General features: G+C 31.1%; 5 protein-coding genes and 2 pseudogenes across 9 annotated transcripts; 5 read left to right on the top strand and 2 right to left on the bottom strand.

Moving 5' to 3' along the window:
* The first annotated feature begins 4,693 nt into the window (after positions 1-4,693).
* On the top strand, positions 4,694-11,214 carry LOC111275806 (uncharacterized). 5 transcript variants are annotated; one of them, XM_089754326.1, is made up of 8 exons: positions 4,736-6,874; positions 7,677-7,730; positions 8,397-8,487; positions 8,912-9,069; positions 9,155-9,206; positions 9,317-9,399; positions 9,568-9,661; positions 10,251-11,214. In XM_089754326.1, exons 1-8 carry the CDS (start codon positions 5,084-5,086, stop codon positions 10,865-10,867), a joined length of 2,940 nt encoding a protein of 979 aa, XP_089610452.1. In that variant the 5' UTR covers positions 4,736-5,083; the 3' UTR covers positions 10,868-11,214. The 5 variants fall into 5 exon arrangements, with proteins under 5 accessions (XP_022717049.2, XP_089610456.1, XP_089610452.1 ...); XM_089754327.1 differs by having other exon boundaries at positions 4,741-6,874; positions 10,272-11,214; XM_022861314.2 differs by lacking the exon at positions 7,677-7,730 and having other exon boundaries at positions 4,694-6,874; positions 10,272-11,214.
* Positions 11,215-20,055: 8,841 nt separating this feature from the next.
* LOC111276505 (protochlorophyllide reductase, chloroplastic-like) lies at positions 20,056-22,125 on the top strand. Its single transcript, XM_022862248.2, has 5 exons — positions 20,056-20,214; positions 20,307-20,405; positions 20,683-21,214; positions 21,308-21,666; positions 21,773-22,125. Exons 1-5 carry the CDS (start codon positions 20,161-20,163, stop codon positions 21,926-21,928), a joined length of 1,200 nt encoding a protein of 399 aa, XP_022717983.1. The 5' UTR covers positions 20,056-20,160; the 3' UTR covers positions 21,929-22,125.
* Positions 22,126-23,340: 1,215 nt separating this feature from the next.
* LOC111276179 (norbelladine synthase-like) lies at positions 23,341-24,165 on the bottom strand (annotated as a pseudogene).
* A 956-nt stretch (positions 24,166-25,121) lies between these two features.
* On the top strand, positions 25,122-27,826 carry LOC111276506 (ribosome biogenesis protein BRX1 homolog 1-like). Its single transcript, XM_022862249.2, has 8 exons — positions 25,122-25,406; positions 25,523-25,664; positions 25,872-25,950; positions 26,097-26,221; positions 26,688-26,789; positions 27,091-27,159; positions 27,250-27,348; positions 27,508-27,826. The coding sequence occupies exons 1-8, from the start codon at positions 25,198-25,200 to the stop codon at positions 27,637-27,639; spliced, it is 957 nt and encodes a 318-aa protein (XP_022717984.2). The 5' UTR covers positions 25,122-25,197; the 3' UTR covers positions 27,640-27,826.
* A 5,527-nt stretch (positions 27,827-33,353) lies between these two features.
* Positions 33,354-36,946, top strand: LOC111276180 (disease resistance protein RUN1-like). The gene is made up of 4 exons (XM_089754504.1): positions 33,354-33,991; positions 34,381-35,530; positions 35,615-35,932; positions 36,020-36,946. The coding sequence occupies exons 1-4, from the start codon at positions 33,507-33,509 to the stop codon at positions 36,917-36,919; spliced, it is 2,853 nt and encodes a 950-aa protein (XP_089610630.1). The 5' UTR covers positions 33,354-33,506; the 3' UTR covers positions 36,920-36,946.
* A 2,418-nt stretch (positions 36,947-39,364) lies between these two features.
* On the bottom strand, positions 39,365-41,265 carry LOC149511692 (uncharacterized; annotated as a pseudogene).
* Positions 41,266-52,515: 11,250 nt separating this feature from the next.
* On the top strand, positions 52,516-56,889 carry LOC149511691 (disease resistance protein RUN1-like). Its single transcript, XM_089754381.1, has 8 exons — positions 52,516-52,688; positions 52,811-52,829; positions 52,875-52,910; positions 54,576-54,800; positions 54,888-55,110; positions 55,605-56,587; positions 56,692-56,783; positions 56,838-56,889. Exons 1-8 carry the CDS (start codon positions 52,516-52,518, stop codon positions 56,887-56,889), a joined length of 1,803 nt encoding a protein of 600 aa, XP_089610507.1.
* Positions 56,890-60,948: the final 4,059 nt, after the last annotated feature.

Below are 60,948 nucleotides of genomic sequence, written 5' to 3'. Positions count from 1 at the left end.
TCCCAGAAATTATTGGTGCAGAAATACTAGGCTTGATTTGGTCTCAAATATTCGGTGGATTTAGCATAAATCCACCGACTCTTTTTCTTTCTTAGCTTCTTGGTTTCTTCCCTTCTCTCTCTTTCTGCTAATTATATATATATATATATATATATATATATATATAAAATTCATGCACGAGCTCCTCATATTTCATGTGCAAGAATGAGTTGTAATTATCCCCTTTTGGCTGTACAAGAATAGAAAGCCCTTTTTGGCTGGAGACTTTGAAAAGCTTTTCTTTTTTCTTTTCTCTAGGTTAAACAAATGGGATTTGGATAGCTAGGTTGCCTAAAAACAAATTTATTGTATTCCTAAGCATGTTTGGAAATTTTCAATGTCATATAGCACTTTATAGATAACTATCTATTTTTTTTAATACATGGGTGTGCCAATCTTTACTTGATTCTAATCTATTTTTTGAAAGATGGATGCTTAGGTAGGATTTGATATCTCTTTTAATATTGTGGTGGTGATATGATCACCATAGTAATAAAATTAATAAGTTGATTTCATCATTAGTAATGTTAGCTTATTATGTTTGATGTAATATTATAAATTAATGGTAATTTTAAATCATTGAATTTGATATTGAATAAAAAAAATTAATAAATATAACACTCAAAATAACCTTTTATTGATAATAAATTATTTAATTAAACCAACAATTTTAATTTTTATTGAATGAACCATTTATAGAATAAAAATTGATTGGTATGAATCATTTTTAATAAGTATAATTCAAAGTTATTAACTTATTCATACATAAGTTGTTTTGCATTAAATAATAAAAAAGTGGAGATTTGCTTATAAAAGAAGTAAAAATTTGAGGTAAAACGCGTTTTAGAGGGCACCTTTTGGAAAGTAAATGTGGCATAAAATGATTTTAAAACTTGCTCTCTCTCTCTCTCTCTTAATAAAACTTTCTAATTTCTTTTAGATGGGATTCAAATCAGTAATCTCTAAAATTGAAATTTATTACCAAAAATGATGATCTAATTAACTCGATTTTAAAGAGATCACCTATATTAATTGAGCCCCACCTTAAGATTCAATTCTCAAAATACTCTCTAATAGAGCAATTGAATTCTAGTTGACAAGGAAAGAGGGACTCCTTTTCTCACCAATTGAACTAACCCTTGTAAGTATGCATAATCTTCTACTATTATTTTGTCAATAATCATCTTTGATTTTATTTTGCAAGTTGTTATTTAGGTTTCAAAAGTCATTCCATTTTCCATGGAAAAGAGAAGAAAAAAGTGATTGAAAACAATTAGAATGCATGATTTGCGGATTCCACTTGAAATTTTATAAGTGTTTGACTAATTTTTGTCTCTTCGATAAAATTAAGTGGTTATAATAAGAATTTCAATTGATTATGGACATTAAAAACTAAAAAGGTTGAAGAAATGTGGTAAAATATGGAAATGCTATCTGCACATAAATCAAGCAATAAGCATATAAAAATTTTGTTGTTTGAACTTCCGAGTAGGGATTGAACACGAGTTTGTGTTTGATATATACACGTTTGATATTTTTTATTTTTTATATATTTAAAGGAACGAAACTCTATACCCATATTTGATTTTCGACAAAACCATAAAAAATTAGACCCACACAAATGCTAAACAAATTTTTATGTGAATTTATGCCTTTTGTCATTACCCCAACAACACAAGAGGGGAAAAAATTCTATTCAAAGCAAATAACTCTACAACCTAGGCATGGTTGGAGTGGAAACCAGAGGCACTTACAAGTAGCACGTGATTGAAGGCATTAGATGATGATTAAAATCAAGAAATGGAAACTGCTTCTGCCTTTGACTTGGCCTGTTTTTATGCTCTTTTTACTTCAATGTGTTGACAATAGAATCCCCAACCTAAGGCTTAGGTCTTTAAGACTAGTCCACCCATCCCTTTAGGATCCTAAAATTTATGACCTAAAACAACCATATTGTCAAAATATAGCAAGCTCTTATCTTTAGCATTGCCATTCTCTCATGGAAAAAAGGCCAAAAGAGATTGCATATTAATATAGTAAGTTTTACATTTTATTATGAAGTGTGATTTTTGTAAATTTTTATCCTAATATGTAGCAATTGAAGTGGTTGAAAGTAGGTCTCTCACAAAATTTAATATCTCTTTTTAAAAGAATTGAATTGAATGAATCATTCGTCTAATTGAATTCCATCTCTCATTATTTCTATTCACAAGTAATCTGTTAAAAATAGTGATTAACATCTTAAAAAGGGTCTGATATCATTTGAGGTGATTATCATTTTAAACGAATCTAAAAATTACCATTTTACCATAAAAAATTCATTGTTTTTTATATTATAAATCTTTTAACAATTAAAATTTATCTTCTCTCCTTCCTTAAAAACTTACAAATAAAATGCAATGAATTATATTTCTTGAAAATGATATTTTGTTGTTTTTCTTTTAACTCTAAGGTAGAGAAAAGTCAAATTCTTTTGTATATATAGGCTTCTTTTTTTTTTTTTTTTTTCCTTTTGGGGTTATCAAAGCATAGATAATGACCCTTCATACTTCTTAATGCTTGTACCACATGAATCTATCAGAAAAATCCACCTACATATTGAAAAACATCATCATCTTAGCTTACCATAAAAGCAAAAAGGGAAAAATTTGAAACCCAAAAAAAAAAAAAGAAAAAAGAAAAGGAAGATAAAACCTAGAAAGATTGAGTGAGAAAGGTGAGAAAATATCAATAGAATGGTCCCAAAAATGGTTGAATTTAAGCTGTGGGATGTCACCTTCAATTAACAGTAGTGGGCTGGACAGCATGTGTGGGGGTTGAAGACAAACAGCTGGTAGTTGTATGCATTTAGCTGTTCTCTTTCTAGCAAATAGCAATTTTTTTGGGCTGTCAATGCCATAACTCTAGGCCCAATCTTTCTCTTTTCAACAATTTTTTCTATTTTCAAATAATGAGGTAATTAGTAAAAGGATTGGATTAATAGGTTGTTAAGATTATTTAAAATTTCTATTTTAATTCATTTGATGTAATTTTTATTGCATGTCACTTTTAGCAAACATGATTTTGATAGAATGTTCAAATTGATATTAACTATTCTTATCTTTATCTTATAAATTATAATCTTATCTGATCGTATATAAAATGATTTGTTTCTTTAACGTTAAATTCTAAATAACTTTCAAGTTTAAATTATCAAATATCTCCATATTTAAGCATTTTGTTTAATCATAAATGTATGTATTATTGTGAGAAAAAAATTGATTCGAATATTTTAAAAAATAATAATAATAAAATACGTCTTCAATGAAAATCAAATTGGATAACATTTAAAATTTACGTTTAAAGGTCTCAAGTTTAAATCTTAAAATAAAATTACATAAAAGAAAGTTATCTAAAAAATTTATAGAATTACAACATTTTGTTAAATAGAACTAAAACATGGATTCTTTATTTCTTTTGACCAATCAACTAAAACATGTATAAGTGATATAACTTTATGCTACATGGTTGATACCTTTCTCAACTTTATTTTTTCTTCTTTTTCTTTTTTCCACTTTTGAATTGACCAGCATGTTATAAGAAGGCTTTTATTTGAATGCAAATGTCTATCATTCAAATTAAGTTTTTTTTTTTTTCAAATAAATAGATGACATATTGAAATGAACCAAAAAGAAAATACCAATGACATAAGATGTGCCATTTGTCATTTGTTTGAATATGAAAATTCTTTTTTTTTTCCTTATTATAGATTAATATTATTTTTTTAAAATTTTGTTGAAAATAGAGTGCTTTAGATTCAAAATACTTTTATTTTTTGTGTAAAATAAATTATTTTTTAATAGAACTATTCAATTAAAGATTTCTTCAATTACGTTTAGTTGTATTTTATGATTAAACTTCTAAAAATTTAATCATAAACAATTGAAAATCACCATAAAAGTTCTTTTATCATATATCCAAATGAAGATAAAGTTGACTTTTTTGTCATTAAATGTTTCAACCAAATAACAAGTAATTTTATTTTATTTTTCAAAAAAAATAATTTTCTAATTTAATTATATAAATGGAGATGGAAGTTGGTCAATTCCAACGGTGGAATTAGATATTTATTATTTGGTCATTGAATGAGTTAAAAATTTGATTTTAATTTCATCATCAAGGAAGACCTAAAATAAATGACCATAGAAACAAGTTTGGTAGGTTAAAATGTCAAAAACTGGCATTTTCTTCTAAGAAAATTAAAGTGAAAAGATTGTTCATTGATTTAGATTTAATAGTCTTTATTGAAAAATTAACTAGAGAAGTTTTGCTTTAAATGGCTATAAAAATGTAATTGATAAATGAAATATTTGAATTAAATTTTATGTTTATTATTATTTTTAATTATTATATATAAATTTTATATATGCGAAATGTAAATATAAATAACATATGAAAAATAACTTTTGGTATAAACATGTGTTAAGTTATTATTATATTAAATCATAAACTCGTTAATAATTAAGAAGAACATTTGTTAATTTTATGAATTTATTTATAAAAATTTTAAAATTTTCATTATTGAAACGATAATTTTATTTTAAAAATGATATTTGAAAATTGTCCAAATGATAATTTAATAGAAATTCCAACTTTTGGAAAAAGAAAATAAATAATTTATTTTTGTAAATAATGAAAAAAAAATACTTTTCTTTCACCTCGTTTCGTCTTTTTTGTTTATTCAGAATATTTTATTTCCAAGGGATAGATCCTGCACCTTTAACCTTTCACATTTCAATACCCAAAAAAAACAAAAAAACCAACGAAAATCAAATCAATCTCCCTTCACTTCTCCCACAAAGACATCACCAAACCCCAACTCTCTCCCCCCTCTTCCCCAAACCCATCACTCCTTTTTCCCTCCTTCCCCTTTGGATCTGATTTTCTCTCCTTTTGTATCCCTCCAAACACCATTTTCCCTTTCCAATCCAAACCCAGAAATTTTTTTGGTTTGTTTTTTATGATTATATGTTTAATTTGAAATGGGAATGCTTATATAGAAAGCATGAGCAAGAAACCCATTGGTAGCAATAACAACCAAAAGGACGACGCTTCGACCCAAGAAGAAGAAGAAAAGGAAGAAAACGAACAACAAAAAGAAGGGAAAGTAGTTGAAGAAGAAGAAGAGTATTTTTACGAATCCCTTGATCGCATTGCTTCTTCTAATTCTTGTTCCTGTTCTAACTCAACTTCTCCTTCTTCTGACTCGGATTCCGACCCAATTACCCGTTCTAACAATGCCCGCCACCCATTTCCCGTCCCGAAATTCCCCATGGCGGTTTCCAAGTTCGATATCTGGATCTCTGAACCCGCCTCCGTTTCCGAAAGAAGAACCCGGCTGCTCCGTGAAATGGGGCTTAGCCGCGACCCTGGTCTTTCCCGGTCAAAACCCGGGTCAGAAACGGAGGTTGTTGTGGGACAGGAAATGGGTGGTGGTGGTGGAGGAAGAGGAGGAGAGTTTGGAAGAAGATCAGTTCCGTCGGATCGGTCGGTAAAAAATAAGTTGGAAGAGCAACAACGTGGAGGGGAAAGGGGAAGTAATTCTTCTGGAATTATACGATCGAAATCAGATGGTGATACGAGCCGCAATAATGATTGTAATGATGTTGCTGTTTCTTGTTCTCCTTGTTTATCTGTTTGTTCCAATTCGTCTTCTTCCATTCTTTCTGTTGGTTTATGTCCTGTAAATAATAATAATAATAATAAGAACAACAACAACAACAACAACAACAACAACAACAACAATAGTGAATGTGATCATGTTAATGCCGCGGCTGCTAACTTAAGAAGCTGTGAAAGTAATGGGTCTACGTGTAATAAGCCGCCCACGGGGAGGAGTGGTAAGAGTTTGAATGGGGAACTTGGTTATAAATCATTTGGTGGTTCAGAGGTTGTTGTGGTGGAGGATAGGATGGATTGTAGTAAACAAATGTGTACGATTAGGAATCTTGATAATGGAAAAGAGTTTGTGGTGAATGAGATTAGAGAAGATGGGATGTGGAACAAGTTGAAGGAAGTTGGGACAGGGAGGCAGTTGACTATGGAGGAGTTCCAGATGTGTGTTGGACATTCTCCGATTGTTCAAGAGTTGATGAGGAGACAAAATGTAGAAGAGGGTAATAAGGATAATGCAAATTTGAATGTGAATGGTGGTGGTGTTGGTGTATCTAAGTTGAAGAAGAAAGGGAGTTGGTTTAAGAGTATAAAGAGCGTTGCAAGTAGTGTGAAGGGTCATAGGGAAAGACGAAGTAGTGATGAGAGGGATACATCATCAGAGAAGGGTGGGAGAAGATCGAGTTCTGCCACAGATGATAGCCAGGATGTTTCATTTCATGGGCTGGAGAGAGTGAGGGTAAAGCATTACGGAAAGTCATGTAAAGAACTCACTGCTCTTTACAAGAGTCAAGAGATTCAAGCACATACTGGGTCTATTTGGAGTATCAAGTTTAGTTTGGATGGAAAATACCTTGCTAGTGCTGGTGAGGATTGTGTAATTCATGTATGGAAGGTAGTTGAGTCAGAGAGGAAAGGGGAGTTGTTGATGGAAAAGCCGGAAGATGGGAATTTGAACCTTTTGCTTGTGGCTAATGGATCTCCAGAACCAACTCTGTTTTACCCACGTGCAGATCACCGTCCTGAGAAGAAGAGAAGAGGAAGGTCATCCATAAGCCGGAAGTCTTTGAGCCTGGACCGCATTGTGGTGCCAGAAACTGTTTTTGGGCTTTCAGATAAACCTGTTTGTTCTTTTCTAGGACATTTGAATGATGTGCTCGACCTCTCATGGTCCAAATCTCAGGTTAGTGATCATTCTTTTATCCTCTCAGGTGTTTGGAGAAATATTTACCAATGTACAGTGATTAGTTTGATTTTCAAAGTTTTAACCAGTAATGTTAATTTGAAGAACTTTATTGTTTCTTTGTTTATGCCAAGCATTTATGATATATTTTCCTGCTGGTTTGAGGTAGACTAAGGAAAGCATTTTTGTTTCTTCTCTTCTTAACGGTGCTCCATGTTGATGGATTTTTGGGTCAAGTTTTGGCGGCAAATTGAAATTGAGAGTTGTACTATTGATTTTTAGTAAGAACTAAATTTGTAATGGGACTGAAGAAATTTAATTTGATCTGAGAAGTCCATCTTCTAGTATTCCTTGTACCTTGACTTTTAGGGAATCCTAATCCTAAATATTTTTCACTACAAAGAGAATGGAGAAATTGGGCACCTGTTTGCAATGCACATAATCAGATGTTATGTGTGAAACCAGTATCTAATTGAAGTAAATGTGAATTTCATCAAAATATAAAAACTATTGCCATTCTGCTTGAGTGCTTCTTGTTCTATGAAGAAAGGAATGGTCAGTACGTTACTTGTCTCAATGCTTTACTTTAGAAAAGGGTCTATGGAATACAAAAATAAAGTAAATTTTCTTTGAAATTGGTAGGCAAACAACAAAGAAAAATTGGTGGATCTTCAAGGTCAGATTTTAAATGTGTCTAGGTTTAATTCCGGCGACTATAAGTGATATTGCTTGGTGGGTTTTTTATTTGGCATTACCTGTTTAGATGTTGACACCGGCTGCTAAGTGACATGCATGTATGTAGATGTCACAGGACAACAATGAAGTAAAGCAATTTTGTAAAGCCTTAAACAATCAGGTAAAGCATCTGTATTTTGGCACATAAAGGAAATGAACAAGTTCAATAAGTGTTTATTTTGTCATGGGCAACATGAATAGTAGCAAAAAGTTTACTTTGGCATGGTTAGCTTATATCAGTTTTCTATTTGTTCAAAGAGTGAATTATATGGCAAGAGGCTTGATCTTTCTAATGGAGATTGTATTCACCCCATCTCTGTGGTCTTGATTGTTGGCTTTGGATTTTAAGTGATGCCTTCTTCCTTGTCAGAGATTCAGGTCAAGTTTCCTGATTATACCCTTAATATACCTTGTGGACTCTTTGAGATCACTTTACGATTACTTTTGAACCTGCGAATTTTTAATATCAAGTTTAGAGATCAGAAAAATTTTGTGGTCTGCCACCACAAGTTTTTTAAACCACTCCTGAATGTTAATGGCATGTGACCATAATTGAATGCCTTAAAAGTCCTTCAAATTTTAATGGATGCAGATGTCGTGTATTCAATTGGTCAGGCCTCTATGTATTCCTTTTATATCTTTAGCAAGCATTTTGAGAGGTTGTTGTTAGTAGAACATTTTTATGAATATTTTGTTCCAGCTTCACCAGCTTAGCCTCATTTAGAATCATGAACCAATATACTGCTACAGGATATTCTGGTGAGATTTTTTTATTTGTTCTTTTCAGCAATTGCTCTCATCTTCAATGGACAAAACAGTGAGGCTTTGGGACTTGACTAGCAAGACTTGTTTGAGAGTATTTTCACACAGTGACTATGGTAAGTAAAATGTAAGTTTCATGTCTTTTGTTGCTTTACATTCGAATTTACTCTCTTAATTGCCCTCTTCAAGAACATTACTAAACTTACTCTTTTTTTTTCTTTTGATAAAATAGTTATTCTTCTTTAAATAACAGATGGATGATTTGAAATTACCTCTTGTCTTCATAATTGTCATACCAAGTTGTGTGTCAGTAAAAAATCTTAAAGATTCTGAGTCGCCAAACCCTTAATTGTAACTTTCTGGCTTGAAGTGTGCACGTAGTGCTCTCAGGTTAAGTGTGCTTAGTGTAGATTCTATCAAATTAATGATTTAAAATTTCAAAGATCCAACATAAAGAAAACATATTTATCTTTTCTTGTCTCCTGAAATTGGTTTATATTGCTAATCATACTTTGTTCTTGTGGATCTGCCTTGACACAGTAACTTGCATCCAGTTTAATCCAGTTGATGATAGATACTTCATTAGTGGATCCCTAGATTCTAAAGTTCGCATATGGAGCATTCCTGATCATCAAGTTGTTGATTGGAATGATCTGCATGAAATGGTCACTGCTGCTTGTTATACACCTGATGGCCAGGTTGGGCAATGGTCAATACAAGTTCATTCTATATAATTTACAATTATTAAGTCTGTAGCTCATGGAACTTTTAATTGTTTTGAAGGGTGCACTGGTTGGTTCATACAAAGGAAGCTGCCGTTTATACAATACTCCTGGTACAAGTTTATGAACTCTCTCTCTCTTTTGTCTGCATGCATATGCATTATTGTGTATTCGTTTGACACTGAAGTTTTCTTAAACATTTACATTTACGCATCTTTTGCAGAGAACAAGTTACAATCGAAAAGTCAAATCAATTTGCAGAATAAAAGGAAGAAATCTCATCAAAAGAAAATTACAGGTTTCCAGGTAATCCAGTGGTCCTGCTGCTTAAAATGCTCTGTCTAATTAGGGAAGGAAGGCATAAATACTTTCTCTAGTTGAATTAGAGATTCCTTACTTAGAACATGCTGCATAATTTCTTGCTTCCTAGGGTTCACTTTATTCTTCCCCCTATTGGTTGCTTTCTTAAAACAGTTTGCACCTGGGAGTTCATCAGAAGTACTCATCACATCTGCAGATTCACGAATTCGGGTTGTTGATGGTGCCAATCTAATTCACAAGTTTAAAGGTAACTCATATTCATATGATATAAATAAATGATAAGGGCAATGGTTGGATTTGGTAAGTAGTGGCCATAGATGATAGTGATTGTGGCTGAGAGCTAGGAAGTAAGGAGATTAAAGATGATGTTTCATATTCATAGTTACCTCACTAAGAGATGGTACGTATTGGTGTATCCGATTATAAATTCTTAAAATTAGTGTTCTGCATTTAGGTTTGAATGCTACTAGAACTGTTTGCCAGGAGAGGGGGTTGGAATGGGAAATTTGTTTAAGTTTTGGCTTTCTTCTCAAGTTTAGTTCAATTTGTGGTTGTCCTAGTTCTTTCAAAAGTGTGAGTAGTTGTGAGAGTATTTTTGCACCTCAATTTAGCTAGTAACTTTTCTTGAAACTAACAGATGTCTTTATGTATCCTATGAAATAGGTCACTACTTGCAGCCAAAGGCTGTTTTATGGTTACTACTATTTTTCCCATACAGTATCAAGCTTGGTTACCTGAATGTTGCTAATTTTCCTAGTTGCTCTTGAAAAAGTTGCAGATTTGTTGTCTAGTATATATCCACATGAAATTCTGGGATTGTGCTGATTCCACAGAAGTTGCTGTTGATTATGTGACAGGATTTCGGAACACCAACAGCCAAATCTCGGCTTCTGTTACGGCAAATGGAAAATATGTTGTCTCTGCTAGTGAGGACTCTTACGTTTATGTGTGGAAACACGAAGCAGAATCCCGGCCTAGCAGAAATAAAGGAGCTACAGTGACACGCTCATATGAACATTTTCATTGTAAAGACGTATCAGTGGCCATCCCTTGGCCAGGCATGGGTGATGCGTGGGGATTAAGAGATACACAATTGAATGATCAAAATTGTTTGGATGACAATATTGATGAAGTTTCAACAGCCAATCATCCTCCTACGCCTGTTGAGGAGTATAGTGGAAACGAGGGTTCATTATCAGCATCCCGGTGCTCCAATAGCCCTCTCCATGGAACCATTTCTAGCGCAACCAACAGCTACTTCTTTGACAGAATCTCAGCTACATGGCCAGAGGAAAAACTTCTGGCTACTAGGACCAGGAGCCCCAGGACCAGTGTAGACTTTTCCTCCGGGGTTAACCCAAACATGTCACCTTGGGGTATGGTGATTGTGACTGCTGGCCTTCGAGGAGAGATTAGAACTTTCCAAAATTTTGGATTGCCTATTCGGATTTGATGGGCCAAAAAAAGGGTGGTGGGTGGGTGGGGGAGGGGGGGAATGAGTTGATAATCCATCAGTACAGTCCATTTCCCCCCTTTGGTTAAATTGTGTACAGAGAAATATTGGTTGAGATTTGTAATATTAGCGAGTTTCATTTCTTTCTTTGTGCCTGTGCTCATTGGCTGTGGGGTAATGGGAAGCCACACCAGTTGAGCATTGAGGAAAATATAGATTTGTTCAGAGGAAAAAAAAAAACTACACCATGAATTTAGAATCCCATATATTTCTCATGTCGGGAATTGTAGAGTTAAGATCACGGCAAAAGCTTTATCGAATTGAAAATGAAATTCTTTTACTATTCATTCTCAGCTGTCATTCTTATGTTCTTGAACAACGCTTGAAAATTGAGTTTAAGCTCTTTTTCTTTTGTTTGTCGTATTTCTTTGAGATTTAACAAATTTGAAATATGATACGAAATTATGATATGAAAAAAAAAGGGATTTAAAAATTTTTTAATATTTAATGTGTAGAAATAAATTGTGATATAATAAATTTTATATTTTATATATATTAAAAATAAAATAAATAAATATAAATATTTGAATCAGTTTAATTGTTTCCTCAGCCCAAGAAATTAGTGTTGCAGATCGATAGACCAAATTTGTGGGTTTTGGCAATGGTTGAAACAAAATTGAGTTAAATTTTAATGAAATTTGTTTGGACTTTCGAAAAGAAAGAAAAACCAAACACTATAAGACCCAAAAGAAAAAAGAAAATCCATCAAATTGCAATTTGCATTTAAGCTAAGAGTTTCCAGTCAGCAAGCAACCACCAACCATGCTGAAAGGATTTGATAAGGTCACATGATGATGTCAAATAGCATTCCAAATTTACGAATGGTTTGTTTCAATAATCTTTTTTTTCTTTTTTTTTTTTGGGGGGGGGGGGGGGTGGGGCGGTGTTGCTTTGCTAGTTATTGTGAAGCTAAATTTTTATTTCAAGCTATCTATGTGCCCACTTTACATCTCAGGCTATAGCTTCTTAAGGTTTTATCTCAAAATCCAACAACTTTGCGACTCCAAAAGATGGGCTGTAGGCTCCGGCAAAAGAAACTCGGAGGGGTTAGAAGAAGATCAGTAAAAGATGAAATATTGTCACGCTTCGATATTAAGATGTAACACAATCATATTATTTTGAAATAAAATCTTATAATAATATAAAGTTTTTCTTTAATCATTTTAAAATTCTTCAATTAATATAGTGTGTCTAGTAAAATTTATATATTTAATCTAACTAATAATATATCTCTATATATCTAAATACAAATCATATAAAATATGAAACTGTTTCATAAAATCTCACTGGCTAATATTATCTTCGACGACTAAGTAATTTTTCTCATTTGATATTTTAGCTTTTCACAAAATTAAATAACCTTATCACTTATTCATCTATAAAGAAAAAGTAAAGGAGAATAAGCAAACCATAGCTCAGCAGATATAAACTCACAAACCGTACCAGATCAAGTATCGTTTTTATACATATTATATAGATCATTCAAAATATTCATCAAATCATAACGTCAAAATATTTCAAAGATCATCTTTCTATCAAACATTTCGTAAATTCATAAATCAATATAAAAATATGTCAATTCATAAATCATTGTAAAATATGCTACCATTCAAATATCGTAATCAAACTAAATCATGGATCAATCATTAAAAATTATTGTAAATCATCTTTACATATAAATTATGGATCAATCATTAAAATCATCATAAATCATCATTATCATTAGTTTATCATTAGCTAAGGTCACTACTATAACCCGTGATATTGGTCGTATCGATAATTTCATTCTCGTGATCATTGCTAACTATTATAACTCACTAGCCAAGGCCTTACGCTAACTACTATAACCCGTTAACAGGACCGTATGATCATGTTTATGCTAACTACTATAACCCGTTAGTCAGGGCCATAGAATTAGTTATAGTGTCGATGATCCCACTTCTCATGGATGTAAAAATGTAGCTATCATAAAATTTTTTTTTAAATATAAATCATTTTCTCATTTTATTCATAAGTATGATCCATCGCTTATATAGAGAAAAATAAAATAATTATATGTTTGATCCTATTTTCATACATAGAAAATAACAAAATAAAATATTCATTCATTTAGAAAACATATATATACATAGATTTGAAAACAAGCAAAGTGTGTGAGATTCTATTTACCTCCTTTCGATTCCACCACCTAGTTTTTCTCCCCAAATAATTGATGGTCTATTCAAGATAATTTCAAAAAAATAGTAATTAATCAACCCATTTGAGACCACTTATACCGAAACAATTAAGTTAAACAAGAATTAACTTAAGTAATTAATTCTAGCAGCCTGCGTTATTTTCACTAAAACGATAATATCTCAAGATATCTGACTCAGAATTAAAATCTTTTTAATGCGCTAGAAACTAGACTCGATAAGCTTTCTAACCATATATGATCCATCTTGTGATTCCTTGTGAATTAATTATAATCTTTTTTGCAATCCACATCATATACTACTGCCATATAGCCTGTATACCTTCTAATAAAAATTATGTATTTATTTATAGGAAACTCTAAATTCAATTCCGCTTATTTTATTGAAAAGTAAACTCAATATGCTTTCCAAACATATATGGCTTAATTTGTAATTACTTGTATAAAAATTAAGACAAGTTTTGAAATTCAACCCTAATGCTGTTGCCTTACAATCTGCATATCCTTAAGTAAAAATTAGACAACTCTTCATAAAAAACTCAGATTCGACTTTTGTTTGTTTCATTAGAAAGTAGATTCAATATGTTTTACAAAGATATATAATAATCATAACAATAATCTATCCATTAATACAAAATTCTATTTTAATTCATTATTGCAGATTATAGCATCTTATCCAAAAATAAAATTTTTTCTTCAATCTTTAAAAACTCAAATCTCCACTTTTAGCTTTTAAACTCCATTCAATAATCATCAATAAATCTTCAAGAATATGAAATAAACAAAGCCCAGTAATTTACCCAAATAGATTATGAAGATTAATGAAAGATTTTATAATTTTTCTTAGTTTTTCTCTTAAAACTTTAACTCCATATATTAGCAATCAATATGATATTTTTTTTCTTAAATAAAAGGAGGTCATATACTGACTTTTAGGGGATTAACTTGATTGTAGCCTCTGATTTTGAATCGTCAACTTAATTTTTCATATTTTCTAACCTTAAGGAAGAAGAGAAAGAAGAACTCTTATTTTTTTTTTTGTTTCTCGATAGCTAGGTTTTCTTTCATTTAATACCTCAGTCATTTTTCTTTTACTAATCAGTCTCTTAATAAACTGATGGGCTTTGGTATTAGTCTAGCCCAATTATTATTTGGACTAGGGTATTACATTCTCCTTTCCTTATAAAAAGTTTCATCCTTAAAACTTGATTTACATCCATATCTTATTCCTCCATTTTTGTAATCACATCTCTTACCGTATGATTGTTTCATTAAACTTTGACAAAAGTAATTATTTTGCCTCAAAACTTGTTCTTTCCAATTCACCATTCGAAAAAGATATTTTCAATATGTTAAAACTTATATCATTTTGAATTTTCAAATACTCATATCCAATCATATAGCTTCTATCAAGATATTCTTTTAACATAGATTAATCATGTATATTAGATATCAAAAGTGACAGTATTTTTTATTTTGAACTTCTTTCACTTTACCAAGAACTTCAAATGTCTTTACAATGCAAACTTAACTTTTTTTACTTTATAATCCTCACAACGAGTACAAATGATTAACCACTTGAAGCTATAAATTATATCTTCAAATTTTGGTATAATTCTTGTGCTTACTTTAAACCATTGCTTAATCAACCAAAATTTATTAGCTATTTGTTCCATGAATTCAAGAAATAAAAGTTTTTCTTCTTTGTCCTTATCCTAATAAGTGTAAAACTTAGATCTACTTCCATACAAGACTTCAAAATGAATAATTGAATATTTGTCTTATGACTATTACTACATAAAAAAAATTTTCTCTTCAAGTCACAAGATAAGCACTACTTAAAAGAATGTCTATCAATAATAAAGCTTAAAAACTAGAAGGAACACAAAATATTCTTATCCAAAATCCATTAGTCCTTATTTATTAAAAATTCATCACTTTCTCTATTAACAATAGCATAAAAAAATTTAGAACTTAAATCAAATAAGGTTTTCATTGTGCACTCTGATATTTCCTTCCAATAAAATTCAAACAAATTAACTTTCATAACATTGTTTTTGTAACAAAAAAAGCATGTGTCCACAAAATTCCTTGTAATTTGCTTCACACCATGTGTTCATAACCATAACAACATTGAATAACAGTATTAATAAATCATTTTGTCACCAAAAAGATATCATATAGTAACTTAATTTTCTTTTTTTTTTTTCTTTATTGACCATATGAAATTTTCTATTAATTACCCTTTATAATACATATGAAATCAATACAATAAATCATATCCATAAATTTACACTATGTAAATTCAAACATAAATCTTTGCTTACCTAAGTTGTCTCCAATTTTGAATATTGTTCTTTCTAATTTAATAAATCGATTATCACATAACAATTGATTCTTCATAATCCCCATAAACATCATAATGTCTCAAATTTTCTTTTTACCAAATATATTGCTATCATCTCCAAGTCAAAATCAAAACCTATTCATCATAACCAAAAGTAAAAGTCTCTTATAGAATTTATAAACAATAAAAACTCCAAATATTTGAATTCATGCCGAAAGTATATTTATGAATAATAGTCAAATGTATCACATTATTTTAGATATTTTCTCAAATTTCTCTCAAATCGAATACATGCTTAGCATCACCAAGTACACAAAATCATCACTTGTAATATTTCAACCAATCTTTTGCCCTTATAAGATTTCCAACTATCATTCTTAGCCAAAACATATATATTTTTCTATAAATTGATTACTTCTTCAAAACCAACTTTCTTACTAAATCATCTAGATAACCACAATTTTAATTCCTTGCTAAGTACATAGCCTTATATCACAATAGGCAATGTTCTCCACAAATATAAAATTTGAAGGGATTCAATAGTATACTTCAATTAGAAACTATAACCATAAATTATTCACTTTAGCCATAAAAAAAAAAAAGTTAGTATACCCCAAATAGGAATTTAATGATAAAACTTCAAATTAATTATACAAACATCTAACTCGCATGATCAAATCTTTAATACTTTTGCAATAAAAAAATATAGAATCAAATCAAGTGAATATCCTTCTTTATGAATATAAAACTATTTACCATAATTATAATATTTAGAACTAAATCCATCAAATAAATTCTCAAACATTATAATCCATAAATAATTATTTCAAAATTTCAACATATCATTTCATTCTAACTCTAATATTCTATACTTTTAATTCCAACAATGTACACTCAATTACCACTCTTAATCCATGATTAAGTGTTCACTTTATACTTATCAAATACTTCAAAATCTTATTAAGTTGAAGGTCTTTTCTCAAATCCATAGGATCTCTAATGATCAAATCATTATCTTAAATAATTCTTTAACTTATAAAATATATCTTATTATAAGTCGCATCGAAAATCTCTTCAACTTATAAAATCGCACTATATCAAAGTAATTACACTTTCTCTTAACTACAAGATCCAAAAGTAATATGTAAATATCAACTAAAATAATTACTCCAAGAATTCATTAAATCATTAATTCCTCAAAATTCATTGAAACTTTAACTACTCCAAAAATTTATCGAATCATTTACTCATACTCACGAATATAGTCTATGGATTAAACTATGCCCTTAGAAAATCATCACATTATCCATAAGTCATCATCTAAATTCTTAAAAATCTTCACATAGTATATGGATCATAACCATATTCATAGAATCTCTTTCAACCTAAAAATCATAAGTTACATTCTTAAAAAATTACCATTAATGTAATTATCATAATTTAACTTCTTGAAAATCTTAAAAGATCATAATCATAGTTCTTAGAAAGTCCTTAAAATCATATTATAAGCTCTTTAACATCTCACAAAGTTTAAAGATCATAACTTAAACTCTTAAAAAATCTCCAAGAAATATAACTTAGGCTTTTAAAGAAAATATCATCACAGTTTACAAATCATAATCTAACTCTTTAAAAAAATTCTTCAAATATCGCAACTTAAGCTCTGATACCACTTTATGTCACGCCTTGAGACTAAAATGCAACACGACCATATTACCTTAAAGTAAAATCTCAAAGTAATATGAAGCCTTCTTTCTTAATCATTTTAAAAATTTTCAATAAACTAATATAGTCTGTCAAGTAAAATTCATATCTTTAATTCAATTAATAATATATCTTTATATATCTGAATACAAATTATATAAAATACGAAACTGTTTCATAATATCTCACTGGCCAACATTATTTCCGACGATTAAGTAATCTTTTCCATTTGATCTTCTAGCTTTTTACAAAACTAAGCAAACTTATTACTTACTCATCTATAAAGAAAATGTAAAGGGGAATGAGCAAACCATAACTCAACAAGTATAAGCTTACACACCTTATCGGATCAAGCATTATTTTCACATATATCATATAGATCATTCAAAACATTCGTCAAATCATAATATCAAAACATTTCAAAGATCATCTTTCTATCAAACATTTCGTAAATTCATAAATCAATATAAAAATATATCAATTCATAAATCATTGCAAAATATGCTACTATTCAAATATTGTAATCAAACCAAATCATGGATCAATCATTAAAAATCATCGTAAATCATCTTTATATACAAATCATGGATCAATCTTTAAAATAATCATAAATCATCATTATCATTAATTTATCATTAGCTACAATCACTGCTATAACCCATGACATTGATCGTATCGATAATTTTATTTTCATGATCATTGCTAACTATTATAACCCGCTAGCCAAGGCCTTACACTAACTACTATAACCCATTAGTAGGGTCGTATGATCATGTTTATGCTAACTACTATAACCCGTTAGCCAGGTTGTAGAACTAGTTCTGGTATCGATGATCCCACTTTTCAGGAATGTAAAAATGTAGCTATCATAAAATCATTCTTTAAACATAAATTATTTCCTCATTTCATTCATAAGCATGATCTATCATTTATATAGAGAAAAACAAGATAATCATATGTTTGATTCTATTTTTATACATAGAAAATAACAAAATAAAACATTCATTCATTTAAAAAACATATATATATATATACACATAGATTTGAAAACAAGCAAAGTGTGTGAGATTCTACTTACCTTATATCGATTTCATCACTTAGTTTTTCTCCCCAAATAATTAATGGCCTATTCAAGATAATTTCAATATAACAGTAATTAATCAACCTATTTGAGACCACTTATATCGAAATAATTAAGTTAAACAAGAATTAACTCGAGTAACTAATTCTGGCAGCCTATGCTACTTTCACTAAAACCACCACATCTCAATATATCCAATTCAAAATTAAAATCTTTTTAATGCATTAAAAACTAGACTCGATAAGCTTTCTAACCATATATGGCCCATCTTGTGAATAGTTGTGAATTAATTATAACCATTTTTGCAATCCACATCATATGCTGCTGCCAAACAGCTTGTATATCTTCTAATAAAAACTATGTATTTATTCATAGTAAGCTCCAAATTCAATTCCGCTTGTTTTGTTGAAAAGTAGACTCAATATGCTTTCCAAACATATATGGTTTAATCAATAATTACTTGTATAAAAATTAAGATAATTTTTGAAATTCAACCATGATGCTATAACTTACAGGCCGTATATCCGTAAGTAAAAATTAGATAACTCTTCATAGAAAACTCGGATTTAACTTTCATTTATTTCATTAGAAAGTAGATCAACATGCTTTCCAATGATTTGTAATAATCATAGAAATAATCTATTCATTAATACAAAATTCTATTTTAATTTATTATTGCAAATCATAGTATCTCATCCAAAACAAAGTTTTTCTTTCAATCTTTAAAAACTCAAATCCCCACTTTCAGCTTTTAAACTCCATTCAATAGTCATCAATAAATCTAAAGAATATGAAATAAATAAAGCCCAGTAATTTACCTAAATAGATCATAAAGATTAATGAAAGATTTCATAATTTTTTTTGATTTTTCTCTCAAAACTTTAACTCCATATAATAGCAATCAATATGATATATTTTTTTAAATACAAAGAGAGCATATACTCACTTTAGGAGATTAACTTGATTATAGCTTCTGATTTTGAATCACCAACTTAATTTTTCATATTCTCTAACACTAAGAAAAATGAGAAAGAAGAACTTTTTTTTTTATTTCTTCATAACTAGTTTTTCTTTCATTTAATACTTCAATTTATTTTTTTTTACTAATCAGTCTTTTAACAAACTGATGAACTTTAATATTAATTTAGTGTAATTATCATTTGGGTTAGGGTATTACAAACATATGGTCTTTAAAGCTGTGAAAAGCCACAAATTTTCTTTTTTTTTTTCACTTGAAACTACTAAAAATTAAACTTGTCACGAATTAAGAGTGCAAGCTATAAATTTTCCTTATTGCCCTTTTTTTTAAATTTATTTTCTTATTATACAACTTTGGTTTTAGCATGAAGGACTGAGAATTGGGCATGAACCAAGCCCATCACTCATATGGGCAAAAGACCCCAATTTGTCACAAAATCTCCTTCTACGTCTAGCAATTGGCTGCCAATAGCCCCTCATCCATTCAACTATACCCACACCAGAGACCACTCGTTGTCCCTTTCAATCCTCCCATAAACCAGCCCCAACGACAGGGAGTGGAACATATTGGGGGGGGGGGGGGGGGGGTGGGGGCGCGTGGGTGACTGGACCAAAATATCCCTATACTAACACGAAAAAAATATTGTTAAAATATCATTGGAAATCCAATCTCAAAGCCTCATTGGTTACATAGGATTGATGCGGAAGATAAATTCGTCTGCTAATTATCTTATCCTTTTGTATATGTGATATCCAATAATTTTGCTCTTTTGTCACATTACGAATCAATTGCCTCCTTATATATGCGTTACTAAAAGTCTGTTTGACACACTTCTAACTTCTTTACAGTACTAACGCTCAGCGTCACTTTGGTCAGTCCATTTCAGAGTTTATTCAAGGGTCTTAAAGAACCCAATTCAAAATTGGTAATGGCTCTACAAGCTACTGCTTTGGTTCCTGCTACTTTCTCTGTAACCAAAGAGGTTTGTTTTTGAGTATTGTAGTGATGAAATGGATGTTGTTTTTGCAGTTTCAATTTGGGGTTTGACATTTTTGGGTGTTAATTGTTTTGCAGGGAAAGTCTAGTGCATCTTTCAAGGATTCAGATCTCTTTGGAATTTCTCTCTCAGGCCATGTCAAAGCTAACTTCAGCTCTTCTGCATTAAGATGCAAGGTAGTTTACAAAACTTTTGTTGTCTTTGTTCTTGTTTTGTATTTTTCATGTTTATTTGTAAAATTATGTAAGAAGAAATATTGAAAGTACATGTTCAGTCATATTTAATGAAAATTATGATTTAATAGGTTGGGATTCATTGACAGGGGTTGTACTGTGGGTATCTCAGCATAGTCAAATTGAATATTGAAGATATGTTGTTTTGCTGTTTCTGTTCTTTAAATTGGACAACATTGCTGTTTTTGCTTGTAATTGAACTTTTTTTTACCCATTACAGAGGGAATTCAACCAAAGAACCGGAGCTGTGAGAGCCCAAACAACAGCTACTGCTACTCCTGCAATCGACAGACCTGCAATGGATGGAAAGAAAACTCTAAGAAAGGGTAGTGTTATCATCACTGGTGCCTCCTCTGGATTGGGTTTAGCCACAGCTAAGGCCCTGGCTGAAACTGGGAAATGGCATGTTATCATGGCCTGCAGGGACTTTCTCAAGGCTGAGAGAGCTGCAAAGTCTGCTGGCATGTCTAAAGAAAACTACACAATTATGCACTTAGATCTTGCCTCGTTGGACAGTGTCCGTCAATTTGTGGACAGTTACAAGCGATCAGGCAGGCCTCTTGATGTGCTTGTTTGCAATGCTGCTGTTTACCAGCCAACTGCTAAGGAACCCTCTTTCACTGCTGAAGGATTTGAGCTTAGCGTGGGAATTAACCATCTTGGTCACTTCCTTCTTTCCCGTTTATTGCTTGATGATCTGAAGCAATCTGATTATCCATCAAAGCGTCTCATTATTGTTGGTTCTATTACAGGTACTTTACTACCAATGCGTTCAGAATGAGCATTTTATAAAACATTGTGATATTGATGATCTAACTTGGTGTTGTTTACATACAATGAATCAGGAAACACGAATACCTTGGCTGGAAATGTACCTCCAAAGGCCAACCTTGGGGATCTAAGGGGACTTACAGGGGGACTAAATGGACTAAACAGCTCTACAATGATTGATGGTGGAGAATTTGATGGTGCCAAGGCCTACAAGGACAGCAAAGTCTGTAATATGCTCACTATGCAAGAATTCCACAGGCGATTCCATGAGGAAACTGGCATCACATTTGCTTCCCTGTATCCAGGTTGCATAGCTACCACCGGCTTGTTCAGGGAGCACATTCCCTTGTTCAGACTCCTCTTCCCTCCATTCCAGAAGTACATCACCAAGGGCTTTGTCTCTGAAGAGGAAGCTGGAAAAAGACTTGCTCAGGTATAAACAAAGACCAAGACAGTTAACAATCATAGTGATCTTGTATATTGCATGAGCTATGTTTTATGTGTTGTGAGTTAACACTATTTTATTGCTTCTAATGTAGGTTGTGAGTGATCCTAGCTTGATGAAATCCGGTGTTTACTGGAGCTGGAACAAGGATTCGGCTTCATTTGAGAACCAGTTGTCTGCTGAAGCCAGTGATCAGGAGAAAGCGCGCAAAATCTGGGAGCTCAGTGAGAAACTTGTTGGCTTGGCCTAATTTAGAGCCTTAAGGCGCTTCACTTAATCTTTGCTTGCGGGAGAGCTTTAATATTGGCGAATGTCTGATACATTGAATGAGTGTAGATTTTGGACTCAGATGGTGTGCTGTTGTAAACATCCTTCGTTTGTAGATGTAGCTGACTTTGTGAGTTACAGTTGACAATAAAATTACTCACCCTGGTTGCAAATCTCAAATTACTCTCGCATTGTCAGTAAGAAAATAAAAAGAAAGAAAAAAAAAACGTGGCTCAATTTTTTAAACAATTTCTGATGTTTTAATCATGCTACATTGCCTCTCCATGGGGCAAGTGGTTGAAGCCAACTTGTTAACGAATGAAGAAACATGGCAAGCGTTCCCTTGAGTCAAATTGCCACTAATAGCTAATAGTTGCACGGACTGTTGGTAGAGTTTTAGAATTTTAATTTCAACGATCAGGTTTAAATTTTGACAATCTCATATACGATAACAACAAATTGCAAATTGCTACTGATACGGAAAATTTGATGAGAAGATGACGAGGTAGAATTGTGCAGGATGTTTAATGAGAAATGGTATCTGAGAAATGTCACTGAAAAGACAGCATTGCTAAGGACATCATAGATTTGATTACGACCGAAACTTTTAAAGGATGAAAAGGCCGTTAAGGATAGTGAGACAAGTGACAATCTTTTTAGTTTCAGCCATTGGTATGCTTCATCCTCAACTGCAAGCATGGATATAGTACTAACTTTAAATTGAATGATGGACAGAAAACAACAAATAGAATTTTCTTACAATTGAATATGCTTTGAAATACGAGGGCTTTTGGTAGGAAATTCATTCTTTTTTTTTTTTGGTCTTTATTACTAGACCAATAAGCTGCAGGCAGGAAATTCATTGTGTTATCTAGTTTGCTACCTCAAATTTGGAGGACAATCAAACTCAAAGTTTGTCACCTCTTCTATATATAGTTATATTTTTAAAGGAAACCAAAAGGTGGGAGTCCATAGACCACACTAGTGAAACAAGGATTTTTCTGATTGGATTTTAATTTTTAGTCAATGTTGAAAAAGAGAAATGTTTCTTTCAACAAGGAGTTGATGATATGAGATATATTTAGATGTAATCTACTACTGTTCCCAAAAAAAAAAAAGAGTTTTTTTGAAAAATTAGTTGATGGTTTAGAAAAAAAAAAGGACTTTAATTGTCTTTTTGTTGGATATGTCAATCTCACTTGCCAAAGTATATTTATATTTATATAAGGTGAGGAAAATTTTGGAAACGTTGGTAACTATGCCTAATGTGGTTCATGTTAAGCACAACTTTGCTTTCTAGTTACCTTAGCAGCAATTGATCCAAATCCAAAATGGAAGAGAATGTATAAAGTAAAAAACAAGCATATATGCCTCCAAGACCGTAAAACTTTATCAATTTATGACGAATCCATAACTCAAATGTAAGAAACTGATTTCATCAAAATCCTACCCCCAACAACAGCAATTTGATGAGGGTAGCTTCTAGCCAGTTAAATAGTCTTTATTTCTATGCATCATGTTGATTCTCAAGAAATTTTTTGGCAATTTGAGCAGCGGCTGCGAATAGTTGGATATTAGGCTTTGGATGCTTAGCTTCGATCTATTTCTTGACAGCATAAAAAATTTTAGATTCGATGATGCTTGAAGTCTTGTTTTTCTCTATAATATCAAATCGATCAATTTGAACTGAGCAACCAATTGCTAGACATCCACCTTGCAAGCTTTGTGCCACTTTCACCCTCTTTTGGTCATCAATCACAGTGAATCTCTCTGTGTAGCTTGAATTCCCTGATTCATTGAAACTATCCATGGTCATCTCAGACCATCAAAACCGAAAAGAATGATAAAGAAAAACATGGTTTTTAAAGGGTATTTTTTTTTTTATATCAAGTTTAACTACCTGGAACAAAAGTGAGTTTGAGAACAGTGCCAACTCCACCATCACCTTTCAAAACATCAATGCTTTGGATGACATTTTTGAGCTGTTCTGCAGCAAGTTTTGAGATTCCAAGGTTTCTGTAAATCAGCCAAACTTTACTTGCTGGCACATTCAATTCAAGCTCATTGGTAAGCTGCTTCAATTCCTGAGAATTAACTCCAATGTAGCAAGCAAAAAGAACAAAGATAACGAAAGAAATTTGCTTAACCATTTTTGCAATTTTACCTTTTTTGCTTGCCCTAGCCTTGGAATGATTTTTCTGATTTGTCTAAAGCTGCAATTACCAGGGTTTATATAGAGCTTAGAAATGAGGCAGGATCGTGCATTAAAGAGATTTGATAACGAATTAATGCTACAATTGAATGGTTCATGCTAATAAATGTTAGATCGGCTGCAATTTTGTACAAGAATCCTGGTTGTCATAAACATGGTTAAAAGTTTGACTTAATCACCAGATTTTTTATTTCATTTCGAAAAAATGTTCGTCAAAATTCATGAATGCTAGCTTTTTGCCGGACTAGTTTCCTTTTCTTTGTACATCTTCTTCCCTTTACCATTGCATTTACTAACAAATCAAGTCAACAATTGCGAATAACAATTGGCATCAAAGAAAGAAAGAAAAAGAAAAGACTTCCTTAAAATAACATTGTATTTATGAATAAGTTTACCATAAATTGGTAGATCGCACACTTAAATTATTCAATGAAATTTTGTCAGATCAAAAGAGGCAAATATTTGGAACAAAAATATAGGGTCAATTAACATTACTTGCTTATTAGAGAAAATAAAGAACACTCTTGACTAATGTCTTCTAGTCTCTTTTCACGTTCAATTCTTATATTTTGTGTTTTTTAATTTCCTCAACTCAATTATCTAATAATAAAATTATCAAGCACTCGAATTTTTTTTTTTATATTTAAAATTATTAAAAATTCAACTTAATCACTAAAATATAAAATATAAAATTTTTCTAACATATCACATAATAATTGACATCGAACATTTTGCTCCAAGAAAATGCATGTATTTCTAAGTTGCTTCCAAATTTCCTTTCTTTCAAATTAAAAAAATAAAAATAAAAATAAAACTAAAGCCGAAACCTCATCAGCCCATATCTAGCTTCCTAAAATTTTGGACATGGGCACTCAAGGAGCCTCAATTCTATGCACTCCAAACCCAGCCCATTTATGAAAAGGCGTAGTCTGGTTTTAACTAGGGTTTATCATAGCTAAAAATCTTCCAGTTTTCTTCTGTTTGTTCCGGCAGCCAAAAACACAAAAAAGCTGAACTCTTTCAATTTTCTTTGTTAAACAATGGGGAAGAAACGAAAACACAGCGAAACTCAGGCAGTTGAACTAACAAAGAAAGATGAAGGAGCACCAGAGAGACCAAAAAGGACACTTTTGGGTTGGAAAGACAAGGAAGAAGTTCAGAAACTAACTGGGTCTAACCCTGAGTCTTCCCACGTTTTTAGAAACAAGGAAAAAGTTATGGTAACATGTTCACGCCGCATTAATTACAGGTTTGTTGGAGAAAAATGTTTTTTTTTTTTTTTTTTTAAATTTTCTTTGCCTGAATGTTTGGTGGACTTTGTTTTTGATATGGGTTAATGTTTTTTCTTTGTTTTGGTTGTTGTAGGTATAGGCATTTGATGTTGAACGTGGTTTCACTTTTGCCTCATTGTAAGAAGGATAATAAGGTTGAATCAAGGAGTAGTAAGGGGGCTACCTTGAATGAGCTTATTGAGTTGAGGGGTTGTTCTTCCTGTCTGTTTTTTGAGGTAAATATTTAAGCTTTGTTCTTTTTCTTTAAGCAAAATTAAAGTGTAGCCAATTTTGATGCACTGTTAGTTAGAAATATCAAGTTTCATGAGCTGCCAAAGTTTGAGTCACTAAGAGTGTATAGAATTATAAACCTTAGGTCAAATGTAACCCTTTTGAAATGGTAGTTAAATTTATTTATGTACAACTCCTTTTGTTTATGCCAGTGTAGGAAACATCAGGATCTTTATCTATGGATGGCAAAGTGTCCCAGTGGTCCATCTGTGAAATTTTTGGTTAATGCCGGTAATATTTCTCATTTAATTTCTTAAAATGCACTATTATGACTTTGACCCTATTATATACTTGAGTTTCTTGATGTTGTTTTGTTACTATTGCAGCATGGTGATTTTCATGGTTTTTGGTGGCTTAATGAATTTTGTTCATTTCAGTGCATACAATGGAAGAACTGAAGCTCACTGGAAATCATTTGAAAGGTTCACGTCCTTTGTTGACTTTCTCGGGTAATTTCGAAAAAGATGCTCATTGGAAGCTTCTGAAGGAGATGATCATACAGGTTATTGATGTTTTTTCTCTATTTAAATGAATGTTCTTTTGCTATTTATGTTTTTAACACATGGATGAAACATGTACTTACTCTTTGAATCAACTCATTTGAGTTTTTTCCACCATTTTTGGGCCTGTAGCATTGTAAATTCAAATTCTCTCTGATAATACGTGATATAAATAATAGACGTTTTTATACAATTTTGTTTGGACTGTTCCTCTGTTCATGCATGTCCTCTATAAATGCTTTTGCTTTCTGGCTTGTGAAATGATGTGAAGGATGTTTGATATAATTGCTTTTTAGGCTGGTTCCTTTCTGTTTTCTTTTGTGTCACTGAGATAAAGTTATAACAGTTATTTGCTCACCAAAGTGTTGAGATTCAGTTTCCTGGTTTTCTGGATGTTTCACTTAAACATAATCTGGGGTGAAAATGAGGATATTCACTGACACTTTCTTTTCTATTGTTTTCTGTCAGATATTTGGAACTCCAAAGGAGCACAGGAAATCTAAACCTTATCATGATCATGTCTTTGTTTTCTCCATTGTTGATGACCACATATGGTTCCGCAATTACCAGGTTTGCGAAGTATATGCTTTTCGTAATTTGTGTGCAACATATTTGCCGTTAGTACAAATCAGCATGCTTGTGTGATTTCATGCATTTGCATCTTCTTTATTTGTTAATGGAATGAGCAGAATAAGTTTGTGTGATTTCATGCATTTGCATCTTCTTTATTTGTTAATGGATGGATTAACTTTTGGCTTCAACGAACACATCTGTTTCCTAATGCAGATTTCATATCTTTGCATCTTTGTTATCTGATGATGAATGAATTAACTATTGAATTCACTCATAAAATTGCTGTTTTCTAATGCAGATATCTGTTCCTCATAATGAATCAGACAAAATGGTTCGAGGGGGACTTGATAAAATGACCCTTGTTGAGGTATGCAGCGATATATGCTTTCTTATTTATATAATGTGATTTTCTAGTACTTGTGATGCTAATGTAATTCGTCATACCTGTTCTGTACAGGTTGGTCCTAGATTTTGTTTGAATCCGATCAAGATATTTGCTGGCAGCTTTGGAGGTCCAACACTATATGAGAATCCCTACTATGTATCACCAAACCAGGTTAGAGGATTTAACTTTTAATCTTGATTTCAATGGTGTAAGTAATGTCTGGTTAATGAGATTTTTATAGATCCTGTTAAAGTTGGGTAAGAGTCATGTTCCTCTTTTACAGATTTAATAATTATTAACAATATGTGCCCTCTTTCACAAAATTTGTAGATTCGAGCATTAGAGAAACGGCAGAAGGCTGGGAAGTACGCGAAGAAAGTTAAAGCGAAGACAAGGAGGAAAATGCACGAATTATCTAATCCATTGGAGCCTGATGAATTTGCTGATATGTGGAGAGAATGATGCGTCTCAGGATCCTTTTTTCTTTTTGCAAAAAAGAATCATCATCTACTAAAATTGTTTTATATCCAGTGTGAAACTGCAAATTTTGGTTAATTCTCTCAACTTTTCATTTTGTCCCTGTGAGAATTTGGTTAGATCAATGGATCGGTTATACAAAATGAATCAAAATGAGATATTTTTAGTATCATCTACATTCTCTTCTTGAGTTAATCATTTATCAAATGCAGAAATGCTGCGATTGTTAAAGCAAAACTCCATCGGTACCCTGATTTACTTGGTTCCTGAGATCGTTGAACATTGTTTAGTCACCGAGCAGTTAATTACAAAGATGCCAGCTGCTATCAGCCATAATCACACTTAAAAGTATGGTTGTAGACCATTCTTAAATCCACTTACCGGCACTAGATAATCAAGATGCTTATGATCTAGTTGGCTATGATTAATGCAGAACATTCACAAGGATTCACTTCAACATCAACCTGGGGAGCACAAGTATACAATTGAAAAGGCAATTTTTTACAGCAAAAACAATTGGGTATTCTTTCATTTATTTATTTATTTTTTTCAGTACAAGAACATAAGATTTTGATCCGCAGCCTTACACCCCGGCCATTCAAGTTAACCCAGGATGCAATATCAGATATTATTGCGATTAATAAACTATCCTGACAAATGAAGAAAGTAGAGTACTCAAAAAAATTTGCTGTAATCAGTAAACAGCCGGTTCTCAAGGCAACCTGTCTGAAAATGAGACAATCGGTGGTCCTGTTGGATACCCACAAGAAAGAGTCCCGTGTATGCTGCACAAGGGCCAATATCAACACTATTGAAACTAAGATATCTCATCAAAGAAGCAGAACTGCATGCGTATCCAAAATACTCAATTCCTTGACATGATAGGCTTCCATGTAATACCAATGTTACTAGATGCCAAACATTTTCAAAGAATTCAACGTTCTATGATGACGAGAAAAAGTTAGCCAAAAGCCAGCCTTTCGACAGTCGTGATCAAACTTCTTCAGTATGATGACGTCATCGTCATCGTCGTCTTCGACGTCGAATTAAGTGGCATGGTGGCGCTGTTGGTTTTCCGGGTCGGGTTTCGGGTGAGGGTCGGGCATTGCTAGAAATTATAATACAAAGTAAGATTGAGGACTGAAAGAGCATTACTGCCCGTAGTCAATGCAGTCAACCAGTCAAGCGTTTTTATTTTTTATTACATTGCACATATTTCCTAATATTTTTTACTTTTTTTTTCCCTTCCAACATCCTTTTTTTTTTTTTTTTTTTTATAATTTATAAGGAATTTGAATTTGATAAATTCATTACTTAATTTATTAAGACTACAAATTGAAGAAGGGGATTTGAATATAAATGTTGAAATTAATCTATTTTGATTGTAGCTTAAAATTTTGAGTTTTCATTTTTTGATTGCTTTTGTTTTATGATACCACTTAAAAGTTTAATTGGTCTTTTAACAAACGGATCATAGTTTGGGATAAGAGGGAAGAACAAAATGTATTAAAATTTGAATATTAAATTTATAAGATGTCATATCGTTAAAGTAATTATATAAATTAATTGAATTAAAATTTAAAATTTAAATTTTAAGAATTATATTTTATACATTACAAGTTAAGTTTTTAATTTTATAAACGAGATTAAAAACTACTACATATCTAATTTTTTAATTAAAGTTTTAATATATATTAAAATATATGCATCACTTGTAATAATCTAAAAACTTTAGAGTGAATTGGATAATTGTTCAAAATTTAATTGGTTTAATTTAATAATGAACACATTTATCATATCAATGTAGTGAAAAGTGGTTACTAAATAGGTACTTACTTTGCCCTTAAATTTCTACTTGTGCCAAACCAAAGAGACAAAGTAGCTAATTTTGCTTAAGTCTCATCATATATATTGTATTAAGAGAGGTGCTAAATGCATTCTAGCCTTTTTTCTTTACAACCTTACTCCTTTTTTTTTTTTTAATTTTTTATAAATAAAATTATTTAATTATCCTTTTTCCTTCACACAAGTTTTCAGAAATAGAATTTTTAAAAAGTCATATAACTTTTCAAAAATAAAATTTTGAAATATTATAAATATTTTCAAAAATAAATTTTTTGAAAGTCAAATGACTTTTCGAAAACCTATTTTTAAGAGGTGGGATAATGAAAATTTAAGAAACATTTCAAGTAACATTTTCACTATCTCATTTTTTGGAAATGAATTTTTGAAAAACTATATGATTTTTCAAAAATTTATTTTTTAAAAGGTTTATGATTTTTTTAGAAATTAAAAATTTTTAAAAAAATTGGAATATAAAGAGAAAAATGGGTGTGCAATTAGCACCTCCTTTGTATTAATTATAAAGCTATACATTTGTTTTTGCCGATCAAAGTAATGTACCAACAAGATGAGATTGCTCCATATTTGTTTCTTTAATTTCATAGGTTTTTGTGGGCAGACTAGATGAAATTGATTCTGGCTTAGATGTCGATGCCCTTCTAGATGTTAGCAAATGAATTGTTTGAATTTAAAATTTAGTGCCACTTATAACTTTTCCTAGAAAGATAGAAATGGCCAAAATGAATTTGCTTCAATTTTCTTCTTGTCGTAGTAATTGGGCGGAGTGATTGACCCGCTAACAGATTGAAAATAAGCATTTGCTTGATTTTCTTTTTCGTATAAATTGGTATAGAGTAATAGACGGGCAAAAATATAATTGGGTCCCACTCATTTGCTAATGATAATTATGTGTTAATTTGATAATGTTATTGTGGTTGAAAAAATTCGATTAAAAAAAATGTTTGAAAAGTATTAAAAAAATTATGATTTAAATATTTTAAAGAGTTTATATTTGATATATTGTTAATGTATAAATTTTATATATTAATGAGTAAATATTAATCTTTAAAATAAATATAAAAAAATAAATTTAATTTATTGATAATATATAAAATTTGAGTCAAGTGTTTAGTTTAATATTTAAGGCATGGATCTAATCTGACTCATTCTAATAATTATATGTTATAAACAAATAATTATAATTTAAATAAAGAAAGGATCAAGTTATACTAAAAAAATTTTACATTTTTTATATCTTCTTTTAACTATTAATTTTAATAGATATAATAGATGAGATAGACAAATAAAAACGTAGTTTAATCTCATCCCTTGAATCTATTAAAATTAATAATTAAAAAAATGTAAAACTAAAAAATCTTATACTAGTGTAAGTTAATAAATATGCTTAATAAAAATAAGTAATGTTAATCCTTAATAAGTTAATAAATATGCTTAATAATTTTATACTAGTGTAAGTTAATAAATACGTTTAATAAGTTAAGAAAAATTTTATATTAGTGTAAGTTAATCCTTTTCTATATAAATATGCTTAATTAATAAATAAGTAATGTTAAGGATTTGCTAATTATTAATAAAGATAAAGGATTTGCTAATTATTAATAAAGATAAAGAAGTAAAAAAAAAATACACTAAAGAGTAAAATAAATAAAACAAAAACTAATCATTAGATTAATAAAATTTTCAATCTTACCTAACAAATTAAAATTCAAGTCATTGATGGCTTGGGATGGCGGTCGTTCTTCATCTTTGAAAATGTTCACCATCTACATCGTCACCATCACCATCTCTTCTCCTCATATATACTTGAAGAGCGTCATTCAGTCCAAAACCAGTATCACTCAAGCTCTCATCTATCTCATTTGTCTCCCACCTTTCTCAAGTACACATTTGGTCTCTAAGGTAAAATTATTCTTGTCTTTGTTATTTTTTTAATTTATTTTCATGTATAATGTTATCATGTTTTTAATTATCAATTTAAAATTTCTATTTTTTTTTATTTCTTGTCACAAATTTTCATTAGCTTGCAGGAGTTGATTTCTTTGCTGTATTTTTTTTAAGTTTACAAAGGTTTGTTTCAGGAGTTGATTTGTAATCTTGCGTAGTTAGAATTTAGATTAAAGTTTAAACTTAAAATCGAAGGATGCTGTAAGTTAAAGTGACTAAAGTGTTGGTAATTTGCTTGAATTTTAGATTGAATTGAAGGATGCTGTGTTAGATTTTAGTGTGATTTGCTCATTATTTGAAATGATTATCATTTCAATTTTGGCTTGAAAAAGAAATTTTAATTTGACGGTATGATTGGGCCTTGACTCTACTTTTTTAATTAGGGTCGAACTTGAGCAAAAATCGAAATTCAAATGATTAATTGTATCAGATTGAGTCTAGTGCAAGCATTTGAACTGTTAATATCATGCCTATGCTCCACCAATAGACGTGTCTATTTTATAGTTTAGAGTCCCATTAATGAATGCTAATAAGAATAGATTAAAAATTATTCAATTATTATTTTAGGAAAGTTTTTACGTTTAATGAATTACTTATACTAAATTAAAAAAAAAATGTTTTCTTTCCTTAAATGACACCTTAATTAACATTTTTCTACATTTATATATTTTGCATTGTTAACACCAAAATTAATTAGTTTTAGCCAATATTTTCTTTTAAGCTTCTACAGCAAAATTACTACCACCTACCACTGCACTTGTTCATTAAGGATTGCTCTAATTTTACGATAACATTTCGTTTTATATTATTGGATTGCAATGTTTCTTCCACCTAATCAAGGAACCCTGTACAATAATATAAGATTTATAATATATGTTTAAAAGTTAAAAAAAATAAAAAAAATACAAATGTAATTGTCTATAATGCTTGATTTATTAATTATAAAGTCAAGTTTTCAACATTTTAATTCTTTAAAAATATTTTTTATTTTGTAGCAAATGTAATTTTTATTTTTTACTTTTGCAAAAAAAATTAATAATAACAATCAAACAAAATTTTAATTGTTTTAAGTGGTAAAATAGGATAAGCTCCGTATAAAAGCCTAGATTTGGTCGGGGTATGCATATATATTCTCTGTCTTGTTCCAAAAAAAAAATCTTAATTTTTGTTCATAAATTTCAGTTATTAAATTGCAGGTAATTAATAACAAATTTCTAGTTAATGAATTAAAAATTTTCTTCTGAAAGAGTACACATAATAAATAACAAATTAATTTTGGTGAAATGATAATTGTGATTACTTATTGACGTATAATATATATGTATATATATATATTTTACACAGTGTAAAATTTTTTAATTTTATATATTTACATAAAGTCAATATTTTTTTTATACAATGCAAAACATTTTAGTTTTATATTTTTTTTTAACCTTTGATTTTAATAAATCTAGGGGACAAAAGAGACAACTAAAAATAGAAAAAATGGTTTAATCTCATCTTTTGGATATATTAAAATTAATGGTTAAGAAATTGTATAAAACTAAAAAAATTTTACGCTAAATAAGTTGATCCCCCTTTTATATATAATTATATATCTTTTTAATTGCAACAAAATAATGGGAGAAATTAACAATAATATGTCTAACTTTTAAAGTGCTAAAATTTTAATTCAAGTGATTATGATTCAATTTTTAATATTTTCATATAAAAAACCAGTTTAACTATTCTAGTTTCATTTAAAAATGAAAAATTCTTATGTATGATTAACAATATGGAAAGTGTTGCTAATGGCTTAATGTGATAGTTTTTCCTTATTAAAAAAAAATGTGTGTTCCACTTTCTCTTCATAGAGAGTATAAATACAAATATACAACTAGCCGTTAGCAGAATTCTTTGATCTTGGCTTCTATACAATATGCCTTGACGTTTTGTTATTAATTTTTTTCATTTAATGATATTATTAAATTGTTCTACATTATTTTAGATGCCTCGTCGGTCAATCTAGATTTTTCTTGAAGAGCTCTTATTCAGTGGTTGTTCCAATGGATCACAAATCTTCCTCGTCAATTCCTCGACATTTTTATCATGTATTCTTAAGTTTTAGAGGTATAGATACACGTAAAAATTTTACAGATCACCTTTACATGGCTTTAGTGCAAGCAGGGATTCGCACCTTTAGAGATGATGATGAAATTGAGAGAGGAGAAAATATATGCAATGAAATCGAAAAAGTAATATTCCATCAATCAAAAATATCTATCATTATTTTTTCAAAAGATTATGCTTCATCAAAATGGTGTCTTAATGAACTTGTGAAGATAATGGAACATAGGAAATCCTCCCAATATAATGTTTTGCCAGTTTTTTATGATGTTGATCCATCCCAAGTCAAGAAGCAAACAGGGAGTTATGCGGAAGCCTTTGCTAGACATGAAAAGACCTTCAAGTTCGAAATGGATATGGTGCAAAGATGGAGGGCTGCTTTAAAGGAAGTTGTAGATTTGGGAGGCATGGTTCTACAAGATAGGTACATTTAAGCAAGTTCCATTCTATTTGCCTACTATTTAAAAATGTGTGTTGAATTCTTATTGTGTAACACCTCAATCTCACGTAGATATTTTAAGAATCTATTATGATATATACATAAATACATAAATAAATACTTGTAAGGTTTTCTATACGAGACAAAATAATGAATTTTCAAATCAAAATAGATAATATTTTATAGATTGAATGCATGTCTCTACAATTGAATCTTTATTGATTGTAATTTTTACTTTTACAAAAATTAAAATAGGTAGGAAAGAAACAAATATGTTAATGATTTTTATTGAAATTTTAAGGTCTTACCTACTAGTTATATTTCAAATATCTATTTTAATATCTATCTTAATATCTATCTTTTAAAATTTGTAGGCATGAATCACAGTTCATTCAAGATATTGTTAAGCATGTTCAAAATAAACTCCATCGCACCGTTTTACATGTCCCTCCTTATTTAGTTGGAATAGATTTTCTTGTGACATGCATTAATTGGTGGTTAAAAGGAGATGGATCAAATAAACTTGGCATTGCAACAATTTGCGGAATTGGAGGGATCGGGAAGACAACCATTGCCAAAGTTGTTTACAATCAAAACATTGAAATTTTTGAAGGCTACAGTTTCCTTGCTGATGTTAGAGAAGTAAGCAAAGAAAGCAATGGCTTGGTTCGTTTGCAAAGACAGCTTATTTCAGATATCCTTAAGGGAAAAGTAAACAAAATACACAATGCAGATGATGGAATTATTAAGATCAAAGAAGCGTTATGCTGTAGAAGAGTTCTTCTTGTTCTCGATGATGTGGATGATGCAGAAAAAATAACTAAAATAATGGGAACCCAAGTAGCTTTTCATCCAGGAAGTAAGATCATCATAACTAGCAGACATCGATCCATGCTGAATGCTCCTTTCAGTACCCAGCTGCTAAATTTGGAATCATCATCATCCAATTATAGAGACATCTACAAGGAATTTGAAGTGAAAGAATTAACTTTTGACGAATCACTTCAGCTTTTTAACTTATATGCCTTCGCAAAGAGTTGTCCGATTGAGATCGATTATATGGAGTACGCAAGGAGAGTAGTGAAACATTGTGGTGGGCTTCCATTAGCTCTTAAAGTTTTGGGTTCTTCACTATCAGGAAAAAGTATGAATGTTTGGAAAAGTGCGTTGGAGAAATTAAAAGCAATCCCTGATAGCAAAATTCAAAAGATTCTAAGAATAAGCTATGATTCCATGGAAGATGATCATGATAAAAATTTATTCCTTGACATAGCTTGTTTCTTCATTGGGAAGGATAAAGATTACACAACTACAATTCTCGATGGTTGTGATTTCTATACAACAGTTGGCATTGAAAATCTTATTTGCAGGTCTCTCCTAGTTGTTAATGAAAAAAATAAGCTAAAGATGCATCAAATGATTAGAGATATGGGAAAGGAAATTGTTCGACAAGAATCTCTTGACCTTGGGAAGCGAAGCAGGTTGTGGCATAAGGATGCGTTTGATGTAATGCGAGAAAAAATTGTAAGAGATTTCATTTTCATCTACTTGTTTCTATTTTGCAATTTTTTAATTTTATTTTTTCAAGAGAAATTGTTTCTCCCACAGGGTACAAAAACTGTTAAATGCTTGACCATTGACCTACAAGGATTGCTACATCTTGTAAATCAATCAAAAAATCAATTTCTCATGTCAAATGAGGTAGATATGGAAACTGAAGCATTTACAAAGATGCAGAGACTCAAACTGCTTCAGCTGGATTATGGAAAACTTAAAGGAGACTATAAAGACTTCCCGAAGGGCTTAATATGGTTGCGTTGGCATGGATTTCCTCTACTATATATTCCGACAGACTTAGAGATTTCGAGACTAGTTGTTCTTGACATGCGCAGAAGTAGCCTAAAACATGTTTGGGAGGATTCAAAGGTGTGTGACTGTAACTTTTTTTTCTCTTTTCGTGAAGCAACAACACATATATGAGCTAATTGTTTTTTATTTCTTCTTAATTTACAGTGTCTTCCAAATTTGAAGATTCTTAATCTCAATCATTCACATGGTCTTCTCAAAACCCCAAACTTTTCAGGACTCCGTGGCCTTGAGAAATTGATGCTCAAAGATTGCATAAATCTTATTGAGGTTCATCAATCCATTGGTCAGCTAAAGACGCTTTGTTTTTTAAACCTTGAAGACTGCAAAAATCTAAGGAAACTTCCAAGTACCGTTGGTATGTTGGTATCTCTTGAAAAGCTAATTTTATCTGGTTGCTTAAGAATTGATCATGTACCGAAAGAGTTGCAGTGTATGAAATCATTGAAGGTGCTTGGTTTGGATGAAACTGCTATATTTGACTCGAATTCATGGTTGTCTTGGCTATCATTGAAAAGAAGAAAAGAAATGAGTTTGTTTTGGGAGTTTTTACCATGTTCTTTGGTCAAGTTGAGTCTGGAGAATTGTAGACTATCAGATGATGTTATGCCCAGTGATCTTAGCAGTGTACCCTACTTGCAATCTTTAAATTTAAGCAGAAACCCAATTCACAGCTTGCCTGAGAGCATTATAAGCCTTACAAAGCTTAAGGAACTTCTACTATCTTCTTGCAAACAACTCCAATCACTTCCAATGCTTCCAATAACTTCGAGTGGCCGGCACATCAAAATTTCTCAATCAATAAATAGATTGTCAAGTCTATCTTACCTTTTGTCTTTCAAAAGGTGCATTATTTTTGGTTGTGAAAAGCTAACTAAGGTTGAAGGAGTGTTCATGTTGGAACCAATTGAAAACTTTGAAGTGGAACAGATTGAATGCTTATTCAATGTGGGCTCTATTGGAAGCAACAAAGTGGAAATTTACAACTATCTTCTAGACACAAAAGTTGTTACAACCCCACAGGTCTTAATATTCTTGATATTTTGAGTTATTATATTTTTTGTTTATACGAGGCTACCAAGATTTGAACTATGTCACTGAAGCTAAAAATTTAACAATCTACCAACATGTCACACTACTAATAGGACACACGGCTTTTGACCATTTTTTTCACTATTGTTTGTCCCTATCTGATTTTTCGCAAGTACTAACCAATTCAATGACACAGGTACTCCATGAATGTGGCATCACTAGTTGTTTTGTTTCAGGAAGTGAGGCTCCAATCTCATTCGAGCATCGTAGTAAAGGGTCAAAGATTTCTTTTTCTTTCCCATCATATGATTTTCCCGATGAAAAGATCAGTTGGTTCAGCCTATGCATCGTGTTTTCTCTTGTTTATGATAAAGATATACTTGACTGTCCTCCATGTGTGGCAATTTCTAACGATACCAAGCAGATCGATTTTGCTTATTACTCGAGTTTCATTGGAATTCCAGAATCCAATAATGACACAATGTTGTGGTTAATCCATTGGCCAGTAAAGCGTTTCCACTTCGAAGCTGGTGATACTGTGATTTGTACGGTGTTTTCTAATTTTAACATTAAAGAATTTGGAGTTGCAGGTAGATGTAAATCGGGAAACAACGTTACATCTGTATGTGAACTACTTCAACAAGATCATCAAGGTAATTTTTCAACATTTAATTTAAATTCAAATGTTGAAACGAGAACGACCAGATTTAGGACATGAAAAAACCGTATTTTTGGATAATTAAAATTATGAGTATAAAAAATCGAACTTAATTTTATAAAAGACTCTTTTTTATTATATATGTAACTCAAATAATAAATAACTATAATAATAATAATGATACATCGTTTTATGAATAATACTGACATATTTATTTATCAAAATTTTTAGGAATTGATAAAGACAATGAGTTAAACATCGAGTTGGACCTAAGTGAAGAAGACTTACTTAGTTTGAACTCCAATGGAAATGCCAAAGTGCAAATTTACAATCTCTTAAAGGAATCAAATATGGTTGCTTCCCCACAGGTTTGTTATTTTTCTTTCTAAGGCTTCTTTGAATTTATTCAAAATACATTCATCTGTCGATGTTCCTTTGAATTTGGATGAAATATGAATAGAATTCACTACATGACACTTGGTGAAGATATTCTAGTCAGTTTTTAACCATATGTTGACGAATTTAGAACAAATGATGAAATTTACTTGTTTCTCAATGCAACAGGTCTTATATGATTATGCGATAATTAGCAAATATGATCCATTGGTTTGGTATAGTCTTCATGTTGTGAGCGGGGGGTCTAAGATTTCATTTACAGTGCCCTTTGGCAAAAAGATCAGTTGGCTAAAATCGATCATCCTTCTTTCTGCTGACACTGACAAAACATTTGATTTCTTACCTCGTGTTGAAATTGTTAATGAGACCAAAGACACCAAGTGGACCTATTGTAAACATTTCGTTGGAATTCCTGAAGCCAAGAACTTGATCACGTGGATAAGCTCTTGGAAATTTAAGGGTGAATTACAAAGCGGGGATCATGTTAGTTTTACAGTGCTTTCTGATTTACGTGTGAAAGGATGTTTTATTGACTTCATATATGAATCAGATGACCATCTTCACCTATCTATATGCAACTCCAGTGACCGGTGCTCGCATGGTTCGATGAGATGGTCCACTCTTTTTTTTGAAACTTTTGTATATCTTTCATTCCAATCCCAAAGGATCTTACATAGGATTCAAAGCTTAGACAAAGAATAGAGAAAATTGCTCCAGTCGTTCCTATCCATTTTGTAATATTTTATTAATTTCATATGTGATCTAAAAATTCAATTAATTCTTTATCAAAAGTACTTTGATCATTTTAGTGGCAATTTACTTTTAATATACTTTTATATTTTTTTTATAATAATGTTGCATAGAAGAGAAAGAGTTAGAAAGCTAAAATTTGAATTCGTATCTATTAAATGTCATTCTTTATAAACCAATTGAATTCTGAATTAAATCCTAAATTTTCATTTCTTTTATTTTTACTCGATTTTTGCTCCAATCATCTTCCCAAAAGTGTGTATATATATATATATATATATATATATATATTCTTATAAAAGTCAAAAATATCATGTAGAACAACAAAATAAAATCAAAACACTTAAAAAAAAAATTTTCAAAATCCACTTTAGGTCCTTTGCACATTAAAATCAATATACTTTAGATTGGGCAAAAAGTTTCAAAAAAGTAGAATATTAGAATATTATTAGGCATTTGGTTATTATTACAAACCCAAAGAAAAAAAAAAACACCAAAGATGTAACAAGAAAAATACATAAATAGTCAAGAACTTGTTAAAAAGCGGAAAAAATCCTAGTGTTTGTTTCACTTTGATCATTTTGGAGAATAAAGTTGCATAACAACCTTTTTTTTGTTAAGTTGTTTTAGTTTTATTAATGTGAATACCAGTGAGTCTAATTTGTTTCACTCCCCACCCTTTGAATGCTATTAACTCTTGTGTAGACATCAACCTTAAAATTAGCCTGACAAATCACTCTTTCACTGTTTATCCTTAGCATTGCCCTGATTTTATTCTACTCAAAGCTCACCAAACCTTCCTCACTGTGGAACATGAATCCTGGAAATCCCCACAAATCACCATTTAAATCAGATTCATAATATCACCATTTTAACATTTTATTAGACAAAGATTTCATAGGAATCATCTAATTAGATGTGAAACAATGCAAGATTGAACCAATTTCACTGGAAAAAGAACCTACCAAGTACCTGTTGGGAAGGGAGCAAAGGATTTGGCGCAGCCTTCTTTGATGACATCAAAATCATCAGATATGACCACTACGCCATCAGCTACAATTCCCCAGTACAGTTTAACCCAACCATCAGAACCTTGGAATATCAAAGATGCAACTCCAGTAAGTACTAAGGCAACTAACAAATAATATTTTAAGGATACCATTTGGATAAAAATTCCATTTTCTTGATACTGCAAGTCAATTCTGTTACTTGGAATAATGACTTACTAACAAAGACAGTTCCAGTTTGGCTATCATAGATAACAAAGGCAAAGCTTCCATCAAAATCTTTAACAATCTGATTAATAGGGTATCGACCTCTGTCTCTCAAGGTTCTATATGATTCAATCACAAACATGGCCTCATTGCTTCTTTTAACAAACTATATTGTCTATTCAGCATAAAAAGATTGTTTAAACACCCAAGGAAGAGGTAGTATACATCATTAAATCCACAAAACAACCTGCAAAAGTAAATATTGTCAACTATTGATCTTCATATCAGCAATTTCCAAATAAACTATTTCCCTAAATAGACCTAGAAACTGTTAGGGCATTTTAGGTCCAAAGGGCAAAATGGACTTTTCACCCCAAAATGTGAGTCACCAGTCATATGAAGGCAATTTAGTGAATTTAACCTAGCTAATGTTTAGAGCCAATTTGCGTTTTCAAGCTCCATGTCAACTTGGTCACCTTAGCTAATCACCTGGTGGCACATAGAAATGCTGACTTGTCATCCCTGATTGGGTTGCTGACTGCCAACCCAACTCGAGCCAATGATGTCAACCCTTGCCTTATTACTTGGAGCTTGAGTCACCTGGGCTTAGTGCCCCTATCGCCAAGGTATAAGTATCCCCTTTTAGGTACTTTTAAACCAACTCGAACTCTATATACATACTTTATGATTTCTTTTTCTTTTTACTCTCTTTTCGAGCATTGACTTGAGTGTTAGAGGACAAACGTTGGAGAAATCTCTAACCTTGTTTTGACCAACCTCCCTATCTAATGTTTTTAGATTTTTAACCTTTGCAAATAGTTTAGCACCAACATTTTAGTGCACTAAATTGGGAGATTTTAATCTAATCGAGCTAATATGGCACTTAGAAAGAAAGTCATTAAGAAAGGATATAATGCTACAGCTGGGACTAATACCTAACTCAACCAACAAAATCCTGACCAACTTGTACTAGCAACTCCAACCATTAAACAATTTGAAGCACTCACCCAACAACTACAATCCTTAAAGGAAATGATACAAAACCTGACTACATTATAAACCTTCAAAGCACCGAACCTGACAACCCCAAGAACCCACCAACATAAAAGTTGCTAACCTACAATGACAACACTGCCTATTAGCACCTGATGAAGATGAAACATCCATAACCCACAACCCTACAAATGCCCAAACATAAGCCACCACCCAATAGTTTAAACAGGCCACATCAGAGCTATAACCTAATAAAGATTATGATGTTTGGATATAAGCAATGGAAAATAAGTTGAAGAATAAAGCCTCTACCTTTGATAACGAGTTGAAGTTCTTGGAAACCTCCCCATTAAGCAAGGACATAAACTGAGCTCGGCCACTAAAAGGATTCAAAATGCCAATCTTGGAGACTTACAATGGTAAATTTGATCCTTTGATAAACTTAAACTTTACTAAACTAAGATGATGGTACAAGGAGCTAACAAGCCTCTTATGTTTAAAAGGTTTGCCATAACACTCAAGAGGGTGGCCCAATCATGGTATTGTAGCTTGGTGCTGAGGTTCATCAACTCCTTCAAGCAGCTTGACCAATCTTTCTTGTTTCACTTTGTCAACAGTTGACAAATGAAGAAAACAACACTAAATTTGATGCCCATCTTCCAAGGAAGAAATAAATCCTTGAAAGAGAATGCCACATGTTTTAATGCTAAGGCTTTTCAAGTGAAAGACTTATAACAAGCTATTGCACCAATTGCCCTGACAAGCGAATTAAGTAACAGGGAATAGTACTTCAATCTCACCCTCTCCCTAAAGCCATTGATACACTAGTTGACATGCTCTTAATTGCTAAAAATACATCAATGCTAAAGTTATAATAAAAAATAGCCAAGGTGAGAGAGGCTTATATCCTATCTTAGCTCCAAAAAAGGAAAAAAAATCAACAATCCCCTAAGAAGGAAAAAAATCAAATGCTTACCAAGGGTAAAAATCCCTAGTATATGATATAATAACTACATTACAATGAATACCTCCTGAAAGTGGATTCTAATATAAATAGAAAGGGACCCCAAGCTCAGATAGCCTAAGCCACTAAGACAAAATAGTAGAAAAAACCTAATAAAAAGATGCATCTTCCACAGAGATTACGATAATAATATCAATGATTGTATTGACTTGATAAATGAGATAGATAATTTGATTAGCAGAGGTTGGCTGAACAAGTTTGTGTACCAAAAAAGCCAAGGATAAAAGAAAGGGGATTTTAGAAATAAGGATAGAGAAAAATAGTTTAAAAGGAACAAAAAGGAAAGGAAAAGAATAGGTAACCAAGGTGATGTTGACTGCATGGCTGACTAGAAGAATGATGAAGAAAATAATGTAAAAAACAAGCCTATTGCAGAAATTATCAATGTACTAACTTGTGGGACTTTAACATCATCCAAAAAGAATTTTGATCAAGGGACAATTATGGCCAATAGGTGTCATAATGTATAGATTTGTGGACCTACCCTTGGATATGGTTTTGAGAAGTCGCCACCAATCTTTTTTGTTTAGGTGTGATTGGCCACCTGATTGAATCTATCCCATTTAAAGAGGAGTCTCAAGATTGACTGAGGTATCTTTAAATAATAAGTTTTGATCCACAAAATCAAATATTAATTTCAAAAGTACAGTTACATATGATAAAAGTTATAACACCCTCACGACACCCATCAAAAGATGATACCAATTTGATTTCAGATTATCCAAGCCTTGATCATGTTTGTAATTTATCAAAATATTTAATATTGAAAATTAGTCTTAAAATTTTCTCAATAATTTGGTAGCACTTCAAGATAATTCTCTCACCTCAAGAGTATTCATGGAGACTAGTATCCACCTAAAGAGGCTTCATTGTCAGATTTATTAATATATTTTATTCAAAAAAATTAGTAAAGTCCTCCAATAGTTTGATAAAATTTATTGTGATATAGATCTCCCAATAGTTTGGTAAAATTTAATTGTAAAAATATTTATAAATTTTTTTCTGAAAAAATTGATTAAGTCTTCCAATAGTTTAGTAAGACTTAATTTAGGAAGCAAATCTCCAATAGTTTGGAAGATAAAAATTATTTTTCATTTTTTGAGATTTATTTATAAAATTTTCCAATTGTTTGGTGGATTTTATAAAATTTAAATCTATGAAAATTCTTCAATAGTTTAATGGGATTTATGAATTTATTTGAAAACAAAAATTTTTACTTATTTATTCTTTTATATTATTTTCCAAAAATAATAGAAGGAAATTTTTACAAAGTATTTAATAAATAATAAATTACTCAATAAAAATAAAAAATTAGTAAAATAAAACAAATAATAAATAATTGAAATAAATACTTAAAATATGAAATAAATAAAAATAAAATCAAAAATTAAAAATAAAATAAAAAAGAAAAACTTGCAATCGAGTTTGGTCTAAAAGCAGGTGCACAAATCAACCAAATCACACGTGGGTCAGAGCCTCTCACAAAATGGCATCATATTACTTCCCTAGAGAAATAGCAGCACTAATTTGTTTAGAGCCTGAGTATATGTGCTTTATAAAAGGCATTCATTTGATAAACCATTCCCCAAGCCAAAAAACAGACACCTAGCCATGATGAAGCAAATATGCCTAAAAAAAATATAAACAATAGAGATGTAATGAACCCAAGGCCAAATATGTCAAATCTAAGCCTAGCATAGATTGGACTGAATAAACCATTAACAAATTGAATAAACCACCATGTCACTATAAATGTAACAACAATTGGAAAGAGTACCACGCATCCAGTTATGAACTTTTTGAGACCCAGCTTTGTAGAATAGCATAGCAAGCCTTGCGAGTGGAGGAATTAGAAAAGCTAAAAAGAGATTTAGAGAGATCATCCAAGTCCTCAAGAACAAGTTGTGTGTGCTTGAATCACAAATTTATTTAAAAATTCACGCTAAATCAATTCTCCTTAAATTTATGATTTTATTTTATTTTATTTTAATGTGAATTGATTCTAGAATTAAATCTTGAAAACCTCTCAACATCATTTTAATGTAAATTGATTGTGAAATTAAATCTCAAAAATCTTTCAAAGATAAAAGTAAAATGAAGCCAAATTTTAAGTTAAATTATTTTTTCAATTGAGCCCAATTTACGGTTGAAGCTTGTTTTCAATTTCAAAAAAAATTTCAGATAAAATGAGGTGTCTACATTAGGTCCATAACCAATAAATAGAAAAGTTGAAAAGACGAGATAATCTTTTTTAGCTTGGAGGATTTGGAAGGGACTTAGTTCTTGTATGATGATGCCGTCATCATACAAGTTATAGTTTACAATCTTGAAGTCAAGAGAATCTTATTTGATAATAGGAGTTCAATCGATGTTTTGCATTATTCAACTATGCTAAGGATGGGGATTACTAAGGAGATATTGAAGCAATTCACTACCATTTTGATCGGCTTTAGAAATGTATAAGTTCTAGTAAAAGGTACAATTAGATTACCGATCACATTGTGGATCGAGCCAATAAGTATCACCTCGATCATCAAATTCATGGTGGTAGACATCCCCTCCGCATATAACATGATTTTAGGTTAGCCAAGTCAGTTTATTATAAGAATTATTGGCTTAACTATTCATCTTAAGATCAAATTTCCTACCCCAAATAAGGTTGAAGAAGTCTAATGAGACCAATCCATAACAAGACAATACCACGTTACAACCATGAGAGGTATAACTGGGAAGCAAATTGATAGCTCAACTAAAGTCAAGGAAACCCAAGCCAAAAGAGAGATAGAGGTCAAGGTCAAGGTCAAGACTATTTGAGATGCAAAAGAAGATAGTCAAGGTAAGAAGCGTAAGACTAACCAGGTTGAAGAAAAATTAGAAATGCTCTTTTAAGAGCCAACACTAAGCTCTTGAGCTTACAATCTGTAAATACTTTTTGAAAATTTTTTATGCCAAACTTTTAAGCTAGCATTAAAATCATACAAAGTTAATTTTTGACTAAGCTCTTAAGTTTGTTTTATGAATATGCAAATGACTACATTTACCTAACTATTCAAATCATACTTTTGTATCTGAACTAATGAGTTTAACACATCAACACTTATGTCAGGATTTATAATTCTCGTAGGAAATAGTCATTGACTAAAGGCTTGAAATGGATATTAGTATACCAAAAATAACAAAAGACCTCATGTTTGTGTCATCTTTTTAAAATAATAAGGATAAATATATGTAAATAGGAGCCAAGCTTGACTAAAAGGAAAAATTAGTGTAGGTGTTAAGAGATAATGCTGACTATTTGCATAGAACACTTTAGATATGCCTAGGATTGATCTCACGATAATGGTCACATGTTACATATTAATCCAAACACGAAACCAGTTTGACAAAACAAGAGAAGTTTTGCCTTAAAAAACAAAAAGCCATTGAAAAAGAGATCGACATGCTACTAAGGGCCAATTTCATCAGGGAAGCATATTACCTAAGTGGATAGCCAACGTCTTCATGGTGAAAAATCATAGTGAAAAATGGAGAATATGTGTTGACTTAACGTATCTTAATAAGGTTTGCCCAAAAGATAATTTTCTTTATTGAGTATAGATCAACAGGTTGATGATAGTGCTAAACATGACTTGCTCAGCTCATAGACGCATATTTAGGCTACAATCAGATTAAAATGCTAAAGGAAAATGAAAGGAAGACAACTTTTGTGATCAAAAAGGGCTTGTACTATTACAAGGTATGCTTTTTCGCTTAAAAAATACAAGGGCGACCTAGCAAAAATTGGTTAGTAAAATGTTCAAGGATCAGATCGATCATAATGTCAAAGAGTATGTTGATGAAATGATTGTCAAGAGTAAAAACCTAGTTAAACATCCAAAAAACTAGGATGAAACATTCAACACAATCAAAAAGTACAACATGAAGTTCAACCCAAGCAAATACACCTTTGAGGTTACGTTGGAAAAGTTCCTGGGATACATAATCAACCAAAGAAGAATAAAAGTTAACCCTAAAAAGGTTCAAGCTATTTTGGATATAAAATTGTCGACCTCAGAAAGATGTATAAAGACTAACAAGAAATATTGTCACATTAAGCAAATTTATGTCAAGATCAACAGATCAGTGTCTACCATTTTCAAGATATTCAAAAAAATTTTCTAACTTTAAATGGACATCTCAATGTCAACAAGCCTTTAAAGAGTTTAAGGAGTTCTTTTTCTCTTTTCTTATATTGTCAAAGCCAAGACATAATGAGGAGTTATACCTCTATATTGCAACTATAGATTAGACTATTAGTTCGGTCTTAGTATGAGAAAAAAAAGGAAAATAAAGGCCTATATACTTTGTAAGTAGAGTGTTGATTGGGATAAAGTTCAATTATCAAAAAATAGAAAAGCTAGCTTATGCTATTGTAACCTCAACCAGAAAGCTTAAACCATACTTTCAATCCCACATAATGACCATCTTGACTAACCAACCATTCAAGCAAATCTTGTAAAAGCCCAAATTGTTGGGCTAGCTGATTAAATAGATGATTAAGCTAAGTATAACTGACACATGTTGCCTAGATGGACCCTAAAGTCGCAAGTATTAGCTGATTTTGTTGTTGAATGTACCTCAGCTAAAGCAAAAAAATAGCCCAGCATGATTGATGCCAAGAACAAAGAAGAGACCTAGGAACTTTTTATAAATGGGTCAACCATTACTAAAAAAAGTGAGGCCAATTTAATTTTATCAGCCTAACAAACATGCAATTTCAATATCCATTAAAATTGGTGTTCAAAACCTCGAATAATGAATAATATCATGAAACGCTGATCGAGGGCTTGAGATTAGCTATCAACCTAAATGTGTAAAATCTCCTTGTATATAGTGACTCGCAACTAGTGGTTGGATAGGCAAATGGAGAATTCAAGGCCAGAGAAAAAGGATAAAGAAATATCTAGACAAGGCACAGGCATATTTGGCAATGTTCTCAAGGGCCGAGGTAAGAAATCTACCAAGGTTAGAAAACACATTAGTTGACTCGTTATCCAAGGTAGTGTCTAGAATCACAACAAATAGCTCAACATACATCCTAGTCAAAGAATTACTAAAGAAGAGCATTGATAAGAAACTAGTCAACCAAATTAAAGAGAGGGAGTCATGGATGCTCTCAATTAGAAAATATATAACAATAAATGAGTTACCAGAGGACAAAAATCAAGCTAAAGCTTTGATAAAAAAAATGATTCTTAGTATACTATTATTAATAGAAAGTTGTATAAAAGAGCATTCAGTTTAACCTACCTGAGGTGTGTGAACCAAAGAGGTAAATTATGTATTCAAAAAAGTCCATGAAGGAATATGTGAGAATCACCTTGAACCTTGGTTGCTAGCTTATAAGTTCTTGAGGCAAAGTTACTACTGACTAACCATCAAGAAAGACATGGTCAACCTAGTGAAAAAATTTGACCAATACCAAAGTTTTGCTCACATGCAACATCTATCCTAGATCAAGTCGACTCTCATAATAATCCCATTACCCTTTACACAGTGAGGTATAGATGTGCTCAAACTATTCACCCTAACCCTTGGGTAAAGGAGATTTGTGCTAATGTCCATTGACTATTTCACCCAATGGCTGGAGGCTGAGGCACTAGCTATTACAACTAAGTCTTAAGAAAAAAATTTTGTATGGAAGAACATAATTTGTCAATTTGGCCTATCTTGGTCCATAGGAACTGATAATGAAAAATAGTTTGAGAATCCAAAATTCAAATAATAATGCTCCAACCTCAACATTAATCTAAGGTTTACCTCAATTGGTCATCCACAATCCAATGGTCAAGCCTAGGCAACAAATAAGACCATACTTGAAGCCGTTAAGAAAAGGTTAGATGATGCCAATGGCAAATAGGTCGAGGAGCTCCCTAGAGTATTATAGGCTTTAAGGACAACCATTAAAGTCCCCACATGGGTGATTCCTTTCAATTTGGGATTTGGAATGGAAGCCATGAACCTAGTTGAGATTAGCCTCCTAGCTTCTAAGTCGAGATTAGCATTAAAAAGGGTGTTAACCTTGAATTGATAAAATATTTTGAAATGACAAAATAAAAATTTGCTAAAATTGAATTAAAATTATTTAAACTTAATTTGAATATTTTTCTAGCTTTTTAAGCAGCCAAAAAAGTATTCAATTCATTTGGCATGATTTAAAAAAGAAATTGGCCAAAATTGCATAGAAGGGATTGATCCCTTCCTCAAGAGATCAAATGATTTTTTAACCATAAAGATGTCTTGTGAAATTTTCATGAAAACCAATGGATCCCTTCCTTGTATGGATCAATTGGTACAAGTTTTCAAAGACATGATCAATCCCCTCCTTTAGGGATTGATTGGTTTTTTAATCAAAATGAAAATTTGGTTTCAAAAAATGAAAAGGGATTGATCATCCAGCTAGGGGATCAATCACTTGGCAAAGAGATCAATTGGTACCCATTACGGATCGATTGGGCATGTCTTTTCATGCAAAAATTTATTTGTATTTTAACTAACCCAATTGAACCCCTATATGAGAGGATTGATCACCTTGTGCCCAGAAAGCAAGCAATGGCTATTTTTTCTAAAATTTTATAGAGATTTCAAACAATTAATGCAAGCAACGGCTACCTTCCACTCTCAACATATAAAAAAAGGTCTCCCACCACATTTCAAGCTATCAAGAGCTAAGAAAACTTATTACTTCCACCTACCATATTCTCCAAGCATTAAAGAGCATTCTGGTGTGTGAAAAGTATAAAAATTCTTTTTGTATTTGTTTCTCTCTTGATAATCTTCTTATCCTTTATTCGTACTTCAAATTAGGAAACACCCAATCTTATAGGGGTTCTTTGAGTTTGCAAAATATTTCAAAACTTATATTGTGAGGTTGTTAGCTTAAAAAGGAGGATAACACTTAAGAGATTGTGTTATTGATTGTATAGAGCTTTGAAGAGCTAGGTTATAACATTCAACACATAGTGGATTGGACTCATTGACAAGTGAGGCTAAAAAAGAGAATATGTGGTCTGCCTGTATTGCTGAATCTTGAGCCAAATGAAAGCTTGAAGTTTGAATACATTTTTCTAGCTTATTTGTCTAAAGTATGAAATAACAATATATTTGAAATGCCTAAGGTCTGAGCTAACTAATTATACCGGAAGTCCTTCATATTAGTACCAACCTCAGACTTATGAATTATTAATTTAGTTTTCTTGATTATAACGGCTGAGCTTATTATATGGAAATAGTTGTTTATAAATCAATAACCGGAGATCAGTGAATAAGGATACCAAGCTAAGAGATGGAAAAATAAAATCTTTTCATTAATATACTCCAAATTTGAGGTATTTTATCATCTTTTTTAGAGTTCTTTACAATTGATCTCACACTCGATGGTTACAGAAATATAGAAATATATCCATATTCCATAACATATCCCTATCTGATTTCGCAACCTTGTGCACATGTAAATTAGCTAAGAATTCCCAAACTAGAATGGCTAAAGAAAATTCTTAACATATCTCAACACCAACTTTAGACCTAAATTGGCTTTTTTTTATCCCAATTAAAATGCAATGGCAAGCATTTTTTTTATGAAAAATAAACAATTTTAATAATTTTATGGCCTTTTGTATAATTTCTTTACAATAACTTAATTATCCACAAAACAAAAACCTTAACTTTTTATAAAGCGTATATACCTTAGCTTTTATATAGCTCTAATCTCTCTCGATAATCTATTCCTCGCTTCTTAAACCTTAATAATTACTTTGGTGCGTCCAGGAATCTCCGGCGGGGCTGAATTGAGCGTGATCATTCGGAGCAATTTCAGCCGCGAATTGACTGCATTTGATGCTTGCAACAGCTCTTGCATTATGGTGGCTTTCTTAAAAGCTTCTGACATTTCGGCTTCGATTAGGTAGCCTTTGGTCTTCGTGTTCCCTTTGATGGTCACGTTTTGTGGACGTGGATAGAAACGGGTTCGATTATCAAACGTCGGATTAAAGCATTCAATTTCAGCTTCATCGCTCGGAGCGTGGAGGGTTCCAACAAGATGTCATCATCTTCCGTCTTCTTTTTCTTCTTCATCCTCGAAGACGAGGTCGACTTCATCGTCATCGTCGTCTTTAACGTCAAATTCAGCGGCATGGTCATGTTGTTGGTTTTCCGGGTCAGATTTGGGGTGAGGGTCGAGCATTACTAGAAATTAGAATAAAAGAGACGAAGCGAGAGTGAGGACTAAAGAGTATTACTGCCCACAGTCAACAAAGTCAAGCAGTCAAGCGTTTTTTTAATTATTATTACATTTTTATTTTACACATATTTTTAATATTAAAAAAATGGTGAGTTTTTTTTCCTTCTATCATCACTTTGTTTGTAATTTATAAGGAATTTCAATTTGGTAAATTCATTAATTTGCTTATTAAGGTTACAAATTGAAGAAGGGGATTTGAATATAAATACTGAAATTAATCTATATAGATTGTAGCTTAACATTTCGGTTTTTTTCATTTTTCGATTGCTTTTGTTTTATAATACCATTTAAAAGTTTAATTGGTTCTTTTACAAAAGGATTATATTTTGGGATAACAGGGAAGAATTATATGCATTAAAATTTGGATCTCAAATTTATAAAATGGTTGTATAAATGAATTTAATTAAATTTTAAATTCAAAATTTTAAAAATTATTTTTTGATACACTGATAATATAACTTTTTTTAACTTCACAAATGAGATTTAAAAATCTGCCACATATCTATGTTCTTTTTTAATCAGTTTTTTTTTAATATATATTAAGGGATATGTGTTATCAAACTAATCCTATATTAATCTGGATAATTTTTCAAAATTTAATTGGTTTAATTTAATAATGAACACATTTATCATATGAATGTAGTTATGAATGTAGTGAAAAGTGGTTATTAAGTAGGCACTTACTTCGCCCATAAATCTCCACTTGTGCCAAACCAAATGGGCAAAGTAGCCAATTTTGCTAAGTTTCATCATATATATTGTATTAATTATAAAGCTGTACATTTGTTTTCGCCGATCAAAGTAATGTACCAGCAAGATGAGATTACTCCACTTATGTTTCTTTAATTTTATAGGTTTTTGTGGGCAGACCAGATGAAATTGATTTTGGCTTAGATGTCGATGCCCTTCTAAATGTAGCAAATCAATATGTTTAAATTTAACATTTAGTACCACTTATAACTTTTCCAAGAAAGATAGACTTGGCAAAAATAAATGTAGTTGAATTTTTTTCTTCCAGTCGTAGCAATTGGGCGGAACGATTGACCCGCTAACACATTATAAATATGCATTTTCCGTACAAATTGGTGTGGAGTAATAGACGGGCAAAAATATTATTGGATCACACTCGTTTACTAATGATAATTGTGACTTAATTTGATAATTTTTTTATGGTTGAAAAAATTTCAGTTCAAAAGTGTTATGAAAAAATATGATTTGAATATTTTAAATGTTGACGTTTTTGTAAAAATGTATTGAGAAAACTTAAAATGTCTTAAAAAATGATATTTGAAACGTTAACTGTTAATTTTGTAATTTATGAAAGTAAAAAAAAAAAGTCAATTGTTTATTTCACCCAAATGTTGATTTGGAAACCACAAAAGCATCTATGTAGAAGCTTTTCTGTTGAGTTTTGGCCCAAACCACACCATGTATAACATCGGCGTTTGATCCAAAGAGTTTGTTTCGTCACCGAAACGCATTGCCTCTGATTTTATCTCTTGACAATGAGTACATTCATTCATCTTCCAGTCAAGAAAAGAAAAGAAAAGCCAAGTCTTTTCCTTTCGAGTTTTGTTTCCTTAAAAATAAAGTAATTAAAGAATTAAAAGCAAAATCATACAAATTATATATTCAAATTATTTTATATAATTATATTTGAAAAATAACATGTAATAGATTTAATATTCGAATATATTTGAAAAATAAAATGAAGATATACATATTTTTATATATGATCTATTTAAATATTAGATTATCTGTTCAAACTCAAAAGCCTACCCTAATTTTGAAGCGGGTTGGATAAAAATATTAGATCCATTAAATTAATCTAAACAAAAACATGAGATTTATTTCAAATTTAAGTTAAGCTTTAAGTCTAATATTTAAGGCTTGGGTCTAGTCTAACCTATTTCGATAGTTATATATTATAAATATATGTATATATATATATGTATAACATGAAAGGAGAAAAATCAATTTATATCAGTATAAAATTAAAAAAAATTATATTTTTTAATTATTAATCTCAATAAATCTAATGAATAAGAGAGTTAAGTGAAGAATAAATAAATTAATCTCATCCTTCTAATTTATTAAAATCAATAATTAAAAAATAAAACTTTTTAATATAAGTTAATTGCTCTCAAATATAAAATATGCTCAATATTAATAAATAAATAATGTTTGCTAATTGTTAATAAAAATAAACAAATAAAAAGATATATTAAAATGTAAAATAAATAGGATAAAAGTTAACCGTCGAATTAATAAAATTTTCATCCTCTACGACAAATTAAAATGCAAGTCATTGATGGTGTTCGGTCTTCATCTTTGAAATTTTGGGATTCGGTTCACCATCAGCATCTTCTCTCCTCATATATAGCATCATTCACTCCAAAACCATTATCACTCACATTCTTACCTCTCTCATTTCTCTCCTACCTTTCTCAAGTGCAAACTTGGTCTATAAGGTAAAATTATTCTTGTCTTTGTTATTTTCTATTTATTTTCTTGTATAATGTTATCGTGCATTTAATTATCAATTTAAAAGTTCTGATATTTTATTTGATTTTTTTTCATAATTTTTCATTAGCTTGGGATTGAAAGATGCTGTAAGTTAAAGTATGTAAAATGCTGATAATTTGTTTGAATTTTAGATTGAATTGAAGGATGCTGTGCTAAATTTTACCGTGGTTTACTCATTATTTGAATTGATTATATTTCAATTTTGGCATGAAAAAGAAAACATAATTTAGCGGATTTAGCCGATTTTGACTCTATTTTTTTTTTAAATTTAGGATCGGATTTGAGAAAAATTAGAACTCAAATTATTAGATCGGGTTTAGTCTAGGCAAATATTTGACCTATTAATACCATGTTTAGGCTCGATTTATAAATATATCTATTTTATATTAATAAGATCGATTAACGAATGCTAATAAGAATCGATTAAAAATTATTCAATTATTATTTAAGGAAGGCTTTTACATTTAATGCATTACTTTTTCTAAATTCAACAAAAATAATATTTTCTTTTTTTAAGGTTCCATTTGTTTTATAGAAAATAAATTTCAGAAAATGATCTTTGTATTTTTCAGATATTTATTTGACAAAAAACTAACAGAACAACAAAAAATGATTTATTTGTCAGCAGAAAATAAAATAATTTTTTTGAAAATTATCTTACCTTTTTCAAAAGGAGAATACAATTTTCAAAAAAGAGTTGTTTATGAGTAAAACTATTTATCAATATGTTTGAGTATAATTTTGCTCAAGTCAGACTTATACATGATTTTTTAAGCTCAAATTTAATTTGATCCAATACAAAATTTATTTAATTTTACTTAAAAATTAAAATATTAATATTAAAATTCTTTTAATATTTTATAATTATATTCAAGTAAAACCTTGAACATAATATTTTAAACTCGAATTTTAATTGTTAGTTTAAGTGGTAAAATAGGACAAGGTCCGAATAAAAGCCTAGATTTAATTGGGGTATGTATATATATTCTCTATCTTGTATAAAAAAAATCTTAATTTTTGTTCATGAAATTTAATTATTAAATTACAAGTAATTAACAGCAAATTTCTAATCACTGAACTAAAAAATTTCCCTTGAAAGAGTACATATAATATATAACAAATTAATGTTGGTGAAGTGATAATTGTGATTAATTATTGACGTATAATGTAATGTAATATATGTATATATAAAATGAGGGATCAACTTATACAGTGTAACACTTTTTAGTTTTATATATTTTTTAACTTTTGATTTTAATAGATCCCATAGATGAGAGACATAAGTAAAAATAGAAAAAATAATTTAATCTCATCTTTTGACTTTATTAAAATTAATGATTAAAAAATTATGTAAAAGTAAAAAAATTTTACACTGTGTAAAATTGTCCCTCCCATATATATATATATATATAATTATATACTTTTTTAGTTGTGACAAACTATGGGGACAAATTAACAATAATATATCTAACTTTTAGAATACTAAATTTTTAATTCAAGTGATTATGATTCAATTTTTAATATTTTCAAGTAAAAAAATTGTTTTACTTTACTAATTTTATTTTTTTAAAAAAACTTTCCTATGTATGATTAACATACGTGGAAAGTGTTGTTAATGGCTTAACGTAATAGTTTTTTCTTATTAAAAAAAGAGTGAGTTCCACTTTCTCTTTGTAAAGAATACAAATACAAACATACAGCTAGCCGTTAGCATAATTCCTTGAACTTGGTCTCTATATAATATGCCTTGATGTTTTGTTATTAATTTTTTTCATTTAATGACATTATTAAATTGTTCTACATTATATTAAGTGCCTCATCAATCAATCTAGATTCTTTTGAAGAGCTATTTTTCAATGGTTGTTCCAATGGATCACGAATCTTCGTCGTCAATTTCTCGACATTATTATCATGTATTCTTAAGTTTTAGAAGTGTAGATACATGCAAAAACTTCATAAATCATCTTTACACCATTTTAGTACAAGTAGGAATTTACACCTTTAGAGATAACGATGAAACTGAAAGAGGAAAGAATATAAGGGATGCAATAGAAAAAGTAATTCTCCATCAATAAAAAATTTTTATCCTTGTTTTTTCAAAAGATTATGCTTCATCAACATGGTGTCTTAATGAACTTTTGAAGACAATGGAACATAGAAAATCCTCCCAACATAATGTTTTACTAGTATTTTATGGTGTTGATCCATCTCAAGTCAAAAGGCAGATAGGAAGTTATGCGAAAGCCTTTGCCAGACATGAGGAGAGCTTCAAGTTTGAAATGGACATGGTGCAAAGATGGAGGGCAGCTTTAAAAGAAGTTGCAGATTTGGGAGGCATGGTTCTACAAGATAGATACATTAAAGCAAGTTCCATACTATTTGCTCCCCATTTAAAAAATGTGTGTTGAATTCTTCATGTGTTACATCCCAATTTCGCGTGGATATTTTGAGGATCTATTATTACATATATGTAAAGACTTAAATCCATACTTGTAAGATATTCTGTAGAAACAAAACCATAAACTTTTGGATCAAAATGGATAACATCTTATAAATTGGATGCATGTCTCTACAATTGAATCTCTATTGATTGTAATTTTTGCTTTTGCAAAAACTAAATTAGGCAAGAAACAAACAAACATGTTAATGATTTTTACTTGATTTTCAAGACGTTACGTGCTAGTTATATTTCAAATATATATTTTAATATCTATCTCTTAAAATCTATAGGCATGAATCGCAGCTTATTCAAGATATTGTTAAGCAGGTTCAAAAGAAACTCCATCACATCGTTTTACATGTCCCTCTTTATTTAGTTGGAATAGATTTTCTTGTGACATGCATTAATTGATGGTTAAAAGGAGATGGATCAAATAAAGTTGGCATTGAAACAATTTGCGGAATTGGAGGGATTAGGAAGACAACCATTGCCAAAGTTGTTTACAATCAAAACATCAAAATTTTCGAACGCTATAGTTTCCTTGCTGATGTTAGAGAAGTAAGCCAAGAAAGCAACGGCTTGGTTCGTTTGCAAAGACAGCTTAAGGGAGAGGTAAACAAAATAAACGATGCAGATGATGGAATTATTAAGATCAAAGAAACGTTATGCTGTGGAAGAGTTCTTGTTCTCGATGATGTGGATAATTCAGAAAAAATAACTAAAATAATCGGAACCGAAGTAGCTTTTCATCCAGGAAGTAAGATCATCGTAGCTAGCAGACATCGATCCATGCTGAATGCTCCTTTAACTACCCAGCTGCTGAATTTGGAATCATCATCATCTAATTATGGAGACATCTGCAAGGAATTTGAAGTGAAAGAATTAACTTTAGACGAATCACTTCAGCTTTTTAACTTGTATGCCTTCGGAAAGAGCAGTCCCATTGAGATCAATTCAATGGAGTACGCAAGGAAAATAGTGAAACATTGTGGTAGGCTTACATTAGATCTTAAAGTTTTGGATTCTTCACTATCAGGAAAAAGTATGAGTGTTTGGAAAAGTGCATTGAAGAAATTGGAAGAAATCCCTGATAGCAAAATTCAAAAGTGTCTAAGAATAAGCTATGATTCCGTTGAAGATGATCATGATAAAAATTTACTCCTTGACATAGCTTGTTTCTTCATCGGAAAAGACAAAGATTACACAACTACAATTCTAGATGGTTGTGATTTCTATACAACAGTTGGAATTGAAAATCTCATTTGCAGGTCTCTCCCAATTGTTAATGAAAAAAACAAGCTAATGATGCATCAGATGATTAGAGATATGGAAAGGGAAATTGTTCGACAAGAATCTCCTAACCGTGTGAAACGAAGCAGGTTGTGGCATAAGGATGCATTTGATGTAATACAAGAAAAAATTGTAAGAGATTTCACTTTCATCTACTTGTTTCTTTTCTTAGAAATTTTTTTTAATTTTCTTTTTTAAGAAAAAGTCTTTCTCAACAGGGTACCAAAGCTGTTAAATGCTTGAGCAATGACCTACAAGGATGGCTACATCTTGTAAATCAATCAAAAAATCCATTTCTCGTGTCAAATAGGTAGATATAGAAACTGAAGCTTTTACAAAGATGCAGAGACTTAAACTACTTCAGTTGGATTATGGAAAACTTAAATGAAACTATGGAGACTTCCCAAAAGGCTTAACATGGTTGTGTTGACATGGATTTCCTCAAAAATATATTGCAACAGACTTAGATATTTCGAGGCTAGTTATTCTTGACATGCGCACAAGTAGGCTAAAACATGTTTGGAAGGATTCAAAGGTGTGTGACTATCATTTTTCTTTCACTTTCGTGAAGCAACAACATATATGTGTGAGCTAATTGTTTTTTATTTTTCTTAATTTACAGTGTCTTCCAAATTTGAAGATCCTTAATCTTAATCATTCACATAGTCTTCTCAAAACCCCAAACTTTTCAAGACTCCCTAGCCTTGAGAAATTGATGCTCAAAGATTGCATAAATCTGATTGAGGTTGATCAATCCATTGGTCAGCTAAAGGCACTCAGTTTTTTAAACCTTAAAGACTCTAAAAATCTAAGGAAACATCCATGTACCATTGGTATGTTGGTATCTCTTGAAGAGCTAATTTTATCTAGTTGCTTGACTTGATCATGAACCGGAAGAGTTACAGTGTGTGAAATCATTGAGGGTGCTTGGTTTGGATGAAACTGCTATAATTGAATTGAATTCACGGTTGTCTTGGCTATCATTGAAAAGAAGAAAAGAAATGAGTTTGTTTTGGGAACTTTTACCATGTTCTTTGGTCAAGTTGAGTCTTGAGAATTGCAGACTATCAAATGATGTTATGTCTGGTGATCTTAAAGTGTACCTTACTTAAAATCTTTAAATTTGGGTAGAAATCCAATTCATAGCTTGCCTGAAAGCATTATCAGCCTTACAAAGCTTACGGAACTTCTACTATCTACTTGCAAACAACTCCAATCACTTCCAAAGCTTCCAATAACTTCAAGTGTCAGGCACATCAAAATTTGGCAATAAATGGATAGAATGTCAAGTTTATCTTACTTTTTCTCTTTCAAAAGGTTCATTATTTTTGGTTATGAAAAGCTAACTAAGGTTGAATGTGTGTTCATGTTGGAACCAATAGAAAATTTTGAAGTGGAACAGATTGAATGCTTATCTAATGTGGACTCCATTGGAGGCAACAGAGTGGAAATTTATAACTATCTTACAGATACAAAAGTTGTTGCAACCCCACAGGTATTAATTTTCTTCATCTTTTAAGTTATTATATTTTTTGACTTGGCTACCAAGATTTTAACTATGTCACTAAGACAAAATTTAGCACACTACCAACATGCCACACTACTAATAGACCACACAGCTTTGTACTTTTTCTTTTGTGCTGTTTGTTCCTTTCTAATTTTTCACAATTAGTAATGGTTTCGATGACACAGGTACTTCATGAATTGGGCATCACTAGCTGTTTTGTTCCAGGAAGTGAGGTCCCAATCTCGTTCGAGCATCGTTGTAAAGGGTCAAAGATTTCTTTTTCTTTTCCATCATATGATTTTTCTGGTGAAAGGATCAGTTGGTTGAGCCTATGCATCGTGTTTTCTCTTGTTGATGATAAAAGTATACTTCACTTTCCACCATGTGTGGCTATTACTAACGATACCAAGCAGATCGATTTACTTTATTACCCGAGTTCATTCTAATTCCAGAATCCAACAACGACACAATGTTGTGGTTAATCCATTGGCCAGTAAAGCGTTTCCAGTTCGAAGCAGGTGATACTGTAAGCTGCATGGTGTTTTCTAATTTGATAATTAAAGAATTTGGAGTTACAGGTAGATGTAAATTCGGAAACAACATTACATCTATATGTGAACTACGTCAACAAGATCATCAAGGTAATTTTTCAACATTTAAGAAATTTTAAATTCAAATTTTGAAGAAGGACAAGATTTTGAGAAATGAAAAAAAATCGTATTTTTGGATAATTAAAATTACTAGTTTCAAAAATCGGACCTGATTTTCTTATATATGTAACTCAAATAATAATAATGATAATGATGATGATGATACTTTCTTTTATGAATAATACTGACATTTATTTATCAAAATTATTAGGAAATGATGAAGACACTGAGAGAAACATCCAATTTGACCTCACTGAAGAAGACTTACTTAGTTTGGGCTCCAGTGGAAATGTCAAAGTACAAATTTACAATCTCTTAAAGGAATCAAATATGGTTGCTTTCCCACAGGTGTTTTTTTCTCTCTAATTCTTCTTTGAATTTATTCAAAACACATTCGTCTGTCGATTTTCCTCTGGATTTGGAAGAAAAATGAACAAAATTTGCCACATGACACTTGATGAATGTACGCGTTATAAATTCTATTCAAATTTGAGCTATATGTTGACGAATTTAGAACAAATGATGAAATTTACTCATTACTCAATGCAACAGGTCTTATATGATTGTGGGATAATTAGCAAAGTTGATCTACCCCATGCAGCTCCATTGGGTTGGGATGGCATTCATACTGTAGGCATGGGGTCTAAGATTTCATTTACAGTGCCCTCTGGCAAAAAGATTAGTTGGCTAAAATCGATCATCGTTCTTTATGTTGGCACTGGCAAAACATTTGATTTCTTACCTTGCGTTGAAATTGTTAATGAGACCAAAGACACCAAGTGGACCTACTGTAAACATTTCACCGGAATTCCTAAAGCCAAGAACTTGATCACGTGGATAAGCTCTTGGACATTTAAGGGTGAAGTACAAAGCGGGGATCATGTTAGTTTTACAATGCTTTCTGATTTACATGTGAAAATATGTTTCAGTGACCTCATATATGAACCAGACGACCATCATGAACTGTTTGTATGCAACTCCAGTGATCGATACTCACATGATTCAATGAGATGTCCCGGTCATTTTTTTGCAGCTTTTATATATCATTTGTTCAGATCCCGAAGGACCTTACATAGGATTCAAAGCTTAGACAAAGAATAGAATATATTGCTTCAGTAGTTCTTAACCTCTTTGTAATATTTCATTAATTTCATATCTGATCTTAAAATTCAATTTTTTTTTTTTGTCTAAAGTAATTTGATAATTTTCATGGCAATTTACTTTCAATATACTTTTATATTTTTTTATAATGGATAAAAAAATCTGTAGGCATGAATCACACTACATATCTATTTTAATATCTATCTTAATGTCTATCTCTTAAAATCTATAGGCATGAATCACAGTTCATTCAAGATATTGTTAAACAGGTTCAAAATAAACTCCACCGCACCGTTTTACATGTCCTTTCTCATTTAGTTGGAATAAATTTTCTTGTGACATGCATTAATTGGTGGTTAAAGGAGATGGATCAAATAAAGTTGGCATTGCAACAATTTGCGGAATTGGAGGGATTGGGAAGACAAACATTGCCAAAGTTGTTTATAATCAAAACATCGAAAATTTCAAAGGCAACAGTTTCCTTGCTAATGCTAGAGAAGACAAGAAAGCAATGGCTTGGTTCGTTTGCAAAGATAGCTTATTTCAAATATACTCAAGGGAAAAGTAAACAAAATTCATAATGCTGATGATGGAATTATTGAGATCAAAGAAGCATTATGTTGTAGAAGAGTTCTTTTTCTTGATGATGTGGATGATTCAGAAAATTGGAACCCTAGTAGCTTTTCATCCAGCAAGTATGATCATCATAACTAGCAGACATCGACCCATGCTGAATACTCCTTTCGCTAACCAGGTGCTAAATTTGGAATCATCATCATCCAATTATGGAGACATCTGCAAGGAGTTTGAAGTGAAAAAATTGCCTTTTGACAAATCACTTCAGCTTTTTAACTTGTATGGCTTCGGAAAGAGTTGTTCGATTGAGATCAATTCAATGGAGTATGCAAGTAGTGAAACATTGTGGTGGGTTTCCATTAGATCTTAAAGTTTTGGGTTCTTCACTATCAGGAAAAAGTAGGAATGTTTGAAAAAATGCATTGGAGATATTGGAAGCAATACCTGATAGCAAAATTCAAAAGATTATAAGAATAAGCTGTGATTCCATGGAAGATGATTATGATAAAAATTTATTCCTTGACATAGCTTGTTTCTTCAATGGAAGGATAAAGATTACACAACTACAATTTAGGTGGTAGTGATTTCTATACAATTGTTTAGGTCTCTCCTAATTGTTAATGAAAAAAACAGCTAATGAT

This window comes from Durio zibethinus, chromosome 25 (genome assembly GCF_047325235.1).
Source record: "Durio zibethinus cultivar Kanyao isolate XHJ-2024 chromosome 25, ASM4732523v1, whole genome shotgun sequence".
Taxonomy (NCBI): domain Eukaryota; kingdom Viridiplantae; phylum Streptophyta; class Magnoliopsida; order Malvales; family Malvaceae; genus Durio; species Durio zibethinus.
This window is presented reverse-complemented; position numbering and strand designations above follow the sequence as displayed.

Excerpts from the sequence above, each read along its gene's own strand:
- LOC111275806 (XM_089754326.1), top strand. The coding sequence starts at position 5,084 with ATGAGCAAGAAACCCATTGGTAGCAATAACAACCAAAAGGACGACGCT. Across the intron at positions 6,875-7,676 it reads TCTCATGGTCCAAATCTCAG|ATGTCACAGGACAACAATGA; the intron begins GTTAGTGATCAT and ends GCATGTATGTAG. Across the intron at positions 9,662-10,250 it reads TCTAATTCACAAGTTTAAAG|TTGCTGTTGATTATGTGACA; the intron begins GTAACTCATATT and ends ATTCCACAGAAG.
- LOC111276505 (XM_022862248.2), top strand. The coding sequence starts at position 20,161 with ATGGCTCTACAAGCTACTGCTTTGGTTCCTGCTACTTTCTCTGTAACC. Across the intron at positions 20,215-20,306 it reads CTTTCTCTGTAACCAAAGAG|GGAAAGTCTAGTGCATCTTT; the intron begins GTTTGTTTTTGA and ends ATTGTTTTGCAG. Across the intron at positions 21,667-21,772 it reads CTGGAAAAAGACTTGCTCAG|GTTGTGAGTGATCCTAGCTT; the intron begins GTATAAACAAAG and ends CTTCTAATGTAG.
- LOC111276506 (XM_022862249.2), top strand. The coding sequence starts at position 25,198 with ATGGGGAAGAAACGAAAACACAGCGAAACTCAGGCAGTTGAACTAACA. Across the intron at positions 27,160-27,249 it reads ATAAAATGACCCTTGTTGAG|GTTGGTCCTAGATTTTGTTT; the intron begins GTATGCAGCGAT and ends TGTTCTGTACAG. Across the intron at positions 27,349-27,507 it reads ACTATGTATCACCAAACCAG|ATTCGAGCATTAGAGAAACG; the intron begins GTTAGAGGATTT and ends CAAAATTTGTAG.
- LOC111276180 (XM_089754504.1), top strand. The coding sequence starts at position 33,507 with ATGGATCACAAATCTTCCTCGTCAATTCCTCGACATTTTTATCATGTA. Across the intron at positions 35,531-35,614 it reads ATGTAATGCGAGAAAAAATT|GGTACAAAAACTGTTAAATG; the intron begins GTAAGAGATTTC and ends TTTCTCCCACAG. Across the intron at positions 35,933-36,019 it reads ATGTTTGGGAGGATTCAAAG|TGTCTTCCAAATTTGAAGAT; the intron begins GTGTGTGACTGT and ends CTTAATTTACAG.
- LOC149511691 (XM_089754381.1), top strand. The coding sequence starts at position 52,516 with ATGCAAGTCATTGATGGTGTTCGGTCTTCATCTTTGAAATTTTGGGAT. Across the intron at positions 52,911-54,575 it reads CTGTGCTAAATTTTACCGTG|ATTCTTTTGAAGAGCTATTT; the intron begins GTTTACTCATTA and ends CAATCAATCTAG. Across the intron at positions 54,801-54,887 it reads TAAGGGATGCAATAGAAAAA|ACAATGGAACATAGAAAATC; the intron begins GTAATTCTCCAT and ends GAACTTTTGAAG.